Below are 72,089 nucleotides of genomic sequence, written 5' to 3'. Positions count from 1 at the left end.
AGGTTAATAGGATAGCCTGGAAGGAGTGTGACAATTGTCTAGTTGGAAACATGTATTGTATATCTAGTAGCAAAATTGACTTAAAATGAAAGCTTATTTGATTAATAACTCATATTGCGTGATTCACTCCACGTACTTTATTTTAATTGCTAACCAGCTCTCAGGTATTCAATAATGATATAGGATGAAAATCACCTACATGATTCTTCAAGTTAGATATTATAATTAAATTTACCTTCACCCATTAGTTTAAACTTTTAGGTCAATTGGTGATTTATGATGGTATTAGAGCAGGTTGGTTCAAGAGGTCTTATGTTTAAACCCTCAAAGTAGGTGGTCGAGAGATCCTATGTTAAAGCTTCTACAATGTTGTTTCCTCCCCATCAAATCAAATTTTATTTAAAAATTTGTATGATATTTCTGTTGGGGTTGATGACCTAAAGTCTCGTGTACTGTAGTTTGTAAACAGTATGTACGAACACTTGTGTTGTTAATATATGATATTTAATTCACATCTTATATTTTGCTCATTTACTTGTTTTATTTACTTTACCACAAACCAATAAACATAAAATCCCTAGTTATCTGGATGTGACTCAAGCATGTATGTGTTGACATACAAGTGGATCATGTCTTGAATGATAACCAAAATAGTCTGTAGTATATAGATAAAGGAGGAAAACCTTATCCTGGTAACGCTATGGACGCGGCCCGTTTTGTGGAATGGTCACAAGTGTTGTGACTTATCACAGATGGTCTGATCCTGATCATTCGTGTTGGAGACATGCGAGTGGGGGCGTCCTATACAAAGAGTTTGTATAAAATCTGACCACGAAGTGTTAATGTCTCGTTATATAACACCGTTCATGACAGAGACTTCACTTCACTAGGATGACCATAGATAACATGACCTCAATCCTGAGTGAGTTGGGAACTTCTGCTATTGAGGGCGGTCTTTTGATTTGTATGGGTGCAAGTGGCCAGGTCGCCGATTCAAACCTACCATTTTGGGTATTCGTCTGATTTGGGAGCTAGGAACTCAGCTACTCAAGATGGAATTCACTCCGTCCCTGAGGCAGGTGTAAGTAGATAGATGGCTCCCTTATGGGCTGATTCCGGGGCTTGAACGATGTGGCGTCACACACCTTCTCTTGGCTCGAAAGGTGTTCACACATAGTTGGACTATGTTGTATTGTTCATTAGAGGAAGTGGTACTTAAGGAGTGAGATGTAACTATAGGGGCAAAATGGTACATTGATCCAACTGTACTTACGAGCAATATATTTGTGGTAAGAAGAGTTCAGTTGTTAGTCTTTAGTGGAATCACTGACAGTTAACGGATGTTGGAGCTTCGAGCCACAGGTCCATTAGGTCTCTTAGGTAGCTTCGATAAAGTCGAGAACCAGTATTTGGGTTAATTTGAAATATTCAAATTGACAAGAGGAAGTTAAATTATATATGATATAATTGGTCTGGCTAATTATATATGATATAATTGGCTAAATGTATGAGATACATTATTTTGGAGGAAATTAGATATAAATATGATTTATATCAAGTAGAGGAGAAAATACTATAGTAGATATGTGATATCAAACTATATAATATAAATATAATATGATTATATTTATTAATTAATTAATTGATAAATTATATGATAATTAATCATTTTTTCCACGTTCGGACGTGGGTTGTGGGCAGCATTGGTTATGGTAACCGATGGGTTAAAAATGAAAAGATTTTTTCATTTTGGATGGTGCATTCAATATTTCTTCGACTGCTCAAAAGAATTCGTGAAACGATCGCCCGAGAGCCTATACGATAGTTGCTTCTTCATCTAAATGATCGTCTACCTCACAATTTATCTAAACGATCGTATACTTTTTTCCTAAACAATCGTTCAGCATTTCATATACGATCGTGTAGCTCCTCTATGCGATAAGCACTTCTACTATACAATAACATTGTTTACTCTCCCACTTGCTTATCTTCTACACGACTCATTTCCTCCATCCTCTACCAAATTCACCAAAGCCCCCCCTTTGGATTTTCACTCCGAGAATACCCGGGCTCATTAGTGGTGGTGTTGTCCCCGTTGCGACGTTCGTGTTCGCGTTGATCGTGCTGTTACAGTCGACGTTCCCACCGGGTGTTGGTAGATCTCTTGGAGGGTTTCTGCTGTGTTGGAGTTCCGGAGTGTGAAGATAGTCTTCAACTGGTATGGAACTCTATCCCTTATGATTTTGTTTTTTTTAGCATGCCGTTAATTAGATTTATTTGCATAACTGTATGTGTTGAACGTATAACGTTATATTTCGGTCACGATGAGATCAGAGCGATCCGAACGCGCTCATGGAACTCTCGGTATTAGATCCTTCAATTGGCATCAGAGCCAGGTTATGATACTCCGATTTCATCTGTTGCAACGAACTGACATATTCATTCATGGTGGGTGCATTTCTACGCTGTTTTAATTGTTAAATCTGCTGTGGATGTGCCGGATCAATGGATGTTTCCGGGATGAATAGCCTTGGTTTGTTTAAGATCCTTTTACATTTACGGTTATTTGTAAAGGCCCCTACGTTTTTGGGCATTAATAATCGTTATCGAGTCTGTATTCAAATTTTGTTTCAAGTTTTGAGTCGTTCGTCGAAGTTTTGGGCAAGCGTTGCAGCTCTTCGAGGAAGGAGGCAATCTACGGTTGATCGCATCGTGCAGAAGAAGTTCTACGCAATCGCTGTTCATCACATCGTAAAGATGAAGGAGTACGCGATCGCGGTTGAATGCATCGGTTACTCGATGGGGAATGCGATCAAGAGTTAGTTGCATCGGGTTGACAATCGAGTACGCGATCGCTGAGTATCGTTTAATGTGCACGCGCTAGACGATTGTTTAGGTCAGCAAGCTTCATTGCTTAGTATCTGACTAAATGATTGCTTAGCATCGCAAGGTAAATCGTTTACCAAGTTGCACGCATCGGTTAGACGATGAGATGCTCGCGTATTGTTTAAAATGCACGCGCTAGACGATCGTTTAGGTCAACAAGCTTCATCGCTTAGTAACTAACTAAATGATCGTTTAGTAACGCAAGGTAAATCGTTTACTTGTAGTCGCACTACACGATTGCATGGACGGTCAGGCTTTGCAGCCTCGTTGTAATCTACACGATTATTTACTTATGCTTCTATCGTCTACTGCACACTGAACGATCGTCTACCTGCTGGAGTTTGCTACACGATGAAGCCCTCCTGGTGGTTCAAGACCCAGTTCGCCTGTGAATCTGTTTGCTCGATGAAAAATGTAATAGATAGGGTTTTTCATTCCGGTTTTTTTTGTGTAAAGGCTCATCCCGATCCATTAATCCTTTGTTCATTACATGCGATATATGTTTTATATGTCATATGGTATGCACATATAGTAAATCCCACCTTAGGTTATGAAATGGTCATGCATCATCTCTTTATTGTAATTGTTATAATTTAGAGAAGCATGATTTTAATTATGTAAGAGCATGCTTATGCATCATATAATATAAGAGTTATATTTATGCATGCACAAAAAACATTGGCATGCATCATCTTTATATTATAAGTGTTATAATATAAGGGTGAATGATAGCATGTTTGCCTGGTTGTTATGCGTTATATAAAAGTTATATACAGTAATGACCGGAAATTGCATGAAGCATGACACATAGGTTATTTTATAAATGTTATAAATGCCTCGTTGTGCGCAATGGTTTTAGTTGTTTCTTTTTAAAATTTAAAGAGAAATTAGAACTAAAAGAAATAAGAAAGACATGCATGCTCACTTAAGTTTAATTCATGGTTTTAAAGTGTTTAAAACTTCACATACACCTAAGATCACGGTTCTAATATGATTAGCAACCCTAAGTCTTTAATCTTTTAATCAGTTTAATAGGATTAAATTGGTTAATAAAAGGTTAAAGTGTAGTACATCTATCTATAAGAGACCTTTTGTCTAAGGCGGGTTCTGTCTAGGCTTGGGTATTTAAGTTGACGGAAACGTAACACCCCTACCTGGGAACTTACCTGGAAAGGTGAATTAGATAGATTTGATGCATGCATGCAAGTTAAGGATAGTCCATTAAAGTATTTAAACGTGACTACTTGAACTTGTTCATATTTCATAGACAAGCGTTGTTTATGAGAAAGTTTAAAAAGATGGCTTAGACTAAAATCAGTAGTCAGATTGTTTAGGTTAATGAATCCCTAGGTCGAACATTCAGCGGGAGGTACTTGGGGCATGAGATGCTTCACTTAAACCTTTCATTTTTCTCTTAAATAGTCCACACCATGAGATCTATCCTCGGCCTCGCGGCACCTTCAGCGTATCCCCCCAACGGATGGTGTTTGGGTAGGTCAATATCAAGGTGGATGGAGAGAATGTTCATAGTAAGTGGGAGCGAGAAGTTGATAGCATATCCCTTGGTCTACCTCGTTAGGTTGAATAAAGTTACTGTGCATCGCCTAGAGGCACCCTGGGAGTGTCCCCCTAAAGAATGGCAGTTTTTCGTGTTTCTTTACTTGATCTTCTGTAAGAGGATAAGGTAACTTAGTCTCTTGTTCTAATCTATCTTTTCCCTATGGTAAGCACATGATGATTCTACTTGGATAATTAATTCGGACACCAATGATGATTCTGGTGAGATGATGATGCTATGACTTGTAAGAAAAACAATAATTATAAATTGTCGCCGTTCTCTTTCTTTCTTGATGGACACACCTTTGCCAACGCGGGCTTGCTGCTTTCTGCGACCGCTTTGCCCTTTCCCTTGGCCAACACAAGGCGGGATTGTTTCCTTTGTTTTCTTTCCTGTTCCTTACGTTGTTCCTCCTTCTCGCGTTCGGCAAGTTCTTTGCCCTTCTTCTTAATTAAATGTTGTCTGTTGGCTTCGCGCTTCCTTTCCTTCTCTTCTTTCATTCTCCTTTCTTCTTCTGCCTTCTTTTTATTTTCCTCTTCTTCCTCTTCTCGCACTTCTCTTTCAAACTCTTCTACAAACTTCTCAGAGACCAACAAAAGGCGTTGTTTCTCTTCGAGCCACCTTATTTCTTCAAGTCTCGAGATCTCGTTATTGCAGCGCACTTCCTCATCATGCAGTCTTCTTCTTCTATCGCCTTCTGCGATGATGAGTTGTGCCCATGCCATTTTTTCCTTCTTTTCTTCCTCTTCCTTCCTCCTCCTTTCCTCTTCTTCTAATGCGTTGATCAAAATTGAAGAGTCAATGGTGGACCCTTACGGCGCATTCTTCTTGTGACGCCGCATCAGGGGGAATCTTCTCCGCATCAGGGGGAATCTTCTCATTCTTTGCCTTCGTCGGCCGCAACCAATTGCGTTGTTTCAGGTTGTGCCGGCTCCCTAAGTTGTGCTGGTTCCCCCTGTCCTCCCTCACGGAGGTGGATTCCCCATTCATCTCTAGGCTTGCAACTCTCTTCTTCCTTCTTTAGGCACCTTTCCTCACGCCTGCGCTCTTTCCTTTCTCCCCTCTCTTTCCTCTTCGTTAGCTTGGCCTCCTCATCTTCTTCATCCTCCTTCTTTTCTTTATTCTTTTTCTCTTTGCGATGATGGGATGGCTTACCTTCTCCAACCTTCTTTCCCTTGTTCTTCTTTTTCTTCTTTTTCTCCTCTTTCACCTCTTGTTGCTTCTCTGCCACGACTTCTTCTAACGCGACTCTGATGGGTCCTTCATAGGATTCTACCTGCGTAGTTTCCTCAGGATCCCTTATGGCTAGAGTGCTTCTCCTTGTCTCCTCTTCCACTACTTCCTCTACCACTGCCACTGTCACCTTCTCCATAGACAGTGGTTGGTTTACAACCCCTGCCTTGGGCAGTCCTCCTCCTTCCTCCAAGTTACTCAGAATGTTTCTGAATACCTCATTGTCATCTCGTCTCTTCTTTTCGCTTTCAGTGGAGACTGCTGGAGTTGGGAGTGGGGTGCTTTCAGTACTTTGCCCTCTTTTGAACTGAAGTGGTCTGACGGCTAAAGGGTTTCGCCGAGGTCTTCCGGCGATTCTAGGAACAATGTGAGGTTGCACAGCAAGACAACGACTAGTAGCAAGGAATGCTGCCTCTCGTATAGAAAGTTGATCAGTCGAAGGTGTTGAGGGTGAAGTGGAAGGTTGGGAAGTTTGGTCGGCCATGGATGTTGAGGTGAAAGAAAGCTAGAAAACGTTAGGGTTTCAAGGAAGAAGAAAGCTCGGTATGCAGGGGTGCTAGGGTTTCAGATTGCAAATGAGGCAAAGTGTGCTCACAGACGGGGAGAGTCCTTTTTATAGGTTGGGCTTTAGTGGGCCCAACGCTATTTTTGCGGTGGCAGGCCTTGAGACACTCAAAAGGCCCGTCGTTTGAACTCCCCTCATTTATGAGGTTTCAGAGTAAACGTCCTTTCGTCTGCAGACTCATCATTTCTTTGGAATACAGAACGATTGGACTTCTCAATTTTGCAAAAAGAATTATCTTTAATATTTTATTCGAATGGATGCAAGGAAAAGATTAACGCAATGTGTTTACAAACGCAAATGCATCTTCGCAGATGACAGGCAATAACACATACATCCCCGTAACGCACCCCTTATCTAAATGCATTTCTAGAGGATAGGGCGCATGGTATTGCTACCAGCGCAACACTACCTCAACATAGTGCATTTTGCTAAGGACGGGCAAAGGACACACGCGCGCGCAACACACTCCTCAACACAATGCATTTGAGTTGGATGAATGCAAAGCACATCTTGTTAGTTCAAGATGCGTCCATTATCGCCATGCATATTGAATGTGTTTTATTATAATTTTTTTTATCAACGCAAGTTACTATGACTTGCAGTAATAAAATTTCTTCTTATTACTCAATCATTCACCAATTAAAGAATAACTCATTAAATATAGAAAAGTTAAAGGAATTAAAGAAAACACAGAAATAAATGCAAGAGAGTTAATTGAAGAATAAATGTATAAAGTCATGAAACAAATTAAATGAAGTAGTAAAAGACAAAGTTCAGAAATTCATAAAGATAGAAATTAAAGAAAGCATTTAAACATAGATGTGAGATATGGACCAGAAGATGACTTTCTTTGAATGAGCGCAATCCACACCTCTGCAGGCAGACTAGCTTGCCTGCCCAATGTCCTCAGGGACATTGCTCCTTTCCATGAGATCCTGGGGCTTTGGAGTCGCTGGGCAACGTACCAGGTGTTCTGTTTCTAAGCTTAGATGCCTACTGGCCCACTTGAATCTCTAAGTTTCGAATTGAAGACGCCTATGCTTGCATCACTGCGTCATTTTTGTCCATATACTTTTTTAGCAGGGCCTCCAACGAGCTTCCAGAGGTGTTTGAAGATGAGGGTTGCTGATTATGCGATTGCCTTGGTTGCCCTTGATTCAAGTTATGGTGAAAAGGAGGAGGGTTCCCTCGATTGCCACTTTGATGGTTACTTGCCCCCCTTGGTTAGGATTCCCTCCCCAACCGAAGTTAGGATGGTTCCTCCAACCCGGATAGTAGGTGTTGCTGAAGGGGTTGTTTTGGATGGCGCATACTTGTTGGATATTCGATGGGCACATTTCTGCTACATGAGCCCCTCCACAATTAACGCAACATATTGTAGCCACTTAAGCCGACGCAGCGGGTTGCGCTGATTGTTGGGGGATGGCTCCTTGATTGATTGCCATCGATTGAAGGATTGAGGTCACTGCGGCCATCTGAGCGGCCAGTGTCATCATTGTCTCCACCGGGACAATGGCAGTGTCATTCTTTCTTCTTTCAGAGCTCTGCCTCCATAACCATCATCAATCCAGTCATTCATGTTCTGCGATATGTGGTCAAGGATGACTTTGGCCTCGGTATACATCTTGTCCATAAAACCTCCTGTCATAGAGGCGTCAACAATAGCCTGTGTCGATCTGTTCAGGCCATTGTAAAATGTCTCCATCAAAACACAATCGGGTATTTCGATATGCGGGCAGTTCTTCACCAATCTTCGAAATCGCACCAAGGCGGTGCTCAGGATCTCGTTGTCCATTTGCTCAAAGTTCAGCACGTCCTTTCGTCGACGGTCGGTGGGAAGAACTTCTTCACGAATCGCTCAATCAGCTGATCCCATAATGTAATCTCGTTCGGCTCCAGTGAGTGAGCCCACCTCGGCCCTCATCCCTCAAGGTGTAAGGGAATAAATATAGTCTAATACCCTCAGGGAATGCCAGGTAATGAGAAGTTGCTGCACATTTCGACAAAACTGGTCAGGTAGGCATGCGGGTCTTCACATTGCAGACCCCCAAATTGCCCTGCGTTCTGGATCATTTGGAGCATGACCAGTTTTATTTCGAACCTTGCGTTCTCCTCTATTGTTGGCCTCAAAATCCCAAGCGAAAAATCGTACAGGTTCGGCACCGCGTAGTTCCTCATGGGAATGTTATGATCAGCGACAAGGAAGACTAGGTCCTACGCTGGCCATACCACCCCTTGATTTCCTGCGGGAGCCGCGTTGTCCATATTATCTGCCATATCAGCTGCTCTCTTTCGTCTTGCTCGATTCTGGCGTGCCCATGCATGAAAAGTACACTCGATCTCTGGGTCAGCTACGAACTCTGGTTCGGTACCAGTACTCATAAACTGTCAGACTGCTCTCCGCATTGAATAGTCAGTACAAAGAGATCTGTCCTGCAAAATACCCCAAACATACTCAAACAATAACTATTAACCAATCCCCGGCAACGGTGCCATAAACTTGTAACGCATAATTTTAATCTAAGCTACAAGTCTATGTTCCTAATACCAGTTCCCAGGCAACAGCGCCATAAACTTGCTGCGACATAAAATGCGATAATGCCATAAACTTGATGACATAGATTCGATGCTTCTATTTTGTGGAAAATGATCTTATGTCATACAACGCATGGATGAATGATAACTTTATTTTCTTTATGCGATACTACTTTTAGATATGCGTTATTAATGAATGTTCTTGTAGTACGCTGTGCGTTGTCACAAGTTTCCTTGCATTGGAACCAAGTATAATTCCACCGCAAGTTTCTCGGTGTGATTCGAGGTCGAACACAGGGATTGTTGTAGGTTGATTTTGTTACGTTCGTGATATATGCGACTGGGGGTCTTTTTCAATTTAATAAAAGTGTTGTTTGTACATGCGATAAAGTAAATTGCGATGAAAGTAAAGTGCAATAAAATAAACCTAAGTTATGATGATACAAGATACAGGTTACATGATACAAGATACCGAGGTTGAGACTGACTGTGAAGAATATATAAAGATCGTGTTATGCGGTGGCAAGGCTTATGTGCGAAAAAAAAAGAGAAGGGATAATTAATATAAACATCGCAAGTTTCTTAATTGCGTTAAAGATATAAGTATGGTTCCGCTTTCCCTTGGTGTACACCTCTCGGTGATCAGCTGCGTTTCCCACATTTCTGTGGTGAAATAGGGACGAACGTATTGAACGCAATGTTGCTTCCATCTTTGGAAGTACTTCTTGCTTTAGTTAACGCATTCTTCTAACTTTCTCTCCACAAATCAGAATGGCATCTTCACTTATGCTCTCACGAGTGAAGATGCCGTCTAGCATGCTTTAGCTAAACATCTTTATATCTTTAGCACAGATTAAGTTACTTGTTTAATTCATATTAATCACCAAGGGATTAAGAAAACATCGTGGAGAAAGCGATTAATGGAAGAACGAAAATAGACAGAAATGTGAAAATGAAAGTGATCATGACATTTAATTATAAAATCAAGCGTCTGATACATGGTTGTGAATGATTTAGACTAAGAAGATGAAATACAATTGATGAATAAGAGTTAGAAACAGATACAGAAGAGTGCCAATGTCTTGACACCGATCTGGATGAAGAGATTGCTTGTCGACATAGATGGAGTGAATGGAAGGATGAGCTTCCCTCTCAGGCTTGCTCAACTTGTAGAGTTGATCTAAGTATAGAACTTCACGGCGGGGATTTGGAATGATTCGCCCTGAGATTCACCTCTCAGCCTTGTCTCTTTTCTTCCTGGATGTTCTCCAATCAGCACTCAGATAAGCCTCGTATCAATTATCCCCCGTATCCAATATATCTTCAGTGAATTCTTTGAGGGTATTTATAGATGAATGCTTTGACTCTCGAACTTGTGGTCCCCACTTTATTGTTATGGAAATTCCGAAAATGGTGGAATAAATATTCCTTCTGTTATGAAATCAGTCCGTCGAAAATGCACAACAGTTAGTTGTACACGTGTCAAAATCCTCCGTGATTGCATTGCTCATTTGTATCTTTCGATCATGTGCTCACATGCGGTGTTGTTTTTATTACCGCATGCAGTTGAAGTTCAGCTCTGGATCAATTGTCACATGCGCCGTCATTGTGTTGATCGTTTATTCATTCCTGAATGATAGGCGCAATGCGACGTAGATGCGTTAATCTTTTTCTCTTGAGCCATGAACATATATGGTGACTAAATTTCTTGCAAAACAGACTTGAAATATTCTTTTCTACCATCGCAATGGTGTTCGTGGGTGTATTGACGACAATTTATAATTATTGTATTTCTTAGCTAATTTCCATACAATTGACGCAACTTTTCCTCTCTTTTGGCCACAATATCTAAATAAAGCAGTATAAATAACTTGTTTTTCTACAAGTTATCAAGTAGACACCGGGCACGTCGTCTAAGTTGTGGTAGTGAGAGGGAGTTAGCTTTACAGAATAGGTTTCTAGTTTTAAATGATGTATATATTATTCCTGAACTTAAAAGGAACCTTATTTCTGTAAACTGTTTGTTGCAATATAAATACACTATTAGTTTTAATGTGGATAAAACATTTGTTCATAAAGATGGTGTTATTATTTGTAAAGAAAATCTGGAATCTAAATTGTATGTGCTAAAGCCGTTAGCCATTAATTCCCTCCATAACACATAATTGTTTAAAACTTTCATAACTCAATCAAAATGTCAACGTATTTCTCCAAAAGAAAATGCCCATATTTGGCATCTTTGTTTAGGGCACATTAACCTTGCTCTGATACCAATTGAAGGAACTCTTAACGAAGAGCATCCATTAGTGCATTCGGATCTTTTCGATTTCATCATGACTGAAATACAACATACACATTCTAATAGATAGTTATGCAAATAAACACCAATTAATGGCATGCTTCAAACAATAAAACACAAGGGAAAGAGTTCTCATACCAGTTGAAGACTCTCTTCAAATGTCAAACTCAAAGCAATAGAAGAACCTCTACACGAACTCTATCACCTAGCAAAGTAGTCGGCTGCGACAGCACGATCGTCTACACGAGTGACAGCAACTCGAACAGTCATGAACAAGTAAGAAGCGGGGAAGACGCCACCAGTTGGAGCCCTTGGTATTCTCGAAGTGAGAATCCAATGTATGGTCTTTGGTGAATTCAGTAGTGAGAATCCAAACTTGATCCTTAGCCAAGTTTTACTTTTGCTAGTCAGTGGAGTTGTCTCTTTTATTCTTATTTTCTCTCTCTCTTTTTTTTTTTTATATTGCGTCGATCCTGGTAACCTACCTTCGTTTTTGCTTGCTCACATGGGTGTCATGCGAACATCCAACTACGAGCAAGTTCCTTTCACGACTTAACTCTTATCAGGTTGGGATTTTCCCTTGCGCTAATAGCGGAGTTTTTTTTTTTTTTTTTTTATGATGAACGCATTTGCCTGATATGACTGCTTCCGCTTGATTGCATCTGCTCAAACCTTCCACACCCCCAAAATTTAGAGATGCGCAAGGTCCTCATTGCGTTGTTTTGGACAGAAAAGACAAAACACAGTCAATATTTTGAAAAGAACGTTTGAGCGGAGTCTTGTAATAGAGAAGGTAAAGTAGAGCTATTGCGACGAACTGTCTAAGTGTTAGGCAGAAATTGCAATGTATAAAAAAAATTGCGCTAAGGTTACGCATAATACTCATCATGGCAGCACAAATAAACAACGCAAAAGAAAAGAAAAGAATTACAACAATAAATTGACAAAGGATGATAAAATAAAGAGGCCAACGCATATGGAAAGAATACTTACTTAGTTATATAAAAATTGTCTAAGTACACAAAGAATTATAATGATCGCAAACACAAAATAGAATTATAATGATCGCAAACACAAAATCGTAAGCATGTACAGAAGAATACAAGGTATAGCTATCTATAAAAAATGAATGGCTGGAAAAGAAAAATCAAAATTGTAAAGGAGAATGTGGTACACCCCCAAATTTAGATTTGCGGCGGGGGCTCTTGGTGAGGAGGGTGTTGCGGAGGATCTCTTTTCGACGCTTCTTGAAAGTGTAGAGGCTGTTGCAGATGTTGAGGTACCATGGGACCATGTAAATAGGCAGTTAAGAAATTAAAGTACTCATGGTTGCGTTCAACCATCTGTCCTTGATTCAGGCGAATGGTAAAAATGTTGCGTTGAATATTGACCATCGCCTGTCGCAGCTTTGCATTGCTCTTTCGCAACTCCGTTAATGAATGGTGTAAGAAGGCTAGCTCTTGAGATAAGAAGCCCTACATATCTTCTAAGGTAGCAGCAAGGGATGTGGTGGAGGGTTGCGCCGTTGATGTTTCACCAACATCGGTTTGGGGTTGAGCGGAAGGGCCTACTCCCAAACCGTGTGGGTCATTAACATGCGGTGATGTTTGTGGTGAAAGATGGGGTGGAGATGGATGGTGGGTGAAAGCTTCTGGATATACGGGGTTGGAGTCGGGGGCGAGGAGAAGATTGGTAAATTACTTGGGAAGAGGGGAAAGGGGTTCATTTGTAGGGCTTGGTGGACAAATGAATAAGGGTAAAGGGTCCAAGGGTAATTTGGTTTGCTTCTGTGGTGAACTTCCTTGGATGATTTCCTTCCCTTTGTCATTGCGGCACTGCTTCTTTGGTCTTGGTGGTTGCGGCGCATTTAAATCAATGAGGGGCCGTTTCGGTGGAAGCTCGGGGCAATGTGGCGAATCCTTGAGAAGCATTCTCAGGATTTTGGTATTGATGACGCCGTGCACTTCTGGCATGGGTTCTTCTTCAATGCTTGCACCCACAGATAGGCATAGGCTCGAAATAGTCCATGGGAAGAAGTACTGACCTCTCACACGACCAACAAAACCTCGGATTTGCTTCGCAAGAAGTTGGCCCACATTAATCGGAATGTCACGCGCTATGCAATATGCGGACATAACTCGATCCCTTAAAATGGTTTTGTCATGTGATGTTGGGATGAGTCGCCTTTTTACCAAATAGACCCAAAGGCATGCTTCTGGTAGCAGCTGCTTGGAGGTGAGGGTTCTTATGCCTGTTAAGGACACCGTCCACTTGGTGCCCGGTTGCGTTAATGTGTTCAGCGTATCCTCCATATCTTCTTCTATAAGATCATGAATCAGTTTGTTACCCAGTTCTTCCAAGAAATTCTGCAACTGATAGAGTTGATTGTGCGCTGAACGATACTACCCTCCCTTAAACGATCACTGTATCTTCGGTGTCGTGGAGCTGGCCATGATAGAAGGCCCTAACTACCGATGGAATTATGATGGATGGACACGGCAGAAAGCTTCCCACCCATGTTCCACCACAATGCTGACGATAAGATCCGGTAGTGGCGTTGACGCAGGAATGAAGCCCATTTCCATCCATAGATCATCATTTTCCTTTTTGGTTGTTGGGCGCCTCCTGGTCGACGCAAGCTCGCTGCTCTCCACTTTCGCTTTGCCCTTTTCTTGAGCGAACGCAAGATGGGATTTTTGTCTTTGGATGCGTTCCCGCACCTTGCGTGGCTCTTCTTTTTCCTTTTCCCACTCTTCCACTTCTTTTTTTTTCCGCTACCTGACGCGCTGAATATTTGCTTTGTGGCGTCTCTCCTTTTCCTCCTTTTCCTTCTTCTCCGCTTCTTCTTCTTCTCACATTTCTTTTTCAAATTGCTCTGAGGCGAGCGCAATGCGCTGCTCATTCACGAGCCTTCTTCTTTCCTCTTCTTCCGCCCTTGCGTTGTCACAGCGAACCTTCTCATCGTGAAGCTTTCTAGCCAAATCGACTGATGTGATGATTTGGCACGCCCGTGACATTTTCTCTTCCTTCTCCTGTAATTTTCTTTTTCTTTCCTCCTTCTCCTCTGCTATGCGTTGAAAAAATGTTGGGTCACTTGTGGACCCTTACGGCGCATTCTCTCTGCGATGCCACATTAGAAGGGAGATGTCAGGATCTTCTTTGTCGTCCAACGCAACTAATCTGGAATGCGGTAATGAAGCTAATAGTTACGCTGATGATTTAGCTTGCGCTGACACCCTCTCTTCCACCCTTGCGGTGGTTGATTCTCCATCGACATCTAAACTTTCCGCCCTCTTCCTCCTTTCTTCCTCTTTCTTCAGGCGCTTATCTTCTCGCCTGTGCTGTTTTCTTTCACTTCTCTTCTTTTCTTTCTTCTCCTTCTCCAGCCGTGCCACTTCATCTTCTTTCGTCCGTTTTTCTTTATCTTTTCTCTTCAGCCTTTCTCGTATACTTCTTTGCCTCCAAAATAGCCCTGATGGGTCCCTCATTAGAGTCTGTTGGGGCGGTCTTCTTAGGATCCGAAATGGTCAAGGCCATTCTCCGCGAAGCCACCGCTAACTTCTCCTCTGACGGCAGGGGTTGGTTCACTACTTTGGCCTCCGACAACCGCCCATCTATTTCTAAATTGCTTAGAATACTCCCGAATATATCCTTGTCATCTTTTCATTTCAATTCACTCTCGATTGAAGGTACTGGGAGCGCCACCTCAGGTCCGGTGGTAGGGGCACTCTTTATGCTCGGCCCCGCACGATGGGTGGGTGGTATTGCGGCTACAGAGATTTTTCGCCTAGGTTTACCGGTGAATCTAGGGGATTTGGCTGGGCAGTGAGGAAGGTTGCCTCACGTGTGGTGACAGGGGCATGGGAAGGGGACGATGGCTGGGAAGAGGAATGAGATGATTGTCCAGCCATAGGTTCGATTAAGTGAAAGAGGTTGGAAATTTTTTTCTTCGGAAGAAAGTTTGGAAGGGGATGATAGTATGTAGAGAGATTTTTGCTTAGGGTTTTTCATGAAGAGATGAAAGTGAAATCGTCGGGCTTAAGAAGGTGCGATTTATAGGTTGGGTCTTGATGGGCCCAACACGATGGCTGCGTGGCAGGCTTTGGTATTCCAAAAAGCCTACCACGCCCCTCCCATTATGACTTAGCAGGAAGGAACGTCCTTTCGTCTGCTAAGTAATAATTCCCTCGGGAGCTGAAGCGATTAGACTATCCTCTCCGCAAATATTTTATAATTTTTTTAAGGTCGGGCGCAATGTTAAGTATTTAACGGAATGCATCCGTTATCGCAAATGCATATTTGCGGAGGACGGGTGCAAATATATATTAGCGCAACACAACCATCAACACAACGAATTTCTGGAGGATGGGTGCACGGTATTTCTACCAGCGCAACACATCCGTCAACATAGTGCATATTTGCGGAGGACGGTCGTAATGTACATACGAGCGCAACTCATCCATCAATGAAATGCATTTTTGGAGGACGGGCATAAAGTATATCTATTGATGTAAGATACATCTGTCATCGCAATGCATACCTGACATCGTTATGTATCACCAACATCACAATGCTTATCCCAAGACCAAATTGATAAGACATTACGGTGTTCACTTTCATCATTCATTCACAGAAAATTAAGATCAACGCATGCTGAGAAAGAATTGGAAATAAATTCAACTAGGCAGGAAGCTAAATTAATGCAAGCTAAGATTGAAATAGAAATAAATTCAAGTAAGCAGGAAAGCTAATTTACGAAAGCAATAACAAAGCATTAAAGAAAGCAGTAAAGATAGATAATAGGGATGCTATTTGAAATGGGTCTTCAGTGTTACAGCAAACGCATCCCCGCAAGCGATCGATCTTGCTTGCCTAAGTCGATGGTCTCCTTGCATCGTTCCACATTGCTCCCATAGTAGGGCTTAATTCGTTGACCACTGACTTTGAATGCACTGTTTCCATCTTCGTTTGTTAACTCCACTGCGCCATGGGGGAAGATAGTCTTGATGCGGAATGGGCCAGACCAGTGGGACTTCAACTTTCCTGGAAACAATCGCAAACATGCGTTAAATAAAAGTACCTATTGACCCACGAAGAACGTCCTCTTGCTTATGCGGTTGTCATGTCATTTATTGGTTTGCTCTTTATAAAGTCTGGCATTTTCGTTCGCATTCATTTGCCACTCGACTAGCTCGTTCAACTGCAACTTTTGGACTTCCCCCGCATTTGACAGCTCAAAATTCAGCTTTTTAATTGCTCACATTGCCTTGTGTTCCAGCTCGAGAGGCAGATGGCAAGCTTTTGCGAAGACCAGGGCATATGGGCACCTACCGATTGGAGTTTTAAAGGCAGTCCTGTATGCCCATAGTGCTTCATCAATCTTGGGTGACCAATCTTTCCTGGAGGTAATGACTACCTTCTCCAAGATGGTCTTGATTTCTCTGTTGGAGATTTCTGCCGCCCAATGGTTTGTGGGTGATACGCAGTTGCAACTCTATGGCTAACATTAAATTTGATCAACAGGTTGGTGATGATGCGGTTGATAAAATGTGTGCCTTCATTGCTAATTAATGCACGTGGCGTTCCATATCTCGTGAAGATGTTTTTCTTGAGAAATTTTGCCACTGTGGCCGCATCGTTTTTAGTGCATGCGATGGCCTCAACCCACTTTGAAACATAATTAACCGCAACCAAAATATATTGATGACCCTCTGAAGGCGAAAATGGATCCATGAAGTCGATTCCCCATACATCAAACAGTTCAATTTCTAAGATCGAAATCAAAGGCATTTCATCCCGTCTGGACATGTTCCCTGTTCTCTGGCACTTGTTGCATTGCACAACATGGGCGTGGGTGTCCTTGAATAGCATTGGCCAATCTGTAGAACTTTACGGCGGTCCGCTGCCCCCCAAAATGTCCTCTATAAAGGAACTCATGACAATGTTCTAAAATGTGCTTGGTTTCGTGCTCAAGAACGCATTGACGCAAAATATGATTAGGTCTAAGTCGATACAAGAATGGGTCATCCCAGAAATAAAACTTGACTTTGTGTCTCAACTTATTCTTCTGCTGGTATGAATACTCTTTGGGTACTTGGCCACAAACTATAAAGTTTACAATATCTGCATACCATGGGACGTTAACGCATACCGTCATAAGGTGCTCGTCAGGGAATCTCTCTTCAATCTCTCTCTCTTTCTTTTGAACATCGCAATTTTCTAATCGTGATAAATGATCTGCGACTTGGTTCTCAGTGCCCTTCCAATCTTTGATTTCTAGGTCAAATTCTTGCAGGAGTAGTACCCACCTAATCAATCTTGGTTTTGCATCCTTTTTCGTCATGAGGTATTTGATCGCAGAATGATCAGTATAAACCACTACATTTGATACAATCAGGTACTGTCGAAATTTCTCTAGGGCAAACACCACTACGAGCATTTCTTTTTCTGTGGTTGTATAATTTTCTTGTGAATCATTCAGTGTCTTACTGGCATAATAGATAGGATGCAAAACTCTGTTTCTTCGCTTGCTCAAGACTGCGCCCACTGCATATCCACTTGCGTCACACATCAATGCAAACGGTTGCGTCCAGTCAGGCGCAACCAGAATTGGTGCAGTGATGAGCACATTTCTCAGCGTGCGGAACGCTTCGGCACATGCGTCATTAAAATCATATTCACGGTCAATCTCGGGGAGCGCACTTAGGGGTCTAGCGATTTGAGAAAAGTTGCAGATGAATCTTCGAAAGAACCCCACATGTCCCAGAAAACTCCTAAGTGTTTTCACACTGACTGGTGGTGGTAACTTGGATATTACATCAATTTTTGCTTGATCCACTTCCAATCCTGCCTTTGATATCTTTTGACCTAGCAATATTCCTTCTTCTACCATAAAATGGCATTTCTCCACCAAAGTTGAATATGGTTGAGTTGAGTTGAGTTGAATATGGAACGCAACCGAAGTTGGATGCCCGCATGACACATGTGGGGGTAAGCCAAAACAAAGGGCGTAACCAGGTTCCATGTCGCATTTGAATAAGCCATCGCAAAGTTTTGAAGGATTTTTTAATGAACACATTCTTAAAAGCTAAATACAAAATTGCGATGAATGAATAAAAAGTTTTTGAGCAAAGGCTTGCTGGATTTAACATAGAAAATATCTTTTTGAAGAAATAGCCAAAGTGGAGGAGAGCATTGCGGTGATGGTCAAAGGTGTGTGTAAATTATATTCTGAGAAGCTGGTCATCGCAAAGGAAAGCATGAAGGTGAGTTAGAATTTCTTAAGTATAACGCATACATGAGGACAAACATGATTTTAAGTTTGGGGGTGTGATGACATGCAGAAATGCATGTCATCTTAGGCCTTTTACTTAGAATTATGAAGGTTGTTAGGCAGAATATGCAGCAATCATGTTAGGAATTCATGAGAAAAAGAGTTTGCGTCAATCAGCATGATAAATCTCAACTAACCCGTTACTTTGCGTTAATTATGCGTTCAATATTCTATTTTTGTAGCTAATGCAGGAAATGAACGCAAACGTGGAAATCGGACCACCGCATAGACGACCGCATGTGGAGAAACACTCCATCGCAAAGGCAAACACATCGATCAACGCATGAATGTTGTGGTAATCAGCCGCATACATCCATCGCATGGGAGTTGCACTCGTCAAGCGATTGCGGTCATCATGTAGAGTTGTGATATTAAGCGAATGCGGCCATTGAATGATTGCAGCTACGCGACAACACAAACTAATGGGATCAATGCAAAGTAGGTGGAATGAACGCATCAATGCATCTACCTCGAGAAAATCCAAAAGATGATGTTGACATTTCACCTACCACGTTCTTAGTGGCAGAGGTTTAGAAAGGACTAATGTGCCGAACGTCAGACTCAAAGCAGTTAAATTAATGCTGTCGGTGACCCAAGCTCTATAAATAGAGGTTGGTGAGCTGAAATTCAAATCATCTGGGGAAGGATCCTTATGAACCGGGGACTTTCCCCATGATCCAGACAAAATGTGTGAGAAGACGCTTGAGAGTTCTTCACCTCCTTCATCCATTCTGAATGACAACTGGAGTCTTCGACCGGAGCTAGATCTCGAGAGAGTCAGTTCCTCTGCCCATCCATGGCACCACCGGCAGCCTTGACGCACATCCACTAGAAGCAAAGCTTTGCTTTTAGCCGGTCATTTCTTTTTCCTTTCTTTTCCTATATTGTATTGTATGACATTTTGTGATTAAGGAATTAATACAACTTGTTTTCAATGCACTTCTCTATTTCCTTCAACTCCATCTTCATCTTCTTGCTTAGCATCTTTACTTTCATTGCAACACTTAGTGGGAGTGCTTGGGTATTGCATACTTAGTCATGTGGATTAGGGATATGAAGCATGTAGCAACCCACTGAGAGGTGTGTGTTGCGTGTTGCGCGAGTGTGTGCGTAATCTTATTTTCTTAGTGTGAAACTGCGACAATGCCTGTCTATAGGCTAACGCATTGCTTGTCTATGACTAAAGTCAGCAACAACCAACTGCCCAAGAGGGTAAGTGGTTGGACGCATTAAGTGATGTATGCATTATTCACTAGAGATAGGAATAAGCTTAGGTCAGCCAAGTTCATGCGATTACCTTGTTCTATGAGTGCATCATTCATCATTTAGGCATTCTTGAGAGAGTAGTCTAAAACGCAAATCTAGGACTCGAGAGAACGGATTGGAACGCATAGGCAAGAATGGGGACCTTAGAGATAAGCTCTGTTTGCGTCACACAGTGTATGCACCCTACAGATTGGATTTGCATGCGTCTAGGAAGAAGGATAAGGGGTTATGCGGTAGCCACGCTCATGCGGCGAGAGCTAGTGAGTTGGTTATGGAGGTCTAGGCAGGCATAGGCTTATCGACAATATCGCAGATACACCGCATACGTCCTAAAGTTAGGTTCACGTGAGTGTAGCATGATTGCATTGGCTTGCGTTGACTAGGGTTGCCCTCATAGTCACTCTTAAGGGTTGCAATGAAATCGTCTCCGCATTTTATCTATTTTTCCACACATTTATTTTATGTCAAGGTTTGTCGTATCTCTACCTTTCATGCATATTCTCATTGCACTGTCTGTTAAATAGGAGTAAGAGTAGGATTAACTTAGCAACATCCCTTCCATTCTTTTATTTAAACCACCGCATGCACATCACCATATACATATAGCTACAAGTCCCTGTGTTCGACTTGGATTACTCGAGAAACTTGCTTTGGAATTATACTTGGTTCCAGCGTAAGAAAACTTGTTGTAGGATGCATGGTCAGCACATACGTTCATTAACGCATTATCAATCCAATGCATGACTATCAATGCATATCTTAGGAACATGCATCACATAATGCATCCACGGGATTTTGGTTGTCGAGTAAAATTGACTTCCAATTTCTCACCATCAATTAGCTTAGTTATTCTCAACCCATTCGACTAGTTTAGCTACTCATGCATGCTAAGAGAGTGAATAGATTTAGAATAAGAACTTCCATTGTATAAATATAAAGATGAAGTACAAGATAACAATGCAAGAATAGAATAAAGAGCCTGGTAACAATCTCTTGCTGCCCAGGCTTTTACACTGTTTTTTTTACTCGTGTTCAAAAGATAATCTCGCTCTTGCGAGAGTCAACCCGCTCTCTACTTCTTCTCCCCAAGGTTCCCTCTCGAGTTGCCCTGAGCGATCTTCGGCATCTTTACTCTTCTTTTACTCCGCCTTAAAATAAAAAGGAAAAACTATGGACAAAGACGTGTGATCCGAACTTATGAATTTCGAACTGGTGAACCCCTTTTCTGAAGGCTGCCTCTGGTATTTATAGAGCTTCAGGGTGAAGGCAGCTTCTCTCTTATGATTGCTTAGATGGGATGGCTTTAATTCCCTGACTGATGCGCCGAATATTTGTCACCGAAAAGCTGAATGTACTTGTCATCGTTAGCGGTTGTCAGCTTAATTCGGATTCGACCGTCATCAGCTTTCTGTCCCATCACGATTAATTATGCCTTTCACCTAGATGTGCCCACATGTTATGCCCACCAAGTTGTGGCAATCCTTCTTGAGCAATTGTTTGCAAACACAATCACCGCAAAGTCTTGCGGTAATGCTACGGTCGACCAATGATTTCCTATGATCGCAATTTCCGCCTTGCATCAACGCATATTCAGCATAAAAACTCAAAAATCAACTGTTTCTATGCGATGAATGCATGCGACTGCAATATTATGAATTTGATGCTTTCTGGATGCAATCTAATATATTTTATCAACACAAGCCAACATTGTTTAAGAAATTAGCACTATGATAAGGTGCATTTATGCCCGTTATCACTCCTCCACATTAGGTCTTGCAATTCCAGGCGAGAAGTCATATAAATTAGGCGCCACATAGTTCCTCATGGGAATATTGCAGTCAACGGCTAGAAAAATTGGGTCTTGCGCTGGCTGATTTATTCCTTGATTCCCCTCAGGCCTATCGTTATTGTTTGCCATGTTTCTTCTTTGCCTTGTATGGTTCTGACGTGCTCTTGCACGAAAGGTTCGCTCAATCTCTGGATCGGCGTTGAATTCTTGTTCAGTCCTAGTACTCATACACCATCAGCCTGCTCTACGTGTAAACAGACTGTACAAGAGAAATCTGTCCTGCAAAATACCACAAAAATATTCAACACTAAAAATTGCCAATCCCCGGCAACGGTGCCAAAAACTTGTAAGCTTTGATTTGAATTGATTGATTCGTTCGTTGTGTTGTCAAACAACTTATGAGGTTGCTGACTTATGCGCCTTGCGACAATGATAATATGCGATACTAAATGATGTATGCGGTGATGCTTAGATATGTTTGTAGTATGCGCTCGTGTAGTGTGCGTGTGTCACAAGTTTTCTTACGTTGGAACCAAGTATAATTCCAACGCAAGTTTCTCAAAGTGATCTGAGGTTGAACATGGGGATTGCGGTGATTAATGCGATACTGATGTGATATATGCGGCCGGGAAAATAAAATAATAATGAATTGATTTGAGAAAAGTAAAATGCGGTGAAATGTAAAATGCGATAATAAAATAACATGCGATGATAAGTAAAAGCGATGATAAATAAATTGCGGTAAAATACATTGCGATCATAAAGTAAGATGCGGTAATAAATTAGAATGCGGTAACAAATAAATGAATAAACAATTAAATATACAAAGTGAGGACTGGCTGTGAAGATGTGCAAAAGTATTTGATGAATGCGGTGGCAAGTCTTGTGAAATCTATCAAAAAGAGAATGGGTTGAGGAAAAGGACATCGCAAGTTCGTCAATCTTGTTGAGGACGCAACTAAGGTTCTGCTTTCCTTTGGCTTACACCTTTCGGTGATCGACTGCGTTTCCATATGTCTATGGTGAAACAGGGATGAACGTGGTGAACGCAAGGTTGTTTCCATCCTTGGAAATACTTCTCGCTTTAGTTAACGCATTTTTCCAACCTTCTTTCGAGAGGCGGAATAACATCTTCACTTCTGCTTTCACAGGTGAAAATGTCGTCGAGCATGTGTTAGCTAAACTTAGCTGATTTCTTCAACAAGGATTAACTCACTCGCTTAATTTTCCCCCCTTACCCTGGGGATTAGTTACACATGGTGAGGGAATGGATGATGAATGTATAGTGAAGAACAGAGAAATGATGATGAATACGATAATGGTATTAAAATCTAAAGATAAGAATTTGTTACAGATAATAATGAAAGATTAGAGATGAACATAGTAGAAGAATATAAAGTAAGAACAGATAAGGAAAGCATGTCAATGTTTTGAACGGATCCCGATCGAAGACAATGTGCTTGCCAGCGTTTAGGAGGAATGGAGTTGAGAACTTTTTTCTCAGGCTTGTTTTCTAGGTAGAAGTGATATTTGCATAGAGCTTCTTCTTCGGGAATGGGAATGAATTGCTTGCTCCAGAGACTTACCTTTCGGTCTTGTCTCATCTTTCTCCCCGGATTTTCTCTAAGTTGTCTCTTCATACCAGCCTCCTTTCTTTGAATTTTATGTAGCTATTTATAGACCTTGGCACCTTCTATATCAGTGGTCCTGCTCTGAAAAGCTGATTTTTCCTGCCATGGCTTGGTGGAAACATCCGCTCTGCTCCACATTTAATTTGTCAAAATCATACAACAGAAAAACTGTACAATTTCAGAAGTCCTTGCAAATGCATCCATGATCGATCGTCGCATGCGCTGCAATTGCGTTGTTCTTTTTCGTTCTTGATCGGTTACCGCATGCGGTAATAATGCGTTGTTCTTTCTTTGTCCTCGAGCGGTTGTTGCATGCGGTGACCTGTTTCCTGCAAAACAAAGACTTGGACATTCCATTTTGCCATCGCAATGGGTTAGCGGGTGTGCTTACGACACTTTAAAATTTTCGCGTTTTTAAACCAATTTTTATATGGTTGATGCAACCTTTTCTTATTTTTGCCGTATAATCTAAATAAAACAGTATAAATAACTTGTATTTCTACAAATTATCACTGCACCATATAAATGGTCTCTTCAAGATTGCCATTCAGAAAAGCCGTCTTAACGTCCATTTGCCAGATCTCATAATTATAATAAGCTGAAATGGACAAAAGGATGCGGATCGACTTTAACATGGCAATAGGCGAAAAAGTATCCTCATAGTCAACTCCGTCTACCTGGGTATAACCCTTTGCCACAAGTCGAGCCCTGAAGGTTTGTACCTTCCAATCAGCACCCTGTTTGCGCTTGTAGATCCATTTACAACCTATAGGGCAAACCCCATCAGGCTGATCTAAAAGATCCCATACTGAGTTGAAGTACATCGACTCTATCTCGAGATCCATGGCCTTGACCCATTCATTTCGGTCTACATCCTTCATTGCCTTCTTATAAGACAACGGATCCTCAACGTCGCCATTTGCTACCATAGCAAGAATTTTCGTGAAACCCAGATAGCGAACGGGTGGGTTTGCAACCCTCCTACTACGTCGAGGTTCCCTAAACTCTTAAGGTGGAATTAAGCTACTGGATGAACTCTCATCAACAACTCTTGTTGATGTAGTAGGCTCTTCAACAACTCTTGTTGAAGTTTTAGTAGTTTCATTGGAAAGCTCATGTAACACGACTTTGCTTCGTGGACTGTGCTCTCTTATATGACCTCCAGGAAAGTAGCGTTTGTTGAAACAAACACCCTATTTTCCGTCGGATCATAAAAATAACCCCCTCGTGTACCTCGACTGTGGTTCCAACTTCTTGGGATTAGCCTTAAGCACATGTGCAGAGCATCCCCAAATGCAAAAATGACGTAAACTAGCTTTATGCTCATTCCACAACTCCAGAGGTGTTCTGGTAACACTCTTGGAGGGAATACAGTTGAGTATGTACATTGCAGTCTCCACTACGAAACCCCAAAATGAGTCCGGTAAGGAAGCGTAAGTCATCATCGAACGAACCATGTCTAACAAGGTCCTATTTCTCTTCTCTGCTACACCATTCTGCTGAGGTGTACCCAGCGCTGAGCATTTGGAAACGATTCCATGTTCTATCAAATAATCTTGAAAAGCGGAGTCCAAAAACTCTCCACCTCGATCTGATCGAAGTGTCTGTCTATCCAACGCATTTTCAACTTTAGCCTTGAAGTCTTTGAACTTTTCAAAGGATTCAGACTTCTGTTGCAAAAGATAAACATACTCGTACCTGAAGTAATCACTAGTAAAACTGATAAAATACTCATAGCCATCCCGGGCTCGCACATTTATAGGACCATAAAGGTCAGAATGTACTAACTCAAGAGCTCTTTGGCTCTAAAACCTCTTCCAGTAAAAGGTCGTTTAGTCATCTTACCCTCAAGGCAAGATTCGCACACATGTAAAGAATTTTCTTCTAACTCACTTTGAAGTCCATTTTTCACCAATCTCTCAATCCTATTGAGATTGATGTGCCTAAACGTAGATGCCAAAGTTGGGTATTTTCTTTTGGAGAAATACGTGGATGTTTTGATTGAGTTACGATAGTTCTGAACATTTCAGTATTATGAAGGGAATTAATGGCTAACGACCTTAGCACATATAAATTTGATTCCAGATTTACTGTGCAAATAAAAACACCATCTTTATGAATGAACGCTTTACTCAAATTGAAAGAAAAAGTGTATTTACATTGCAATAAGCACTTTACAGAAATAATGTTCGTTTTTAGTTCAGGAACAATATATACATCATTTAAATTTAGAAACCTATTCTGTAAAGTCAACTAGATCCCTCCCACTGCCACAGCTGAGACGATGTGCCTGGTACCTACTCGCATCGTCATCTCACCAGCCTCCAACTGCCGTCAAGATCTAATCCTTTGAAAAGAAGAACAAATATGGTTAGTGCCGCCTAAATCAATTATCCAGGCCGAATCATCATTCTCCACTATACAAGTTTCGAGCACAAGTAAATCATATTTACCTTTATCCGCCTTGGACCTAGCCTTGGCTGCTTTCTTCTCCTTCAGATACCGAGGACAGTTCCTTTTCCAATGTTTATCCTTATTGCAATGGAAACACTTTCCCTTAGCAACTGGTGGACGCCTCCTCGAGGTGACAGGCAATGGGTTAGAAGGTGCCTTCCCTTTTCCCTTACCACCCTTCTTCTTATTCCCCTTTGCAGAGTTAAAAGTAGAAGGTGTAGACTTCATTCCTGAGGTCGAACCTCTATGGAACGTCCTTAAGGATGAAGAAACATTTGCCTCACCCTTCTGCCTCTCCTTACTTTCCAGTAAAGATTGGTATGTCTACAATTTGTTGAGGAGAGTTGTAAGGTTATACTTCACTTTGTTAAGAATCACATTGCTAACAAAATGTAGGAAGCTCTCTGGCAAAGAATGCAGGATTATGCTAACTTGGCTGTCCTCATCGATGGTAGACCCATTCAACTCCGCCACATTGAAGTGGACCATCATGTTTAGCACATATTCATGAACAGAGGTGCCTTCTTACATTTTGGAGTTGAATATGTATTTAAGAGCCTTATGCATAAGTTGTTCAGACCGTTGTCCAAACATCCCCCGCAGGGACTCCATGATCTCATAGGCTGAGACCATAGCTCATGCTTCTTGGCCAAGACGTCAGAAAGACTTGCCAAGATATAAGCTCAAGCCTTCTCATTCGCCCTTGTCCATCGCTCGTATGCCTCCAAAACATTTCGAGCAGCATTTGGAGCTGGAATAGAAGAACACGCCTCCATGAGAGCGAACATGAGATCCTCGATGATTAGGATCGTCGTGATCATATGTTTCCATGTTGAAAAATTGTCGCCAGTTAATTTTTTGGCGCTTAACAAAGATAAGGTGGCTGTAGCCATTTGAAAAAGTTGTTGAAAATACGAACAAATCTTGATTAGTTTTTGCTAAACCACTTTTAAAACCAATTAGTTTTGCAAAACAGTTTCAAGTACCCTAAGTTATAGACTTCTGTTTTGCAATGATGCCTCAATGAGTCAGGACAAACGCCACCAGTGGGGTGATCAGTTGCCCCTTCACTGGATGAGACATTCTCAACCATTAGGCAGAACCAACTCTTGGAACTGAACCTAACAGCCACCATTTTTCGGTTTAGAATCGTTAACATTTAACTATTCTGTGTAAGTGTAACCCCTCATTTTCGGTGCCAGAGTCCCGCCCTAATGCGCTTACCGTAGGGAAAAGACAGATTAGGACAAGAGACTAAGATACCTTATCCTCTTACAGGAGATCAAATAAAGAAACGCGCAAAACTGCCATCCTTTAGGGGGATGCGCAGTAACTTTATTCAACCTAACGAGGGAGACCGAGGGATATGTTGTCACACTTCTTGCTCCCACTTACTATGAACATTCTCTCCATCCACCTTGATATTGACCTACCTAAACACAATCCGTTAGGGGGACACGCCAAAGGTGCCGCGAGGCCGAGGATACATCTCACGGTGTGGACTTAAGGAGAAAAGTGAAAGGTTTAAGTGAAGCATCTTATGCCCCAAGTACCTCCCACTGAATGTTCTACCTAGGGATTCATTAACCTAGACAATCCGGCTACTGATTTTAGTCTAAGTGGTCCTTTTAAAGTCTGCTCATAAACAGCATTTGTTTATGAAATATAAACAAGTTCAAGTAGTCACATTTAAACACTTTAATGGACTGTCCTTAACTTGCATGCATGCTCAAATCTATCTAATTCACCTTTCCAGGTAAGTTCCCAAGTAGGGGTGTTACGTTTCCGTCAACTTAAATACCCCAGCCTAGACAGAATTAGACAAAAGGTCCCTTATAGATGATTTGCTACACTTTAACATTTTATTAGCCAATTTAATCCTATTAAACTGATTAAACGATTAAAACCTTAGGGTTGCTAATCATATTAGAATCATGATCTTAGGTCTATGTGATCCAAGTTTTAAACATTTTAAAACATAAATTAAACATAAGTGAGCATGCATGTCTTTCTTATTTCTTTTAGTTCTAATTTCTCTTTAACTCTTAAAAAGAAACAACTAAAAAAAATGCGCATAACGAGGTGTTTATAACAATTATAAAGTAACCTTTGTGTCATGCTTCATGCAATGTCCGGTCATTACTATATAACTTTTATATAATGCGTAATAACCAAGAAAACATACTATCATTCACCCTTATACTATAACAATTATAATATAAAGATGAGTATATACGATACACGAGTGTCTGATCGTCTATCTGATACGTGCAACTTGGTAAACGATTTACCTTGCAATGCTAAGCGATCGTTTAGTCAGTTATTAAGCGATGAAGTTTGCTGACTCAAACGATCATCTAGCTCGTGCGCACATTAAACGAGACTCACCGATCGCATGCCCGATCGTCTTCCTGATACGACCAACTCTTGATCGCATACCCTATCGTTCAACCGATGCATTCAATCACGATCGCATAGTCCTTCATTTTCACGATGCGAAGGACAACGATCGCATAGAACCTTTTTTGCACGATGCGATCAACCCTAGATCATCTCCTACCTCGAAGAGCCGCAACCTTTGCCTAGAACTTCGACGAATGACTCAAGACTTCAAACACTTTGAATACAGACTTGATTACGATTATATATGCCCAAAAACGTAGGGGCCTTTACATACAATCACAAATGTAAAAGGAATTTAAACAGACCGAGGCAATTCATCCCGAAAACATCCATTAGTCCAGCACATCCACAACAGTATTAACATTTAAAAACAGCGTAGAAATGCACCCACCATGAATGTAAACGTTATTTCGTTGCAACAAATGAAATCAGAGTATCAGAAACCTAGCTCTGATACTAATTGAAGGACCTCATATCGAGAGTTCCATGAGTGGGCTTAGATCGCTCTGATTTCACAGTGACTAGAACATAAACGATATACATTCTATACTAACAGTTATGCATATTAAACTCGTCAACAACATGCTCAGAATACGATACAATGTAGAGAACGGGATTCATACCAGAGGAAGACGGTCTTCATTTGTGTGAACCCACACCAGCGGAAAACTCCCACCGATCTACCAGCACCTGACGAGTCTCATGATTGTTACTGCACGATCCGAATGTACACGAACAAGGTCACGGGGACAACACCACCATAAGGGAGACTGGGGTATCCTCGGCGTCAAAAACCCAAAGAGTGGGCTCTGGTGAGTTTGGTAGAGGATGGAGGAGACGATTTCGTATAGACGATAAGCGCGCGAGGGAAGAACTCTACTATCGTATAGCGGAGACGCTTATCGTATAGTAGAGCTGCACGATCGTTTAGGAAAAACTGGACGATCGTTTAGGAAAATGGTATACGATCGTTTAGGGAATGCCTGAACTAGACGATCGTTTAGACGAATGAGATTCTATCGTATAGGCTCTCGCGATCATTCTCTTCACGAATTCTTTTGGGCGCGGGATAGCAAATGCACGACTGAATCAATTCCCAAAATGAAAACAATTTTCATACTTTAACCGCCGGTTACCTTAACCTTCGCAGCCTCATGATCCCACGTTCAAACGTGAATTAATTGGTTAATTATTAAATAATTAATCAATTAATTTAATTAATAAATATAATATGATTATATTTATATCCTATAGTTTGATATCATATATCTACTGTAGTATTTTTCCTCAACTTGATATAAATCATATTTATATCTAATTTCCACAAAAATAATGTATCTCATACATTTAGCTAATTATATCACATATAATTAACAAGTCCAATTATATCAAATATAATTGAAGTTCCTCTTGTCAATATGAACATTTCAAATTAACCCAAACATTGGTTCTCGACTTTATCCAAGCTACCCAGGTGACCTAATGGACCTATGGCTCGAAGCTCCAACGGTATGTGAATAGCTGACTAAACTCTTTGGCCACAAGATTCACCATTCGTTAACTGTCAGTGATTCCACTAAAGATCAACAGCTGAACTCTTCTTACCACAGATATAATCCTGTGTCCATTAGATATAACCAATCATGAGTACAAATGACCCTTCACAGATGCTCGTAAGTACAGCTGGGCCAATTTACCATTTTGCCCCGTAGTTACATCTCACTCCTTAAATACCACTGATTCCTGTAATGAATAATACAACATAGTCCAACTATGTGTGAACACCTCTCGGGCAAAGAGAAGATGTGTGGCACGACATCGTTCAAGCCCCAGAATCAGCCCTTAAAGGAGCCATCTATCTATTTATCCCTGCCTCGGGAAGGAGTGAATTCCATCTTGTGTAGTTGAGTTCCCAGCTCCCAAATCAGATGATCCCCAAAATGGTAGGTTTGAATCAGCGACATGACCACTCACACCCATACAAATCAAAGGACCGCCCTCAATGGCAGGAGTTCCTAACTCACTAAGGATTGTGGTCATGTTACTTATGGTCATCCTAGTGAAGTGAAGTCTCTGTCATGAACGGTGTTATATAACAAGACATTAATACGTGGTCAGGTCTTATACAAACTCTATGTTTAGGACTCCCCTGTTCGCATGTCCCCAACATGAATGATCAGGATCAGACCATCTATGGCAAGTCACAACACTTGTGATCATTCCTCAAAGCGGGCCATTGATGCTTATTTTTATGAAGTGGAAATGTGGATGATATGCATTGATGAAATTGCGTTGTGCACTCAAGTTTCCTCAGCGGAATCAAAGTGTAAATTCCACTGAGTTTTCTGGTAAGTTCAAGGTCGAACACAGGGACTTGTGAAAACAAGTTGCGTTGGTAATTTTTATGAAAACTTTGCAGTGGCCAAATTAATAAATTGTTGGTTTATTGTTGATTGTGTTAATGAAAAAGTAAACAAATGCGACAGGTTTGAGAAAAGTCAGTTATGTGATAGATGCAGTGTGTATGCGATGAACGGGTTGAGAAGATCTTTAGCTAGCGTTACTTGGAAATGCGTCAGACTATGCGATCATGCTACCACCATGCACAACAAGTCATTTTCCAATGCAAATGCGATGCTTCTAAGTCTAGGGCGCATGTGTTGAATGCAAAAGTGTCCATAGAGTTTATCTCTAAGTCTCTACTCTTGTCCTATGCGATGATGCAAAATGCATAAAAGCAAGGTGACCACATACAATCATATCCTATCTCTAGGATGCATGCGATGCATTGATAACAAATAGTGCTTATTCCTAAGCTCCTATCTCTTGATTATGCGTTCTAATCTGACTCTCCCGAGCCTAGATTCTAACCTGACCTTCCCAAGTCTAGATCCTGTCCTTAGACTACCCTCTTGAGTATCTCTAATGGACAAATGAAGCACTCATAATACAAGATAATCGCATAGAGTGAAGATTCCTTAGTCGTGCTAGCTAAATTCTTCTTAACTCATTCAACCTATGGCACAAAAAGGAGGATCACCCAGATTTTTCCCACAAAACAACGGTCCAGCGCAAAGCCAAGCTAGCAGCTCACAACCACTGCAATCTTCGTCCTTAGAGAGCTTGCTGAAGCAATACATTGAGAAAAATGAATCTGTGCTTCAGAATCAAGCTACAACCATTAGAAATCTCGAAATTCAAATGGGACAAATTGCAGGCGAGCTGAAAAATATACCGCAAGGAGCGTTGCCGAGTGCAACTGGGCTCCCTCGCAATGCTGGGGGTAACGGGAAGGAACAATGCTTAGCATTCTCCTTGCTAAGTGACGACATGACTGTGGAAGTAGGGGAGAAATGCATTGCGAACAACTTGAATACGGTGATAACCGAAGACCCGTTGACCTATAGTTTGGAGAAGCCCGAGAAAACAGACTTTGAAGTTGCATCCACCCTTAAGCCTCTAGATCTTGAGACAGAAGAAGTCCAACCACCAGTAACTCTGCAAAGATTGAAAGAGGAACAAATTGAGGAAGAAAATATCGCAATAGTGGCTGCAGCGCAAAATGCTATGATCCCACCTAAAATGGGTGACCTAGGAATCTTCACGATCCCATGCTCTATCGGAGGGACCTTCAATGGCCAAGCACTATGCGACCTTGGGGCAAGAATAAACATAATGTCGTTGTCAATCTTCAAACAATTGAATGCCGACACACTTAAGCCCATAAAGGAAACTCTCCTTCTCGTGAATAGATCTCGAATACAACCTGAAGGGGAGTTGAAAAATGCCGCAATTTTAATCGATAAATTCATCCTGCTGGTAGACTTCCTCATTTTGGATTATAAAGCGGACAAAGATGTACCCATCATATTGGGACGACCATTCCTTTCAACCGATCAAGCTCAAATTGATGTGCGCAAAGGGTAAATTGTAATGAGCATTCATGGGGAAAAACTTCGGATTAAGGCAGTAAAGATCCCAGAGGACAAAGAAGAGAGAGAAAAGTCACCATGGACATGAACAAACCAGCTGGAAATAAGTGGTCCCTGCGTTATCAAATGATCGCAATCTATCAGGGACGCAAGTTTTGGGAAGCATCAACTCTTCAATTCTTCTCCACTCTCGGAATTTTTCACTATATCTTTTTAATCCTGATCTATCCTTATTTTACTATTACTGTCTTTATTTCTATAAAAAAAATGTGATAACAAGTTTTATTTTGTTTAAAATAATTTGACCCTCTCTTTGTTTTTCTTGCAACGATCAAGGTGTTGGATTGCGAGGATGTTACGCGACAAAGTACTTATCTTACTCCATCACCGCAATCCACAGAAGATAGATCGCCACAAGGATGGATGCGTCAATACACAATGCAGGCGACCGCGCAAAATTTGGGGGTGTACTCTTCCTTATCTTTATTTCAAATTTGCGCTATCACATTGCATGTTAGTTTTAAAAGTCTTATCACCACATCCTCTTTAATTACCACAATCATTTGACATAGATAAATTTAGTAGTTTACCGCATTCTGTTCTTTGCCAAGTATGATTTTAGTGATGACAAATATACTTCTATTTCCTTCGTATATACTAGAGTTAACTTAGTCTTAAGATAGTCACCTCATGAAATATTTCTAGAAGTTAGGGTTTTGCTAGCTTTCTTTTAAACTCTCTTTACAACGCATTCTAGAACATCACATGACTTATTTTAATCTTTTGGCAATGAGGACATTGCCGCATTTTAAATTTGGGGGGGAGGTATTTATTTTCGACCTTTCTATTTTCAAAAAAAAAAATGACAATAAAAACTCCACTGTGAACGCAATGAGAAACCCATGTTGATAAGAGTTAAGTTGTGAAAGGCACTTACCCATAGTTGGATGTCCGCATGACACACGTGGGGGGCAAGCCAAAACAAAAATAAGTTACCAGGATCAACTCATAAATAAATGACCGCAACTCCACTGCCAAATAGGTATGAGTTTAGTCTGAGAAAGAGTGCATTGCTCATAGTTGGATGTCCGCATGTCACATGTGGGGGCAAGCGAAAACAAAGGCAGGGCACTCGGATCAGCGCAAGGTCAAAAAAAAAATATCAATGAAGAAAATTTTTTGTGTAAGGATAAAAAGATTTAACACCCCGGTAGAAAATTTTCTTTTTGAAATAAATCATACGATGTTGCGAAAGTTAGTAAAGTCCTTTTGAAAGTCAAGCTTGCAGTCCCTAGGTCTTAGAAATATTTTAACTTGAATAAGACTTAAGGAAATTCAGGTATATAGGATTTGAATGAAGTATCCTTGAGAAGTCTAGGAAAAGAACTATGCGGTTGACTTGCTAAAGGAATCTTTAGCTTATGTTTGAGGACAAGCATTGTTTAAATTTTAGGGTGTGATAATGGGCAGAAATGCACATTATCATAGTGCTAAGTTCTTAAACAATGTTGGATTGCGTTGATGAAATATGTTAACTTGCATCCATTAAGAATCGTTTTCATGATATTGCAGTCGCATGCGTTCAGCGCATTAAAACATTTGATTTTTGTATTTTTGTGCAGAATATGTACAACTAGGAGAGAGAAGTCGCCTTTCACCATGGATTCTATATAAATACCAAGGGCATTCTTCAAAGAATGGGTTGACTAGTTCACGAGTTTAGCAATTAGAAATTTCATACTTCAGTTCGCACGTCTTTAGTTTTGTTTCATTTTTAAGGCAGACGCGAGGGAAGAAGTTGTGCCGACAGATCATTTCGGTAAGTTTGGGAGAGCATCGGAAGCTTCAAGGACAGAGAGAGGGCCGATGCCTATGGAAGCAAGAACATCTTTGATCAAAATAGAGATTCCAGTGTAAAAAGCCTCGGTCAACAAGGAATTGCTACCAGGCTCTCTACCTTTACTTTCCATTGTCATTTTGTACTCAACTCATCTGTAAAAATGGAATTCCCTTCTCTATATTTGTTCACTCTCTGTTATTTACGCATGAGTAGCTAAATCAGTTGAATGGGTTGAGAAGTATTTAGCTAGCACAACTAAGGAATCTTCATTCTTTGTGATTATCTTGTTTATATAGCTTCATTCGTCTATTAGAGATACTTGGGAGGGTAGTCTAAGGACAGGATCTAGACTTGGGAAGGTCAAGTTAGAATCTAGACTCGAAAGAGCCAGATTAGAACTCATAAACAAGAGATAGGCGCTTAGGAACGAACACTATTTGTTATCAACGCATCGCATGCATCCTAGAGATAGGATATGATTGTATGCGGTCACCTTGCTTTTATGCATTTTACATCATCGCATAGGATAGGAGTAGAGAATTAGGGATGAGCTCTATGGACATTTTGCATTCAACACATGCGTCCTAGATTTAGGAGCATCGCATTTACATTGGAAAATTACTTGTTGTGCATGGTTGTAACATGATTGCATAGTCTGACGCATTTCTAATTAACTCTAGCTAAATATCTTCTATACCCGTTCATCGCATACTCATTGCATCTATCAATGCAACTATCTTTTCTCAACTCCGCCACATTTGTTTATTTCTTTTTCATCAACGCAAATAACAAACCTAACACCAAACCCAACACCTTATTTATTTATCCGGTTACCGCAAAGTTCTTCATAAAAATTACCAACACAACTGTTTTCACAAGTCCCTGTGTTCGACCCTGGATATACCAGGAAACTTAGAGGAATTTACACTTGGATTCCGCTGGGAAAACTTGAGTGCACAATGCAATTCCATCAACGCATAACATTCATATTTCCACTTCATAAATACAAGCATTAGTTTCACTGAAATCCTTGCTATGGTAGCAGATGGCGACGTTCAAGATCCGTTGTCTTACAAGAAGGCAATGGAGGATGTTGACCGAGATGAATGGGTCAAGGCCATGGATCTCGAGATGGAGTCGATGTATTTCAACTCAGTATGGGATCTTGTAGATCAACCTGATGGGGTTTGCCTTATAGGTTGTAAATGGATCTACAAGTGCAAACAGAATGTTGATGGGAAGGTACAGACCTTCAAGGCTCGACTTGTGGCAAAGGGTTATACTCAGGTAGAGGGAGTCGACTATGAGGAGACTTTCTCGCCTGTTGCCATGTTAATGTCAATCTGCATCCTATTGTCCATTGCAGCTTATTATAATTATGAGATCTTGCAAATGGATGTCAAGACAGCCTTTCTAAATGGAAATCTTGAGGAGACCATTAATATGGTGCAACCCGAGGGATTCATAGCCTAAGGTCAAGCGCAAAAAGTTTGCAAACTGAATCGGTCCATTTATGGACTGAAATAGGCGTCTCGATCTTGGAATATATGGTTTGATAATGCGATCAAGTTGTATGGCTTTGACCAAAACGTTGATGAACCTCGTGTCTAACAGAAGATAATCAACTCTTCAGTAGTCTTCTTAGTGTTGTATGTAGACGATATCCTAGTAATTGGGAATGATGTAGGTCTACTAACTGCAGTTAAGAACTGGCTAGTGACCCAATTCCAAATGAAAGATTTGGGAGAGGCTCAGTTTGCTCTAGGTATACAGATCTTTTGGGATCGTAAGAACAAAGTGCTAGCACTGTCTCAGGCATCGTACATTGACAATATGTTGCTCAAGTACTCGATGCAGGACTCTAGGAGGGGCCTATTGTTGTTCAGGCATGGTGTCCTAAGACACCTCAAAAGGTTGAGGAGATGAGACGGATCAGTCTAACCCAGACCATTTTAATGTTGCTGACCCGTTTATGAAGGCTCTCACGTCTACAGTGTTTGAAGGTCACCTATGAAGCATGGGTCTACAGGATAGCCCGCAACTCGACTAGGGCAAGTGGGAGATTTTCTTGTACTGGGCTTTTATGCCATAGTTATTGTTTTGTACTAGGTTTTTGTATACCCCACTTCACTTTAGGACAAGTGGGAGATTGTTGGGGTTGATGCCCTAAAGTCTCGTGTTCTGTAGTTTGTAAACAGTTTGTACGAATGCTTGTGTTGTTAATATATGATATTTACCGCACATCTTGTATTTTTTGCTCATTTGCTTGTTTTATTTGCTTTACCACGAGCCAATAAACATAAAATCCCTGGTTATCTGTATATGACTCAAGCATGTATGTGGTGACATACAAGTAGATCATGTCTTGAGTGATAATCAAAATGGTCTGTAGTATATGGATATAGAAGGGAAACCTTATCCTGGTAACGCTACAGACGCGGCCCACATTGTGGAATGGTCACAAGTGTTGTGACTTGTCACAGATGGTCTGATCCTGATCATTTTTGTTGGTGCCATGCGAGCAGGGGCGTCCTATACAAAGAGTTTGTATAAGACCTGACTACAAAGTGTTAACGTCTCGTTATATAACACCGTTCATGACAGAGACTTCACTTCACTAGGATGACCATAGGTAACATGACCTCAATCCTGAATGAGTTGGGAACTTCTACCATTGAGGGCGGTCCTTTGATTTGTGTGGGTGCGAGTGGCCAGGTCGTCGAAAATCCAGCTCGTGACAAAGCCAAAGTTCAAACCTACCATTTTGAGGATTCGTCTGATTTGGGAGCTGGGAACTCAGCTACACAAGATGGAATTCACTCCTTCCCTGAGGCAAGGATAAGTAGATAGATAGCTCGCTTAAGGGCTGATTCCGGGACTTGAACGATGTGGCACCGCACACCTTTTCTTGGCCCAAGAGGTGTTCACATATAGTTAGACTATGGTGTATTTTTCATTAGAGGAAACAGTGGTACTTAAGGAGTGAGATGTAACTATAGGGGCAAAACGGTAATTTAGCCCAACTGTACTTACAAGCATCTGTGAAGGGCCATCGTACTCATGATTGGTTATATCCGATGGACACAGAAATATATCTGTGGTAAGAAGAGTTCAGCTGTTGGTCTTTAGTGGAATACCTGACAGTTAACAAATGGTGGATCTCGTGGCTAAAGAGTTTAGTTAGCTATTAACGGACCGTTGGAGTTTTGAGTCACAGGTCCATTAGGTCCCTTGGGTAGCTTGGAAGTCGAGAACTAGTATTTGGGTTAATTGGAAATGTTCAAATTGACAAGAGAAAGTTTGATTATATATGATGTAATTGGACTGGTTAATTATGTATGATATAATTGGCTAAATGTATGAGATACATTATTTATGGAGGAAATTAGATATAAATATGATTTATATCAAGTAGAGGAGAAAATACTATAGTAAGTATGTGATATCAAAGTATAGGATAAAAATATAATATGATTACATTTATTATTATTTTAATTGGTTAACTATATGTTAATTAATCCAAAAATCACGTTTGGACATGCGTTAGTGGGGAAGAGTCGGTTATTGTAACCGATGAAATAAAATGAAATTCTTTCATTTTGATCGAACAGCCGAAGAAAGAAAAGAGAGCGTGTGCTGGTGAAAACCTAAACGATCGCTTAAAGAATCGAGAGCCTATACAATGTTGCCTCGTGCCTAAACGATCGTCCACCTCATGCCTAAACGATCGCACGCTATTTCCTACACGATCAAATAATTTCTCTAAACGATTGTATAGTGTGCCGGTTTTGCTAAACGATCGTATACCTTTTCCTAAACGATCATTCAGTAAAATCTACATGATCGTGTAGCTTCTCCTAAATGGTAAGCATTTCTTCTATGCGATAGCATCTTTTTCCCTTCCCACTTGTTTATCGCCTACACGATTCGTGTTTCCTCCTTCCTCTACCAAATCCAACAAAGACTACGCTTTGGTTTCTCACTCCAAGATTACATGGGGCTCTTTTCTGGTGGTGTCGTCCCCACGGTGTTCGTGTTCGCGGTTGTTCATGCTGCTGCAGTTGATGCTTCTGCTGGGCGTTGGTAGATCGCGTGGAGGTTTTCTGCTGCTGTGAGTGCTGAAGTTTGAAGAACGTCTTCAACTAATATGGCACTCTTTCCCTTGTTATTTTGTTATTCATAGCATGTCGATAATCAGTGTTTGTTTGCATAACTATATGTTTTGAATGTATAATGTGTATTTTGGTCATGGTGATATCGGAGCGATCCGAACGGACTCATGGAAATCTTCGATAAGAGATCCTTCATAGTTGACATGATGTATGAGATACATTAACTGGAGGAAAAGGATATAAATATGATTTATATCTAGTGGAGGAGAAAATGACTATGGTTTATATGTTGCATATGATGTGATATTAAAACTATAGGTTGTAAATATAATATGATTATATTTTTTTATAATTAAACAATTATGAGAAAATTGTTGGTGGGTTTCTCCATAACCGTACGTGAAAATGGGAGGTTGCATTCAGTTTTCATAATTGAAGGATAAAATGAAAATATTTTTCATTTTGCAAAGAGATTAGATAATCTCTTCAGATTATTACATTGTCCATCGTGTAGCTAACGAGAGCATACACGATAACTCAAATTTTCCTAAACGATCTTGTACACGCGCATCGACCTAAACGATCGTGTAGCTTTTACTAAGCGATCGTGCACGAGAGCGATATTACCTAAACGATCGTCTAAATGATCAGCCTTGATTACCTAAACGATCATGCACCTTTTTCTAAACGATCAAGCATTCGTCTATACGATAGACACAAAATCTCTCCCACTTGCTTGGTCGTTGAATACCATCGTAGTTTCCTCCTCCCCTCTACCAAATCCAACAGAGCCCACACCTCCTGGGCTCTCACTCTGAGAATACTGAGGTTACTAAGTGGTGGTGTCCTCCTTGCTACTTGTTCGTGTAGAAGACCGTTCGGTGGTGAGCGATAGCGAGATTTGGTGGACAATTGACTTGGCGATCACAATGACAGCGAGAGTTGCTGGTCTTGATGAGAGCAAGAGATAAAGAGAAGAAGAGTTCTTCAAGAGGTATGTCTCTCGTTCCTTTGTTATTTAATTATTAAAAGCATGCCATAATTTTTTGGTAGATGCATAACTTGTATGTTTGTGAATGCGGTATTTTTGTCACAATGAATTTGGAACGATCTTGCTTCTGCTCAGAGGTACTCTTTGATAACAGTTCCTTCAAACACAAACATGCATTTAGTAATTGAAATAGATTCAAAGAAAGCATAAATTGATATATATTCAGTCCAACCACAAAAATCTTAAGGAAATACATTGGTCGTGCTCCCAAAACTAAATAAAGTTACATGCCTCTAGAATACATAGGCAAAGTGTAGAGGAGAGAGCTCCAATCCATAATTACAACCCAAAAGAAACTAAAATCTAACCTAAAGATGCTTCAAAAATAGAGGGAGGAGAAATTTGGGGTTTCACTTCGGCCTCCATCAAATTCGCCATGAAAAATAGTAGAAAATTAAGAAGAATATATATAGACACTTAGGGAGCGACGCTGTGCTGAGGGGGAGTGCAGTTGCGATCTAGGCCTTTTCCAAAGCGTAAGCCTCAAGTGTCGTAATGCTTATGTGCTGCACTTGTGCATGCACAGGCGCTTTGCCATTTCGTCAAAATTTTGAGTGTCGTTGTGCTCTTGCCAATGTTGCTCTCTGCCTTCAAGCGTAGCGTACATCATAGTGCATACCACTATTGCACTGGCCTCAGGGGTACTTTCTCGTCCTTAAAGCTCTGGGTGCTCAATTTTACTTTAAACGGCTCCAAATCAACTCTGAATGGCCCATAACACCCCAAAATGTATGATTTGCTCGAGTTCCTACAAGAATATACATTTAATCATATAAAATGTTACAAGCAAGCTAGATTAACAACATATCAATAGCTTTTTTCGAGAACAATCAAACACCCTCAACCTAAACTTTGCTCATTCTCGAGCAAGGCAAACAAAATTTAGATATGAATTCTATGTTGCAAATGAGTGAACTTATTCTCAAGGCTAAAGATAATAACAAAATTACAATGATAAAGCCATTCAAATGCATGCAATCAATTAAGAAATTTAAAAATATTTTTTACCCCTTACATGTGTGCATTTAGCCAATCCTATCTAAGTCTCTATAATCTCAGGAAGGTTTTATTCAACCCTCAACTCATTTTTCCTACTTTGGCTTAGAGGATCAAACATTAATCTTCCTAGACTCAATTGACAATGTAAAACTTAAGGGAACCAAATTTTTATTCTATTTTTTTTTCTCTTTTCCTTTTTGCCCTTTTCTTACTTTACACAAAAGAAGAAGCCTTATCTAGACTATGCTACCTTCGTTTTGGCTTGCCAACACGGATTATGTGAAAAGACATTCAACTACGAGCGCAACATATTCTTTAAAGATATGGAAGTTTACTCATTTCTCAGGGCACTTCAGCACAAAGGGAAATTGCGAGTGTCATAGTTACCCTAGGTTAATCATACCCCTAAGAATGAGGAGTAACCCCTTAAAAATAATATACAAATTTACTTTTACTCTACAACATGCTTGTCTCTTATTTACTTTACAATAGGGCTTCACTTTACAAAACAAGAGTTATGGCCAAAACCTAAGTGTATTACTAAGCTGAGTTTCATTTACTTAACAACTATCACTTGGGTCTTTTCCGGTGACAACAAGCATATGGACCAAATAACTTAATCTTAAGCATTCAAGACCATTGATAAGATGGTTACATACTCAAAATTTGTAAGGGAATCAAGAAAAATTTTTAAATTTGGCCCAAAAATCATGCATACATTTTCATGAATTCTAATCAATGTGAATAGAGAGTTATCTAAAGCTTATCACAGAAAGTCCTCATCATATTATATGCAACACAAAACATGACATCAATCTACTCAACCATAAAGTTTGAGCTCATGTGCTTGCGAACTTGCTAGACATGCATATATAACCACCTCCCTCAACATAAAACGATACATTGTCCCAAATGTATCTCTAATCTCAGCCCAGTAAAAATAAAAGACAAGAGAATGAAAATCCTCCCTTATAGGATTTTTCGTGCATAGTCTTTGAGGTGTGATAAGAAGTCTTGCCTCTCAAAATGATCTCTTCTTCCTTCTAAAGGGCTCCTACAAAAGAAAAACAATAAGCTAATCTAGAAAGCAAGTAAATCTAATCACTTGGTAATCACCTAGCTCCCTTGAGAAAGGACCAATTTTTAATGTCAATTGCTCGATCTGACCTGTCCCCTGTCAATGCACAAAGAAATTCTTGTATTTCTCTGGTCCCTTCTTGGATGAGGTGATATAAGTCATAAGGCAATAAGGCTTCTCATCTTTTGAAGAGAATCAGATAGATCGAATTTGGTTTTTTTGAATTTAGACAAAAAAAAAAGGGAAAAAGAAATAATTAAAAGACTAGAATTACTTTAAAGAATCCAAGGAAAGAAAAGACACAACAGACTCTTGAGAACAGAACGAAGAAAACTAAAAAATATACGAAATACCAGATGATGGAGAGGTCTTCTAACCTCTAACTCTATCACCTGGATATCATCGAGTGTAACTCTATCATCTAGACCTCTAACTCTCTCAACCATTGAGGCTGACATGGCATGGGCTCCTTGTCATCTTCTTCTTTGTCAAATTACATTACCACAAGACGAGGTGCCTCGGTAGTGTCAAGGTGATGAAGCTACAACAAGGATTCCTCTAGCCCCTCTAACTGAGTCAGCAATTTGAACGAGCTGATCACTCAAACGTTATATCTTAGCTTTAGTCTTCGTCGCGAATTGAAGACAATCTTTCTAGATTCTAATGTTCTCCTATTAGGTAGAGAGGTTATTGTTATGTAACTCCCTGACAAAATCCTCTAAAGACATACCTTGGTTGGCCTCCTAAGAAAATTTTTATGGCTCACAGGATGGTGGGATGGTAGTGGTACTGTAGTGGTGCATAGGAATTACCATAGTCATAAGAATGAGTGGTCCATCCATGATGGGTACAAGGCTAAGGCTTCCAATGACTAGGGCGATCCCTTAAGGCATGACTCATTTTCATTAGGCTACCTCGTAGTTGTCTTTCGGTCAATAGCCCAATAGATGAGACAAGATCACCAAGCATGCTTCTAAGTTTAGAAATTTGTTTGGCCTCTTCTTCTCCCCATTCGATAGCTTGCCTTTTGCACCACATGGATTATTTGCTCCATTAGCTTAGCCATAGTAAACCTGACATAAGAAAAGAAAAAAAAATCCAAAGCAAAAAAGAACTTTAACTAGAACTTAACTGAACAAAAATTAGATACAACTACACTTAACTTTTCAATCACACATGACTATGTTATCAGAATCAGACAATTATAAACTGTATAATTCCTCCTGAAATGACCAATTACAAAACTAGCTACCAATAACTAATAAAAGTGTGGGGTCAATGAGACCCCTTATTTACATCTTGTAGTTCATCCAAACAAGGTTTAAACTCGAAATTTGAATTAGCACAACCACATATAACTAGTAATACCAAATCTGTATTTTATACAACTAACAAATGACTGAAATCACTTATATACAATTGTCTAGCACATGTAAGACAAGAACTGCACAACTCCAAATTTTCGACCACACATGGCTAAGTTAACTACATCCACACATGACAAAATATATGAGTAAAATAACCCGAATAAGAATAAACCTAGCTACAAAATATAACAGAGTTTTGAGAATAATAATACTCACCTAACGTTCAAAAGAAGTCCTTAGTGAAAGACTTCTGAAAAAAAAATAAAAATAAAAATAAAAACTCTTAAAGTCAAAACTCAATTTGGAACTATATTCCTAGAGTTGTGAGAACACTGTCAATCCTTATATGACAATTTTAAAATAATAACAATTTCCACCCTAAATTTGGAGGAAACAAACACAAATTTTATAAACAAAGAACTAAAACTAAAAATATTATTGAATGAGACCTTAAATATTCTTCAAATATTTTACATTGACAAGAATTATCTCTATAGATGATTATTTCTTCCGTTTAACAACCATTACGGAAATAATAAATTGGAATGCATGAACCAAATGTATTTCCATCTACAAACAAACTCAAAGCATATCAAACCTGCCTTACTACCACTATTGAGTAATTCTAGAAAGATATAAACATCAATGAGGTTATAGGTTCCTGCAAACCCAACTACTTTGTACAACTCTTGCAAATCAAAAATTACAAAACCAGCTACCAACAAATAACAAGAGTGTGGGGTCAATGAGACCCCTCATTTACAGGTTGTAATTTATACAAACAAGCTTTAAACTTGAAATTTGTATTAGCACAACAAAAAATAACTAGTAATACCCCACCTATATTTTATACAATTAACAAATGACTAAAATCATTTCTATACAATTATCTAACCGTTGTCAAACAAGAACTACACAACTCCAAATTTTGAACCACACATGGCTAAGTTAACTTATCCACATATGACCAAACAAGTAACATGTAAATTAAATTCACACAACTAACAAAATGTCCCAATTCCACGTACGCACTCAGATACAAACAAATATATCTTAATTTTCTAGAAGGACATTACTTTATATAGCAAAGAAAAAAAGAAAAGGAAAAAGAAAAAAGTGATCTTATCCAGAAAAGTGCAAGGTTCTTCAGACTACTTGTAGTTGTTGAGCTGTAAACAATATAAGAATACAAGTCATTTGCCATAAAAGAATGGTGTGTATAGCAAATTTAGCTAAATGAATATAATTTTTATTCCATTTTTCTTATTGCCTCTCCCCCTTTCTAGAATTAATTAAAAAAAAAAAAAGATAATTAAGAAAAGTAACATAAACACATGAAGGCTTCATCTAAAATCATGAATATATACCTAATATTTCTTCTTCTATCAAGATGCTTTGTTAATTCAAGCGGCATTATATAAAAGAATGAATCAAGTTTACAATTTTTTCCCCTTTTGAAATCAATTGAACACCCCCTTCACTAATAAGGGACAAAAAAATATTTAGCACATAATTGAATTTGAGGGTAGAAATATCATACAAATTTTCAAATAAAATTTTATTTGAAAGATAAATACTCCCCCTAAAAGCATAAACAAATGCATAAGAGGGATACAAAACAATATTGCAATATGGGAATCAATATCATTCAAACATGAAATTCATATATAAATGTATATAGCTCCACCTAAAAGTAAGCATTCTCTTTCTAAACTAAAAATATCAATAAAAAAATAGATAAAAAATCATGCAAATAAAATTCAAGCAATTGAGATACCAAATATCAAATATTAGACAATATACATTATTTTTTAAAAACAATTAATGATACCAAATCAAAGCAAATCAACATTAACAAATCTCATTTTGTGCCTATATGTCATAATTGTGGATGAATTGTATTTTGTGCCTAAGCAAATCAACATTAGCAAATCTAGTTTTTTCTATATTAGAGTCATATTTGAAATCACCGATTTACATAAGAAGTTTAAGCTAGTGGAAGAAGGTTAACTTAATATTACATCACTGACACTTTCCTTCACTTGTGGACTTGAAATATGAAGAAGACCAAACAAGTGAAAATCAATATTTAATTGGGAGGGAACAAGATTGTTAAAGCTTTAACATAGGACCTCCCTCGACCACCTACTCTGAGGGCTTAAATATAAGATCTCTTGAACCAACCTGCTCTAATACATCGTAAATCACCTATTGACCTAAAAGTTTAATCTGATAGGTGAAGGTAAATTTAATTATAATATCTAACATGAAGAATCATGTAGGAAATTTTCATCCTATATCACTGGTGAATACTTGAGAACTTGTTAGTAATTAAAATAAAGTACGTGGAGTGAATCACGCAATGCGAGTTATTAATCAAATAAGTTTTCATTTTAAGTCACTTTTGCTACTAGATATACAATACATGTTTCCAACTATATTATTGTCACACCCCCACCCAAGCTATCCTGTTAACCTAGAAAGAGATGTTAATATAGCAAATGTCAACCCTTTTATGACATCTACTACCTACTTAAAATATGTAACCTATTTCCTCTTCTTGGAAGATTTGATAGACTAGCATATATTTATATGTACAAACAGATCATAGTTTAAGCCTTATATGTAAGCATATCTCAAATAGCATTAGTAAGCCCATCATATGAAAATATTTACAAGCTATTTACAAACAAGGGTTTCTCTCATCCCAACTTGTATGTACATGACTTCAGAGTAACAAAATACATAACATAAATGTAGAGAACTTTTTAGCTATTTGAGGTTTTGGAGATGTGGTACCGGAAATTCAACTGCTAGCTAGGGAGAGAACATTTATAAACGTGAGTAGGGAAGCCAAGTGATTGACTGTCTAAGGAAATGGGCATATTTTGTAAGAAGAGAATCTATTTTAATCAAAACAGTTATCCATAACATCAAAGTTTATAAAAAAAAAAAAAAAATGCTTGTGAATCAATAACTTTGATGGTACTGATTAATCTTATGTCATTCAATAGAAATTTAATGAAGTCCTGAAAAACATAGTTTGACGAACTTAAATTTCATTATGAATTATTTCATAAACTGGTATCCATAAATCTTGGTTAAGGTAAAACAAACACAATACACTCAATGTCGATAATTCTTGTACATGCACGTAGAAATACACCAAAAGACTAAGCACCCCTAGACACGACGCAAAGCCTATATGTGTGTCAATCCGGGTCCCAAAGGCCTATGTTATGTATAATTAATGAATTCTCCAGATATCTTCATCTTCTTGAGTATCAAGGTCTTGTATATCATCTCCTTAAGTATCGAGAATCTTTAAGTTAGGATACATGAAACAATTCTTTGCAAACCAATACTTAAGTATAAACTCATTTACCATTTCATAAATATCATGGCATGAGGACTGGGTAGTCTTAAAACATCATGCCTAAAAGAAACATGCGAGGAACATTCATCATCACTGAAAGCATGCTTAAGACATATTATTTGGGAATTTCAAACCAAAAGTGTGGTTAATCAAGCTATAAACTGGAAAAAAAAAAAGAAAAAAAAAACAGCAACTAGATAAAAGAACAGGAGTGGATTTGATAAAATAGCAGATTTTTTTACCGCAGTTGCGTACTTTGCGATTTTTTGATGCTTTTTACTATTAATTAAGTTGTTTCGTAGCCCAATAATGCCTATTTGTTCAACCAACAATCACCCTCAATGAATTGGTCAAGATATGCTTCATATCAGCCCATTACGGTGAGTATAACACCAAGAAAAACAGCAGTAAGCTGCCAGCACTGCAGATTTTGTACAAGTTCAATAATTTTCTAGTAGTTTGATTGTATTTATCCGTGAATTAGTACTAGTGCATTTCCTAGTTCTATAAATAGATGAAAGTGTTGGGTCAAATTCCAATGCCCATTTTTATAATGACAAAGTGGGAGATGTTAGACATAAATGTTCCTTCTACCTATATTTTATTTGTTCAGATGCTTTGCTTTTTTGCACCTTTTCATTTCAATTGGGCTTCCCTTTGGACTGCCTTTGCATTGTATGTTGTTACAGGTTTGGGAGTTAGTATCTCTTATCATAGAAATCTTGCACACAGGAGTTTCAAACTTTCCAAATGGCTTGAATATTTGTTAGCTTATTGTGCAGTTCATGCATTTCAGGTATGATATCTTAAATCACTTTTTACAATAAAAAGAAAGTTGTATATTTATGAAAATCGAACATCATGAAAAACATTGAAAAATATATAGAAAGATGCTCGTGTAGAAAAAACATAGTAATTAAGATACCAGAACTATAAAACTTTCAAAAAATGTTTTACAAGTCCTTTAGATTTAAATACTCTTGTATTTTGAAATAATGAATTGCTTTCTAAATTTTAGGGTGATCCAATCAGTTGGGTAAGCATACATAGATGCCACCATCGATATGTTGATACTGAAAGAGATCCACACAGTCCGATTCATGGATTTTTATTTAGTCATATAGCATGGCTTCTTGACATACCTACGTTGAATAAAAAGGTTTGTCCAAAGTATTTTAGTGATACTCGAAATCAAGAAAGAAAGATGTACAAGTTGTTCTTCAAGCAAGGAAATCCCGATAATGTCCCTGATTTGGAGAAGCAAACGTTCTACCGATTTATTCAAAAATCTTATATTTTTCATCCAATGGCTCTTGGAGTCTTGTTCTATGCAATCGGAGGAGTACCATTATTTATATGGGGAATGGTAACATCAAATCAGTTCTTCCTTTTATTCTCCATTTTAATTGTGCTTATATGTGAATTTTATCAATATAATTTTTAATTTATGTCAAATTAATTACGGCGAGAAAATTAAATTTCGTAAATCAACTAAAATTATGCTGAAATTAAAATAGTATAATTTAACTTACATAAAATAAGTTATATATTTAAAGGTTCGATACTTTCTTACTTTATATTATCAAATAATAATAATAAATAATACTACAACATATTCACTTGAGTAGATATATTGACTAACAACCATAATCATAACTAAAGTTCACATGACTTCGTATTAATTAACATGTACCTACATTCTTTAAGGTAGATGGTTCAAATTCCTTGTTACATGTGTTGTAATAAAAAAAAAAAATGATGATAATTTTAGAATTCATGGAGGGATGAAAAGTGTGTTTTCCTTTTCTTTTTTTTTTTTTCTCTTTTTATTGTTTTAATATTAATTTACTATATGTCATAGTGACTCTTTATGATCATGAATATCTTCTAGTTAGTCATTCTATTAAATAATTTATGTACTACATTCCTCTTTTTTCTTACCATTTTTGTAGTGTGTTCGGCTTACAGTGACTTCACATGCCACCTTCATGGTTAATTCCATATGTCATATATGGGGAAAACAACAATGGAATACTGGCGATTTGTCTAGGAATAATGGGTAATATGGTCTTTTGCCTTTTCTTAAATCAAGTTTTGGATATGGTTTAAATTTATGTTAATCTCTAAATGTTGATATTTATTTCATTAAAAAAAGTTGTATGTAATTCCGAACATAACATTCGAACTTCTAAGTCCTTGTAAACACTTACTCAATATGTAATTGAACAAAACATGCGTTCGTAGCAATATAATAAATAATAATAATAATTTATTAATAATTAAGGGCATTAATTAAAAAGTATTTCATAAAACTATACATAAAAAATAAATAAAGTCGAGAACATTAATATAAAGTTCTAAATAGCTATTTTCTACTTGAAAGGTTGGTAGCTTTGGTTACATTCGGAGAAGGGTGGCACAATAACCACCATGCATTCGAGTATTCAGCAAGACATGGTCATGAATGGTGGCAGATTGACTTCGGTTGGTACTTCATCATGTTTCTTCAAGCAATAGGATTGGCGACTGATGTTAAATTACCCCCAGCTTCAAAAGTAGCAGCAAAACTTTCATAAAAATGGACAAACCAAATCTCATCTTCAATTAAGATTATGTTAATAAACGTCCCACACACTCACCCACGTGCGTAAGTGACTGTTGTAATGTTTTGTTTATTATAGGCCCTACATCGTTATAAATATAAATCATGTTCAAGTAATAAGTTAAAGTATCTATAGTGAATAAGGTGGGGTGTTTTATCTGTAATTGTTACAAACGATGTAATCCAAATCGTTCATGTTGAGGCATGCGAGTGGAGGTATCCTATACAAGAATTTGTATAAGATTGGGATGTGAAACTATTCATCCTTCTTTGTAACTCCGTTAACTAAAGGGATTAGGTTTAGTAGCGGTCATATAGAATTAAACCATTTGCATAACGACTAAAGGTTCCATTGTGTGATTAATCAATAAAGTAGCCTAACCAATTAATCAATTTTAACTTTGAACCTAGTTAAAGCATGCATTCTAAGTATGTCATAAAATACATTATTCACTAATTGCTATTTAGGTGATTCAAGAAAGACAAATAGCGAAATATATTTAACAAGCCTAAATCAATTAGCAAGGGCGACATACATCTATGAAGGAATGACCATCCATGAACCTTCGTCTAAAGTCAAAGAAGATTCAAAGAAGCCACAGTTCATCAACAAGAATTCTGGTTCTTGCTCCGTAACTAGATAAAATTACATACCTCAACATCCCATAGACAAGAGGAAGAAGGAGCTCCAATCCATGAATTACAACCCAAAAGAAATTAAAATCTAATCTCAAGATGTTGGAAAATAGAAGAATAAGAGAAATTTAGAGTTTTACTTAAGCCTAAACTTGATGCATTCTGTACATGCGATGAAATAATAATGCTTATTAGATTTAACACTCAGTTTTCTTTAGTCAAACCTAAGTGCAAATTTGATCAAAGTTCTTGGTGAGTCCAAGATCGAACGCAGGGATTACTTGTAAGTATGCGATGAAACTAAATATATGATCTTAGTGCGAGCTTAAAATATTCAAAGTGATCGAATAAGCAAACTTAAACCTAACTATGCAATGGGGATTATGTCTAAAATGAAGTAGTGTGAGTTGGATAATAGTTTATGCGATAGGAGGGTTGAGAAGAATTTTTACTGACATTTTCTAAGAAACTAGATGAAATATGCGATCAAGCTATACACTCAATGTTACGACCAGCACTTCTTAGTGTACTTTGCCACATTATCTTATCTTTAAGATGCATGCGATAGGTGTAATATGTGGAGCATGTACTTATTTCTAAGGAACATTTTCTTTCGTATTATGGGGTCTTAATCTAAATTCTTTCAAACTTATATTAGCTTTACTTAGAACAATTTCTCAATTGATTCAAGCAACAAATATAAGCATGCATAAAACAAGTTAATCACATGATTCCTCCACATATTTAGTCGTATTAGCTACAATCTTCTCAACCCATGAAGTGATTTAGCTATGCATGATATTGGTGAAAAAGATACACAAGATGTATAATAAACATGTATTCATACTGCAATTCTAAATTTGTCAATAAATGAAATACAATACAAATACCCAAACAAAGAGAAAGGGTCAGAGAGTCAAGCCATAGTTCACGATGTCTTGCTTCCTCCAGCTTGTTTTACAGTTGCTTCCTTAGATAATCAAACATTACTATCTTCTTCTTTTTGTAGAGTCATCAGCTCTCACCAAGGAGTTTCTATGAAAGATTAATAGGGGTTTCAAGCAGAATCTCTTCTCAAGATATTCTTCTCGTCTCCCACAATGTATCCCCGATATATGTCACGATGTATATTCTAAAAACTTTTTCTACATGGCATTTGCATGGGTATTTATAGGCATTTGTGAGCAGTTCTTTTCTCAAGCTCATGATTGCGTTGATGGGGCGCATTAAATTCCATATCCTATAGCGCTGACAGCAACGTGTCAGTAGTTCATTGAATCTTCAAAAAAGCATCTCGGCTACCAACGCAACTTGTGATGTGACACCCACTGCCCATGTCATGTCATGCCTCATCGCTTGCTGCTTATGCGATCGTCTTTATTTTCTTCTCAGGCAACTTCTTGCTTTGAACGCATTAATGGTCATCAGACTGCAAAAGAATATATTGCACAAAAGTAGAGAAATCAGTCTGGAATTTAAATATGTTATATGTTAGAAGCATTTGATCCCATGCTTCGCTTTTTGTATAAATTTATTGGTAAAAATTATCTAAATTGCATGCCTTTACCTTATTATTTTAAATTAAAGAGATATAATAACTTGTACTTTTACAAGTTATCAATCTATCAAAACTAAAATGTGGAACCCTAAAAGCGGAGAAAACATATATATAGAACATGTAGCAGCATTTCGACACTGAACGTCTTTGTCCAAGCATAGGGCAAGATGCACCCTCAGCAACGTGCACGCGTGAGCACTCATAATTTGTAAATATCCAAAGCATCATGGCGCTGCAGCTTTTCCTCAGCTACTGGAAAAAGGGTCGTATGTGGTACTGGCTTCCTTGGGGGTAAATCCATCTTTTCACATCTACTGAAGCTCCAGATGCTCGATATCACTCACCAACCCCGAATAGCCTGTTGATAATAAAGATTTACTATCGTCTGCAAAATCTCTACTAACCAAATGAAATTTATAATATCGAACTATACAACTATTACTACGATGTTGTAGCAACAGTGACAAGTCCAGATCAACAGTGAAACACTAGCATGAGTTTTTCATTAAGCTAGTTAACTAGTAAGAGTCGTACATGGGGGAAGGGTTTTAGTGTGGATAGTGTGCAAGAAAAATAAAGGCAATGGAAAAATGTAACCTAGGATTGAGTTTATCTAGTTTTGAGAGCATGGGGGATTTATGCAATTTCATTCAGCATTTTTTGCTAATTAAACATGCATGCATTTGATTTATATGTGCACAATGACCTACTTAGCTTAACTATTCAACGATTCTATATGCAGCTGAATCATTCGATTAAACTAAGCAACGATTCTATATGCAGCTGAATCGTTCGATTAAACTAAGCAATCATCCTAATTAATAATAAAAACCTTAAGCCAAGCCCTAACTAAACTACATGCCCTGAAGTCTATTGGGTTTGATAGCGTTCATATACAAATAAGAACATGTGCATTAAGAATAAGGGTTCCATTGTGTTTATTAGCCAATTGGGTAGCCTAACCAATTAATCAATTTTATCTTTGAACCTAGTTAATACATGCATTCTAGGTTAGCCATAAAATACATGATTAACTAATGCTACTTAGGTGATTATAGCTAGAAATTCAAGTGCGAACGTGATGAAGCTACTGTTAGGTTGTAGATCCTTGATGCGTTATTTTATGAGGTGGAATTATGGATGAAATTCGGTGATGGAAATGGATTGAGCAATCAAGCTTTCTCAGCGGAATGCAAGTATAAACTCCACTTAGTTTCCTGGTAAGTCCAGGGTCGAACTCAGGGACTTGGAAAAATAATTTGGGGTGGTAATTTTCAAGAAACTTTGCAGTAACCGATAACTCTAATAATTGTTTGGTTTGTTGTTTGCAGTAATAAAAATAAACAAATGTGATGGATTTTCGAAAAGAGTTGATAAAACGGAAGATGCGATGAGTTTGCGGTGAACGGGTTGAGAAGGGTTTCAGCTAACACTTCCTAGGATGCGTTCATGCTATGCGATCATGCAACACACATACAATAGTAAACCATCTCTTGATGCGAATACTACGGCTTCTAATGCTAGAACGCATGCGATATATGCAATAAGTCTATAGGCCCTACACATAAGCTTCTATTCTTATTTATGCGATGACAAAATGGCACACACACAAATAAGGCGACCACATAATATCATACCTATCTCTAGGGTGCATGCGATCCAGGTTGACAAACAGAGCTTATCTCTAAGTCCCTATCTCTTGTTTATACAGATCTAATCTTGCTTTCTCGAGTCTAAATTCCAAACCCACTTTTAGTAACTTCTTACTATCAACTCAACTTTATTTCCAAGTCTATCCCTTATACCAATGATTATATTGGAAGATCCAACTTACTTACTTTTGTGCATATATCATTATTGTCTACCTCGAGTTGGATTATTTTCTTTTCTCAATCAAATTGATGGTCTTGCTAGTTCATGTTTCCAACACTTGCACACAAAGTCAAAATCCCTTAAACCTTACTAATGCCCTCAATGTTTTATGTCTTAACTAATGAAGCCTTAACATACCATATCAATAGTTCTCGAACATCTTATGTTACTAGTAACTCCATTAACTTATCCCTTCTCATCCTTCTATTTCGGTAACAGATTCTTGTGATAAACAAAGTTCCATACCAATCACCTACATAAGCTATCTTTCCATCTAACACATATTGTCCCAAAGTTTCACATGATAATGAGGTATTCTTCTTTTACACCAAAACAAATACCTTGTAACCCCTCTTATCAAGCCTTCAAACCATACTTAACTAGGAGTTTCGAACACATTAAATTTCTTTTTCTTTCCAAAAGAGTAAACTTTCTTGGATACTTTTCTCTCATTCACACACTTTCTTGGATATTGTTCTCTCATTTACACTTATCTCTGATAAAACTACTAAATTCAAGACACCTCCCTTTTTTTCCACTTTCCATGTGGAATATAATCTCTTTACTAAATTATATTTTACTTAATTCCTCGATAAATCTTATCTCTCTCACTAAGAATTTCCATCTTGTAGAATTCCTCTTTGCCAATTTGCATACGTTTAAACTCCAAAAGACCTTTGTTTCTTCAAATCTGTCTAACTTGGATCTCCTTAACACAATAAGACTTTGGGTTTAGTCTAGGTATACTAAAATAATCCTTCAACCTAAACAAATAACACCTTGCTTTAACCCCTTTAAATCCAAGGTCATGACCAACTATTTTAGCTTCCTTTAATGATATCTACCTAGCTAGATATTCCAAAAGAATTCTTTATATCATTACACATACTTTACCTAGTTCATCAAGTTGTAGTATTACCCAAATGATTGTGATTTATGAATCCTTTCTAAAATTCTTCTCGAAATGTTGGGTTTTTTAATATCTCAAAACTTTTAATAAATCTATAGACTCTTCTTTTTTTCCTCCTTATTCATAAAAGAACTTTTAACCTTATACTTGAGCATTGGCCTGTGTATTTATACTACCACCGATTGCACTATCCAACACAAAACATAACACTAGTCCTTGATCAATTCTTGTCTCGACAATTTTATTCTTTGGCGTAAACATTTAAATACCTTCATTCTTAAATTGTCATAACTCTACATAGTTTCATCAACCTTTAACATTGCTAAACTGAGGTATATATTTGTTCGTTTCTAACATAATTTCCATGAGATTAACTAGCGCCAAGTGACCTCATAATTTACTCTATTTTATTTTTTTCCTTTGGTAGTGTCATACCTGATAATCCTCTTATAATAACTTCTAACGAGTCACTGACCTAGCATTAGAACATAACTGGTGCATTTAAGCTAAACAAATATTTTAATGCAAAACTATCATAAAACTTGTAATTGATAAGATGTACCTGGCGATGACGAGGAATCCGTTCATGGGCCACAGGGACAATCTAGACTTACATAGTAAGTCAGTCTACAAAATCCAAAACATGAGCTCTGATACCAACTGTAACAACCTAATCCCCTAGGACTTAAGTTAGGTCGTTATTAAAATACATGCATGAATGGAACTTAAAACGACACTTTTTATGATGAAATAAATGCTAAATAGATAAGGGGAGTTCAAAAGTCCTTTATTAAATGAAAATATTAAAAACAATAATAGGGTACCCATAAATCATAAAGGTTAATAAATAAGTATGAAAAACAATTCTTAATAATAAGTTTCAAACATCAAAACTGAAAGTTTAGCAAGAACATGAAGGAAATCTAAGTCTTATGAGCGTAAGCATAAAAACTGGTCCCAGTGGCTCGATCACGGATTCCACTTATCATTTGCCGGCGCGTCCCTACTCTTACCTGAAATAACAACATGAGAAAGAATGAGTATAAAATATTCAGTAAGTAACCCCACCACTGGGGTCAGGCTAGGCATCTATGTCCTCTAGATACCTACCTCTGGTGAAACATATAAACTGCTCTAGTCCTCATGGGACACATCACATGAAAGAAGAAGGAGACTGAGTCCTATCCTACTGTAGTTAAGTATGCCCACTACCTCTGGTAAATCCCGAAGGAGACACAAACTGATGAATCCTGAAGGAAACACAAACTGGTGAATCCCGAAGGAAATACAAACTGGTGAATCTCGAAGAAAACACAAAATAGTGAATCCCGAAGGAAACAAAAACTGGTGAATCCCCAAGGAAACACAAACTGGTGAATCCCCATGGAAACACAAAATCTAATGGGCATCTAACTAATTAGTAAGGACATTTGCACAGTCTTAACATCATAAATATCACTATATGAATCTATGACATACATATATACCTCAACATCATGGCTCTACAACATACACATATACATCAACATCATGGCTCTACAACATACACATATACCTCAACATCATCCGATCAAATACAACCATATGGAATCACATACCATCTCATACTAGCATTCAAGTGTCTATATGCACAAATAAATATTTCAGATCTCGTGCCAGAACATACTTTGGTCATATTATACTATCAGTCTATCATGTTGTCATTTTGTCATAACATTCATTTATCATGCTAACATACATCTAATGCCTGGCCCATGGGTAGTTCCAGTAGTAAGATTACTTACCTTGATATTAGGTCGAACAAAAAAGCAATTGAATCTTTGTGAAATTCTTGAATCCTTAATCAAGCCTAAACATAAACTAAGCTTTAAAATTAATAGTTACGACCAAATTCCAAACACCTAAATATTAAAAAATAATTTTAGATAACCTTACCTAAGGTGTGGTCCAATTCGAATTCACTTGCGAAACCTCCAAATTTAAGCCTAAATAATTAACAAACCAAACTCTTCTTCATCTTGAATGAAATTCTTGAATCAACCCCCTAATCATAATTTGAAATTAGGCTTATATGACTAAAGCTTTAATCAAGTACATACTTCACTACCAATGTCTCAAATAAATTATCCTTATGTTGCTTCGTCAAAAAAAGCACTTCCAAATGACTTAAACAAAATTTCTCAACAACCAAAATTAATCCACAAGAGGGTCATCAAAGCGTAAAACTTAACAAAACTCGCTAAAACAAACTCCAACGTCACTGAACAACTTGAAGTCCAAAATTCCAAAAATGCCCTCCAACTAATAACAATTACTGAAACTCCAAATAATGAAGTTACTGAAATTACATTATTACTAAAAAAAATGTGTGGGGTGTTACAATACAATTCCACTCTTTTAATAGTGGTCTTGGTGTCAAACCAAGAGAGAAAGAGGTGGCATGCTGAATTTGATAAAATTCAAATTCATTTCAACTCAAAAGGGGATACAAGCTAGCAGGAAATTCTGAATTTTTTCTTCCTCAACTCTTAACCACAAAAAGGCTAGTTTCTCCCCTAAAATTCCCTCAATTCCTACTCATTTTGTATCCTACGAACCAATTAAAGATCCAATAAAATAGTAGCGTAGATCAAGTGGTGGTCTACAAGGAGTTGCTGAGGAATCTCAAGTTGTAATTCAGTAATTGACGAGTTCAACAGAGGTATGTATTTCAGAAAACCTACTTCTTTATTTTGAACATACTTTCATCTTTCCTAAAATTGATTGAATTAGAGTGTTTAAAATCCTAATTGCTTTCGATAATTGCATGCTAACTCCATTATCTACAAATAGATTAGTTCGGGCAACAAATGCTTATAAGGGAATAACCAACACACAAACATGCATTTAGTAATTGAAATAGATTCAAAGAAAGTATAAATTGATATACATTCAGTCCAACCATAAAAATCTTAAGAAAATACATTAGTTTTGCTCCCAAAACTAGATGAAGTTACATGCCTCTAGAATACATAGACAAAGTGTAGAGGAGAGATCTCCAATCCATAATTACAACCTAAAAGAAACTAAAATCTAACATAAAGATGCTACAAAAATAGAGGGAGGAGAAATTTGGGGTTTCACTTTGGCCTCTATCAAAACTGCCATGAAAAACCGTAGAAAAACAAGAAGATTATATATAGACACTGAGGAAGCGACATTGTGCTGAGGGGGAGTGCAGTTGCGCTTTAGGCCTTTGCCAAAGCGTAAGCCTCAAGTGTCATAATGCTCATGTGTTGCGCTTGTGCGTGCACAAGCGCTTTGCCATTTCGTCAAAATTTGGAGCATCGTTAGGCTCTTGCCAATGCTGTTGTCTGCCTTCAAGCGTAGTGTACATCATAGTGCATGCCACTATTGCACTAGCCTAAAGGGTACTTTCTCGTCCTTAAATCTCTGAGTGCTCGATTTTACTTTTGATGGCTCCAAATCAACTCTGAACGGCCCATAACACCGCAAAATGTATGATTTGCTCGAGTTCCTACAAGAATATATATTTAATCATATAAAATGTTACAAGCAAGCTAGATTAAAGACATATCAATAACTTTTTTCAAGAGCAATAAAAAACCCTCAACCTAAACTTTGTTCGTCCTTGAGCAAGGCAAACAGAATTTAGATATGAATTCTATGTTACAAATGAGTGAACTTATTCTCAAGGCTAAGGATAACAAAAAAATTCACAAAGATAAAGACATTCAAATGTATGTAATCAATTAAGAAATTTTAAAATATTTTTTATCCCTTGTATATGTGTGTACTTAGCCAATCCTATCCAAGTCTTTACTAGCCTAGGAAGGTTTTATTCTACCCTTAACTCATTTTTTCTACTTTGACTCAGAGGACCAAACATTAATCTTCCTACACAATTGACAATGTAAAACTTAAAGTAACCAAATTTTTATTCATTTTTTTATTCATTTCTCTTTTCCTTTTTGCCCTTTTCTTACTTTACACAAAAGAAGAAGCCTTATCTAGACTACGTTACCTTCGTTTGGCTTATCCACATGGATTATGTGAAAATACATCCAACTACGAGTAACGTATCCTTGAAAGATGTGGAAGTTTACTCATTTCTCAAGGACATTTCAATACAAAGGGAAATAACGAGTGTAATAGCCACCCCACGTTAATCATACTGTATGCTCCATTAGCTTAGGCATAGTAAACTTGACATAAGATAAGAAAAAAATCCAAAGCAAAAGAGAACTTTAACTAGAACTTAACTGAAGAAGAAATAAATACAACTACACTTAACCTTTCAATCACACATGACTGTGTTATCAAAATTAGACAATTATAAACTGTATAATTCCTCTTGAAACAACCAATTACAAAACAAGCTACCAACAACAAATAAAAGTGTGGGGTCAATGAGACCATTCATTTACATCTTGTAGTTCATTCAAACAAGGTTTAAACTTGAAATTTGAATTAACACAACCACATATAACTAGTAATATCAAATCTATATTTTATACAACTAACAAATGACTGAAATCACTTATATACAATTATCTAGCACATGTAAGTAACCGCATAAATCCAAAATTTCAACAACACATGGCTAAGTTAATTACATCCACCCATGACAAAAAATATGAGTAAAATAACAAGAATAAGAATAAACCTAGCTACAAAATATAACAGAGTTTTGAGAAGAATAATACTCACCTAACGTTCAAAAGAAGTCCTTAGTGAAAGACTTCTGAAACAAAACAAAAAAAAAAGTTCTTAAGGTCAAAACTCAATTTGAAACTATATTGCCAGAGTTATGAGAACACCATCAATCCTTATATGACAATTTTAAAATTATAATAATTACCATCCATAAGAAATTTTGGAGGAAACAAACACAAATTTTACAGACTAATAACTAAAATTAAAAATATCATTGAATGAGACCTTAAATATTCTTCAAATATTTCACATTGACAAGAATTATCTCCATAGATTATTATTTCTTCCATTTAACAACCATTATGGAAATAATAAATTAGAATACATGAACCAAATCTATTTCCTTATACAAGCAAACTCAAAGCATATCAAACCTGCCTTACTACTACTGAGTAATTCTAGAAAGATATAAACATCAATTAGGTCATAGGTTCGTGCAAACCCAACTACTTTGCACAACTCTTGCAAACCAAAAATTACAAAATCAGCTACCAACAACTAACAAAAGTGTGGGGTCAATGAGACCCCTCATTTACAACTTCTAATTTATCCAAACAAGCTTTAAAATTGAAATTTGTATTAGCACAACTAAAAATAACTAGTAATATTTTATACAACTAATAAATGACTAAAATTACTTATATACAATTATCTGGCACTTGAAATAACAAGAACTACGCAACTCCAAATTCTGAACTACACAACTAAGTTAACTAATCCACATATGACCAAACAAGTAACATGTATATTAAATTCACACAACTAACAGAATGTTCCAATTCCATGTATGAACTCAAATACAAACAAATAGATCTTAATTTGCAAGAAGGACATTACTTTATCTAGAAAAGAAAAAAAAGAAAAGGAAAAAGCAAAAAGTGATCTAGAAAAGTGCAAAGGTCTTCAAACTACTTGTATTTTTGAGCTGTAAAAAATATAAGAACACAAGCCATTTTCCATAAATGACTGGTGTGTATAACAAATTTAGCTAAATGAATATAATTTTCTTTAAAAGAAAAAGTGTAAAAAGCTTTTACGAACTCACAGTAAAGTGTATGGGTAGAAGAAAACCCATTAGAAAATATATGTATAAAACATCCAGTAGAAAAAGAAACCTAGCTACAAAAGATAAGAGAGTATCTTAAAATTTAACACTAAGCTTAACTACCCTTGCACTAAATCAATAATAATATACATGTGAACACGCGACAATTAGTCATGGTTGGCCTTGTTTTTGTTGAACCCGTATGGCAATCCAATTTGATCTGATTAGATATTTTTCTTAAAGTATATACAACTTGATCCAATTAGATATTTTTAAATTAAATTAATAAAAACTCTAATTTATGCTAAATAACAAGATTGATAAAAATTATGTAACAATATACTCAATCAATGTCAACCAATAAAATCATGTAAATAAAATTAAATACAAAATAATTAGTAAATAGTTAGAGAAAAAGACAGCATAATTTTTATAGTGGTTCGGTCAAACTTCACCTCATCCACTTTCCCAAGCATCTCTTGAGATTTCGGTTAAAAAATCTCCTTTGAATCTTTCATGGGTTCAAGAGCAAACCTGATCGTAATCTAACCATTACAATGTTTTTGAAGCTTTCAATCACATTGAAACTCTCTAAAAAAAAGTGAGTATACAAGTTTGAGCTCACACACTTTAATCCTCACAATACAATAGAAATTTCTCTCAAAAGTAAGATGAAAAGAAAGAAAAATGCAAGCTCATAGAGAGAGTAATAATGGTGGTCTTTTTGCTAATTTTTAATACAAGTAATCGTTGGTGGTCTTTTTTTTAATTCATTTTTTTTTTCCCTTTTTAGTTTAACAAAATCATTTTGTTTATAAAAAAAATCAATTTCTTTTAATTCTATTTTCTTTCACTGAAAACTAACATCCACCAATTACAAATTTAAAACCCCATGTGTCACTAACCCTATAGCTCCAAGTGACAATCTCTAATTGATCCAGTTTGATGATTAATTTGGCGTCACCATCTCGAGTATTTTTTTCGTTATGCGCCTTTTTCCTATATCTTTTTCATCCGATTTTCGATTTGTGTGATTCAAGAGGCATCAGAATCATTGTTATAAGCTCTAGGCTTCGGACTATTCAAAATGATAAAATTCTTAGTATATAAAAAAAAAATCGGGTTTGTTTTCATCAAAATATTAATAAATTAATTAAAATTAATTAATTTGAGATTAAGAGTTAAAAACCCAACAATCTCCCCCTTTTTCATGATGACAAATCATTGGAGAAAAATAACATGAAATATACATATCCATAGCAACACGCATGATCAATAAGTAATTTCCATATCAAAGTATACATATTACCACAAAAATCATGCTTGAAATATATTCAGAAGACACAATCATGTAACACATTCGTAACCAAATTTTCTTATGCTAATATATATATTTTTAATTCATTTCTTTTAAACCTTAACGAAAAAAATGTCCACCGTCTCCAAAACTAGCCGTTAGACACAAACCTAAAATAATATTAAATTAATTTTTTTTAATCATTTCCTTTTTAAAACCAATAAAAAAATCACAAGTCCACCATGTGTCACTTCTCCATTGCTCCAAGTGGCACCTCTTAGTTGGTCCACTTTGATGAGACAAATTATGCCATTTCCATATCAAAGTATACATATTACCACAAAGATCATGCTTGAAATATATTCAGAAGACACAATCATGTAACACATTCGTAATCAAATTTTCTTATGCTAATATATATATTTTTAATTCATTTCTTTTAAAACCTAACGAAAAAAATGTCCACCGTCTCCAAAACTAGCCGTTAGACACAAACCTAAAATAATATTAAATTAATTTTTTTTTAATCATTTCCTTTTTAAAACCAATAAAAAAATCACAAGTCCACCATGTGTCACTTCTCCATTACTCCAAGTGGCACCTCTTAGTTGGTCCACTTTGATGAGACAAATTATGCCACATCATCAACTGAAATTTTTTTCTATAAACTTGTTTCGGTCATATCTTCTTCGTTTGAACTTCGATTTGAGTGATTTAGATTACGTTGAAACCCTTGTTCAAAGTTCTATATAATGGACGCTTCAAAACACTAAAATTATTAATCAATAAAAGCAAGTTTTTTATAATCAAAACATTAGTTAATTAATTAAATTTGAGACTAAAAGCCGAAAAGCCAACAATCTCTCTCTTTTTTAAGATGACAAAATACTCACGAAAAATTAAATTCAAAGTGGTATGTAATATAAAATATGAACAAGAATCACATCAACACTCATATAGTTTCAATTACAACATCATTTCATTTTTCTTATTGTCTCTCTCCCTTTCTATAATTAATAAAAGAAAGGATAATTAAGAAAAGTAACATAAACAAATGAAGGCTTCTTCTAAAATCATGAATATATACTTAGTATTTCTTCTTCTATCAAGATGCCTTGTTAATTCAAGGGCATTATATAAAAGAATGAATCAAGTTTACAAGTTTCTCCCCGTTTTGAAATCAATTTAATACCCTCCCCATCCAATAAGAAACAAAAAGATATTTAGCACATAATTAAATTTGATAGTAGAAATATCTACAAATTTTAAATAAAATTTTATTTGGAAGCTAAATACTCCCTCTAATAGTATAAACAAATGCATAAGAGGGGTACAAAATAATATAGCAATATGGGGATCAATATCATTCGAACATGAAATTCATATATAAATGTATATAGCTCCCCCTAAAATCAAGTGTTATCTTTCTAAACTAAAAATATCAATAAAAAAAGGAGATAAAAAATCATGCAAATAAAATTCAAGCAATTGAAATATCAAATATCAAATGTTAAGGAGTATACACTATTTTTTAAAAACAATTAATGATACCAAATAAAAGCAAATCAACATTAATAAATCTAGTTTTTCCAGTCATTCTTGACACAATTTTCAAATATTGGATCTTCCGTTATTTAAATCGTGTATCTCCGTCACTTGTAGTGATTTATCATTCAATGAATGACTGAAAAATCTAATGTTTGTGCCTATATGGCATAATTGTGGATGAATTGTATTTTGTGCCTAAGCAAATCAACATTCACAAATCTAGTTTTGTCTTTATTAGAGTCATATTTCAAATCACCAATTGACCTAAGAAGTTTAAGCTAGTGGAAGAAGGTGAACGTAATATTACATCACTAACACTCTCCCTCATTCGTGGACTTGAAATATGAAGAAGACCAAAGAAGTGAAAATCAATATTTAATGGGGAGGGAACAAGATTGTAGGAGTTTTAACACATGACCTCCCTGGACCACCTATTCTTAGGGCTTGAACATAAGTCCTCTTGAACCAACCTGCTCTAATACCATCATAAATCACCCATTGACCTAAAATTTAATCTAAAGGGTGAAGGTAAATTTAGTTATAATAAATTTAATTATAATATCTAACATGAAGAATCATGTAGGAGATCTTCATCCTATATCATTCGTGAATACATGAGAGATGGTTAGCAATTAAAATAAAGTAGATGTAGTGAATACCGCAATGCGAGTTATTAATCAAAAAAGTTTTCATTTTAAGTCAATTTTGCTACTAGATATACATTACATGTTTCCAACTAGACTATTGTCACACCCCCTTCCAGGCTATCCTGTTAACCTAGAAAGAGATGTTAATATAGCAAATGTCAACCCTTTTTATGAAATCTACTACGTATTTAAAACATGTAACCTATTTCCTCTTCTTGGAAGACCTAATAGATAAGTATATATTTATATGGACAAACAGTTCATAGTTTAAGTTTCGTCAACAATCATATCTCATATAGCATAAGTAAACCAATCATATGACAATATTTACAACCTATTTATAAACAAGGGTTTCTCTCATCCCACCTTGTATGTACATGACTTCAGAGTAACAAAATAAATAACACAAACCTAGATAACTTTTTAGCTATACGAGGTTTTGGAGACGTGGTAAACCGGAAACTCAACTACTAGCTAGGGAGAGAAAACATTTATAAACGTGATTTGGGAAGCCAAGTGATTGATTGTCTAAGAAAATGGACATATTTTGTGAGAAGAGAATCTACTTTAATCAAAACAATTCTCCATAACATCAAAGTTTTTTTTAAAAAAAAAAGAAAATCTTGTGAATCAATAACTTTTAACAGTACTGATTAATCTTATGTCATTAAATAGAAATTTAATGAAATCTTGAAAACATAGTTTGGCTAACTTAAATTTCATTATGAATTATTTCATAAACTGGTATCCATAAATCTTGGTTAAGGTAAAACAAACTCAATACACTCACTGTCGATAACTCTTGTACATGCACGTAGAAATGCCCACCCCTAGATACCGCCCAAAGTCTATATGTGTGCTAATGCGGGTACCAAAGACCTATGTTATGTACAATCAATGAATTCTCCAAATACTTTCATCTTCTTGAGTATCAAGGTCTCGTGTACCTTCATCTTCTTAAGTATCGAGAGTTTTTAAGCTAGGATACATCAAAATAAAGCATGTTTATGACATATCATTTGAAGAGATGGCATATAAAATTCATTTAAGAGAAAACCATGCTTTAAACATAACTGTGACATCAAGTATTAGGCATATAGCTCATATTCAACATATCATAGATTTAAAAACTTGTCTCATAGAAAATCATGACTTCAACCATAAAAGAATTTATCTAAAACATTTTGTCATTTACAGTCAGAAGCGAGAACTACTTGGATCTAAGCTTTCCCAACCTCCGCTCGTCCTAAAATAAATCTAAGCCAAGGTATCAACACAATTTTCCCTTCCAATCACCTAGCTTATTCTGATCTTTTTAATTCTTCTTAACATACACTTCCATAAATTGGAAGCCCTATTCAAGCAAAAACCATCCTAAGATATTAAATAGAATAGAATGTGGGAATTTCAAGCCAAAAGTGTTGTTAATCAAGCTATAAATTGAAGGAGAGAAAAAAAAAAAAAAAAAAAACAGCAACTAGATAGAAGAACAGCAGTGGATTTGATAAAATGGCAGATTTTTTTACTGCAGTTGCGTACTTTGCGGTTTTTACATGCTTTTTACTACTAATTAAGTTGTTTCCTAGCCCAATAATGCCTATTTGTTCAACCAGCAGTGCAGATTTTGTACAAGTTCCATAATTTTCTGATCAAAAGATAAAGTGGTAGATTTTATTTATTTTCCTCAATCTAACATCTCCTAGTTCTATAAAAATATGAAAGTGTTGGGTCAAATTCCAATGCCCATTTTTATAATGACAAAGTGGGAGATTTTAGCTTGTCGGTTTGTTTGAGGGTGGTATGGAGTGGTGATCCGATGGTGAACTTCGTACTTCCTCATGAGTGCCTCGATGGTCCGATTGCAAAAATGAGTATCCTGATCATTAATTATAGCTCGAGGTATGCCAAATCAAGAGGTAAAATTGGAAATTTAGAGTTGATCGAGATTAATTTGAAGCAAATTGGTGATTTGGCGATTTGGCCAATCAACCACCTCTCCCACAAAATCGCCAACCCTAGCCACCAAAGTTACAACCCTTAAATATGCAACAAAACAAATAAGAAAACTCTAACACATTTCGGACTCCCACGAAAAGAGGGAAAATAAATTTGAACAAGGAAAGATAAAGTCTCCTCTCTGAGGAAATAACATATCTACAAGCACTATATCCTGAGAGAACAATAAACTGTCAGAAACCATATGCATCACGACATTTCATCTAACTTCTACTACATTAGCATCACTTCACAACAAAATGAGAAGGGGTTTGACTTTATTTTTGAACTCGTAGCCAAAGCATAAAAATCTATTGTTCAATATTCAATAGACATTTTGAAAATTTCAATTTCGAATCTATAAACAACTATGTCTAATTTATTTAATATTAATGGGTAAAAAAAGGTCTAATTTATTTAATATTAATGGGTAAAAAAAGATTGAAATACATAATTTATTATAAAATTAACCTAAGTTTTCTAACATGTGGCGTTGCATCTATCCATCTAAAATATGTAACGAAAAAAAATTGATCTTTTAAAAGAGTGAAAAAAAAAATGATTATTGAAGGAAATAACCATTGACAAAGTTATCAATGTGAAAATCCAACCAAAAGTCATAACTTCCATGAAAAGAAGATGGTGTGAGAAATAACAAAGATGATGCTTTGTTTGCTTGTTGTATTTTAAATTTTAAAGGACAATTGCAATTGGTAGCATTTTTATAAATAATAATCAAGTATATAACATCATTTGAAAAAATTGCAAATATAGCAAAGTCTATCAGCGATAGACTTCTATCATTGATAGACTCCCAAGTCGATCAACGATAGACTTCTATCGTAGATAGACTCTTACCAGTGATGAAGTAAATAAGCTCAAACATTCAACATATTCAATAGCTATTCACATTTCTTTATCTTTTACAGTTTGTTATTATAACTACTTGTATCAGAAAAATTGTATAAATACTCATCATTTACAAATTCATAGTAACAACATACAAAGCTTAAAGAAAGCTTGAAATCTGTAAAAGAAAAAGCTGTGACTTAGCTCTTGAATAAAATCTCCTCTCATTCCCGTGGATGTAGGCATCATTTGCCGAACCACGTATATCATCATGTAGATCTCTTCTTTCTCTTTTTTTTCTACAAGATTGCATGTTCTTCATCGCCATCATTTACACAACAATCGCTCGAAACAAACAGAAAGAAAGATTAGGGTTATAGAAGTTCTGCAAAATCGATAGAGAGAACAAGAGAGATAAAGAAATTAATTTTTTCTGAAATCCCATCAGAATAAAAGATAGTCATTCACTTCCATCAGGCAAAGGTCAGTGGAGTTTTTCACGTGGAGCACATCAGCTGGAAGATCGTGGACAAACGAGGTCCATGTTTTCTACCAAACCAATTTAATTGGGGCAAAATAACTTGGGTTAACGATTTTGGAACAGCAAACGGGGCCTACAATTCATCATGTGGACTTAACAGTTCATAATCAAAAGAAAGCAGGCCCAACAAAGTGGTATCAGAATAATTACAAGATTGTAGTTCTTGAAGATTCAAGATTCAATTTTTTTCACTCCAAGATATCAATAGTAAGATTCGACGTAGAGAAATTCGATGAAAAAGAAGATTTTGGCCTGTGGAAGGTCAAGATCAAGTCAAATCTCGGCCAACAGAAAGCTCACAGAGGCCTCCTTGACCCATCAACACTCCCTGCCACAGTGACAGCTCAAGAAAAAGAAGACTGGAAGCTGGCAGCTTATGGTATGTTGGTTTTAAACCTTAGTGATAGTGTTCTAAGACAAGTTTTAGACCAAGAAACTGCTTATAGGATATGGACTAAATTGGAAGAATTATATGCTACCAATGATCTTCCTAGTAAAATGTACCTTAGAGAGAAATTCTTTATATTTAAAATGGATTCATCAAAATCTTTAACTGATAATTTAGATGAGTTCAAGAAAATTGTTGCTGAATTCAAAACCTTAGGAGAAAAACTTGGTGATGAAAATGAGGCCTATGTGCTTCTAAACTCTTTGCCTGAACCCTATAAGGAAATTAAAAATGCTCTAAAATATGGAAGGGATAGTATAAGTACTGATACTATAATTTCAGCCCTAGGAACTAAAGAGCTAGAGATACAGATTGATAAAAAGATCATCCTAGTGATGAAGGGTTATTTGCTAAAGGAAACTTTAAATAAAATCATTCAAAGGACAGAAAACCACATAATTCAGATGATAATAAGTCTAAACAGAAAATAAAATGTAAGTATTGCGAAAAGAAAAGGACATTTAATCAAAGACTGTTTTATCCTAAAAAGGAAGTACCAAGAGAAAGAAAAGGACTCCAAAGGCAAACAGCCCGAAGCATCTGTTGTAGAAGGTACTTTTATCTACTCAGATGCTTTAGCCTCAACTTTAGATAAATCCAACCATGTAAATCCTCTAGGAAAACATGATTGGGTCCTAGATTCTAGATGCACTTACCACATGACTTCAATGAAAACATGGTTCAACACCTCTAAAGAAATTGAAGGAGAAATGGTATATATGGGAAACAACCAAGGTTGTAGGATAGAAGGCATTAGCTTTGTTTCTATGAAACTTAAGGATGGAACTATTAAACTACTTAGGAATGTGAGATATGTTCCACTTCTTAAGAGAAATATAATCTCCTTAGGTATGCTTGATACAATTGGGTGTAAGTACAAGGGTAAAGGAGGAACCATTGAGGTGCTAAAAGATTCTAAGGTGATACTAGTTGCGGAAAAGATAAATGACTTATTTGTAGTCAAAGGAGTTGAAATGATGACAAGGGCATATATTGCCATCACAAATGAGATCATAGAGGCTGATGTTTGGCACAAGATATTGTCTCACATTAGTGCTAAAGGCCTAGAAGTCCTATCTAAACAAGGGATTCTACCTAAAGGTCTCTAAAAAAATCTAACCTTTTGTGAACATTGTGTTTTAGGAAAAGCCACAAGGCAAAGTTTCACTAAAGCACAACACACCACAAAATCTATCCTAGATTATATTCACTCTGACCTATGGGGTCCAGCTCCTACACCTAGCCTAAGTGGCTCAAAGTATTTACTTTCTTTTAATGATGACTTCCCTAGAAAAAAGTTGGGTCTACTTTCTTAAAACTAAAGACCAAGTGTTTGATAGGTTTAAGGAATGGAAACTCATGATAGAGAAGCAAACTTCTAAAGAAATTAAATACCTAAGAATTGACAATGGACTGAAATTTTGTAATGAAGAGTTTAACAAGTTCTGTAAAGAAATAGGAATAACTAGGCATAGGACTGTTAGATTCACTCCTCAACAAAATGGAGTTGCTGAAAGACTAAATAGAACAGTCATAGAAAGGGTTAGATGTCTTCACTCATATGCAATCCTTAGTGAAAAATATTGGGCTGAGGCAGCAAGCTACACTGTGTACACCTTAAATAAGTGTCCTCATTCCTCCCTAAACTTTCTAACTCCTGAAGAAAAATGGACAACACATCCACCTAACCTAGAAAATCTAATGGTATCTGGATGTGTTGGCTATATTCACTAAAATCAGGGAAACTAAAGTCTAAAGCAGTAAAGTGTATGTTTGTTGGGTTCTCAGAAGGTGTCAAAGGCTTTATGTTAGATTGCGTCCAAAAGCATTAAGTTTATAATATTGAGGTCGCATGCGTTCATCACATAGAAATAGTTGATTTTTTTGTATTTTTATGTAGAATATGCGTTGACGCAAGACAAAAAGAGCGATCGCAAGAAATCAATGGACGAGCACAACATTACCGCAAGGATTTGCGGTGATTTGTGTTCATAGAAATCTACTCAAGAAGGATTGCCGCATAGAGCCGATGCAATTTGGTGGGCACATCTGGGTGAAAGGCATCATTAATCACGATGGGACAAAAAGCAGAATCTGAATTAAGTTGAGAGCCGCTAACGATAATGAGTACATTCAGCTTTTCGGTGACAAATATTTGACGCATTAGTCGGGGAATTAAAGCCATCTCATTTGTGCAATCATAAGAGAGAAGCCGCCCTTCACCTCGAAGCTCTATAAATACCAAAGGCATCATTCAGAAAAGGGTTTAACAAGTTCACCTGTTCACTGATTTAGGAGCTTTAGCCGTGTTCATAGTTTTCTTCTCTTTTTAAGGCGGAGCAAGGGAAGAGTAGAGACGCCGGAAGATCGCTCAGGGAAACTCGAGAGAGAACCCGGAGGTGTAGAAAGCAGAGAGTGGGCCGACTCTCGTGAGAGCGAGATTATCTTTTGAACAAGAGTAAAAAATACAGTGTAAAAGTTTGGGAAGCAAGAGATTGCTACCAGGCTCTTTATTCTCTTCTTGCATTGTTATTTTGTACTTCATCTTTATATTTATATAATGAAAGTTCTTATTCTACATCTGTTCACACTCTTAGCATGCATGAGTAGCTAAACTTGTTGAATGGGTTAAGAAGAACTAAGCTAACATGACCTAGGATTTTCATTGCTTGCGATTTTATGCTATGCCAAACATCCCTTTAGAGCTACTCAAGAGAGATTCTAAAGAAAGAACCTAAGACTTGAGAGAGCTAAGTTAGAATCTAGACTCGAGAGAGCGGGATTTGAACTACATAAACAAGAGATAGGGACTTAGAGATAAGCTCTATTTGCCAACCTGCATCGCATGCATCCTAGAGATAGGAATGATATTATGTGGTCGCCTTATTTTTATGTGTGTCATTTTGTCATCGCATAATAAGAATAGAGGCTTACGTGTAGGTCCTATAGACTTATCGCATATATCGCATGCGTTCTAGCATTAGAAGTCATAGAATTCGCATCGAGAGATGGTTTACTATTGTATGTGTGTTGTATGATCGCATAGCATGAACACATCCTAGGAAGTGTTAGCTGAAACCCTTCTCAACCTGTTCATCGCATACTCATTGTATCTTCCAGTTTATCAACTCTTTTCGAACTCCGCCGCATTTGCTAATTTTCATTAGCGCAACAAACAAAACCAACAACTATTTGAGTTACCGGTTACTGCAAAGTCTTCTGAAAAATTACCACCGCAACCTATTTTCACAAGTCCCTGAGTTCGACCCTAGACTTACCATGAAACTCAGTGGGGTTTACACTTGGATGCCACTGAGAAAACTTGAGTGCTCAACGCATTTTCATCCTCGCATTTCATCCATAATTCCACATCATAAAATAACGCATCAAGTTTTTGACGCCGTTGTCGAGGACTTCGACAAATCAGTGTGCTAACGGTAATTTGTCTGATTTCTTTGTAGCACTCAATCTCTGGCGAATTACGACCCAAAGATTGAGAGGACATTCAGATGTAGACTAAGAGACAACCACCAACAATAAGACAACCCCAAGAATGGCGGAACAACCGGTAGCAAGGGCCACAAATGCGAACAATATAATTGCCAACCTCATCCTTCTGGCGAATGACTGCAATAGACCCATTCGGGACTATGCATCGCCCAACCTCTACGGTTTATCTCTAGGAATCATGAGACCAGCGATAGATGGATCGAGGTTTGAAATGAAGCCGGTAATATTGCAAATGATCCAGACTGCTGGGCAATTTAAAGGGAGGCGTGGCGAAGACCCGCATGCTCACCTCCGGAGCTTTATAGAAATCTGTAACACTGTTTGTGTTCCCAAACATCTCTACCGAAGAAGTTCGACTAACTTTGTTTCAATTTTCTCTGTGTGATCAGGCAAGAAAATGGGCATATTCCCTCGAGCCGGGAGAGATCACTTCGTGGCAACAGGTGGTGAAAAAGTTTAAGAAGAAGTATTTACCACCAACTAAGAATGCTAGAAGAAGGAAATTAATAATAAATTTTGAATAAGAAGATGACGAATTGCTCAGCGATGCCTGGGCGAGGTTTAAACTGCTGGTAAGAGACTGTCCACATAATGGCTTACCAGACTGCCTATAGATGGAGATTTTTTATCATCCCTCTTCGCAGACCACTGCCAATGCGGCAGTCGCTGATGGTCTGCTAGACAAAACATATGAGGAGGCTAAGAATATCCTCGATCGCATCTCTAAAAATCATGAGGACTGGAGAGAGAGCGATCGGAGACTGAGCATAAAAGATAATGATGCAAACAACGGGGCCATCGCATCCCTGTAGAACCAGATGATTGCGATGATGAGTTTGATTCAAGGCATCGCAATTAATAACACGAGAGTGAAGAAAGGGCAGGCCAACACAATTGCTCAAACGATTGCAAGTTGTGTCATTTGCGGAGACGGTCATTCGATGGAAGAATGCCTAACAAACTTGTAGTCAATATGCTTCATAAAGAATAATCCCTATTCCGATACATACAACCCCAGGTGGAGAAACCACCCAAATTTTGCCTGGAAAAATGAACAACAAAGCTTTCAACCAATGGCACAAAAAGGAGGGCCACCTGGATTTTTCCTACAAAACAACAGTCCAACGCATAGTCAAGTTAGCAGCTCGCAAACACCACAATCTTCGTCCTTAGAGAGCTTGTGGAACCAGTACATTGAGAAAAACGAATTAGTACTTCAAAATCATACAACATCCATTAGAAATCTCGAAACTCAATAGGGACAAATTGCGGGTGAGCTGGAAAATAAACCGTAAGGAGCGTTGCCAAGCTCAGCTGAGCTTCCTCGCAACGTTGGGGGTACCGGGAAGGAACAATGCTTACCAGTCTCCGTGCTAAACGACAAAATGACTGTGGAAGTAGGGGAGGAGCCCATGGCAACCAACTTGAATGCGGTGGCAACCGAGGATCTGTTGACTTATAACTCGGAAAAGCCTGACAAAATGAACCCGAAGTTGCGTCCACCCTCAAGCCTTTAGAACATGAGACAAAAGAAGTTCAGCTACCACCACCTCTGCAAAGATTGAAAGAAAAACAAAATGATGAAGACAATATCACAACAGTAGCAATAAAGCAAAATGTTATGTTCCCACAAAAAATATGCGACCCAGGAATCTTCACGATACCATGCTCTATTGGAGGGGTCTACAGTGGCCAAGCGTTATGGGGCGAGTATAAACATAATACTGCCATCAGGGAAATCTAAGGAGGATTTAATTCATGTCAAAGATCTCCTAAAGAGAGAGTTTGACATGAAGGACTTGGGTCAGTCTAAAAAGATCCTTGGGATTGAAATTAAAAGAGACAGGGCTTCCTCTATTCTAACCATTAGTTAATTAAGCTACTGTGAAAAAGTTATTAACAAATTTAATATGTCTAATGCAAAACCTGTCACTATACCTATTGCTAATCATTTTAAACTTTCCTAAAAAAACTCACCAAAAAAAACAAACATAGAACATTTGACTTAAATGCAATTAACTCTATAAAATCAAGCAGTAGGGAGTCTAATGTATCTAATGATATCTACTAGACAAGACCTATCATACAGTACTAGTCTTGTCAGTAAATACATGTCTAATCCTGGAAAAAGGCACTAGGAAGCAACAAAATGGATTTTAAGATACCTAGTTTGGTCTAAACAGTCAAAATTAACATATCAAAGTACAA

The 72,089-nt window shown here is 37.5% G+C and overlaps 1 protein-coding gene and 1 long non-coding RNA gene across 2 annotated transcripts; one reads left to right on the top strand and one right to left on the bottom strand.

The window, feature by feature from the left end:
• Nucleotides 1-39,411: 39,411 nt before the first annotated feature.
• On the bottom strand, nt 39,412-59,193 carry LOC150034847 (uncharacterized). Its single transcript, XR_016530592.1, has 4 exons — nt 57,996-59,193; nt 42,548-42,581; nt 41,777-42,037; nt 39,412-39,635 (listed from the first exon to the last, which is right to left on the bottom strand). It is a non-coding gene; the product is annotated as an uncharacterized LOC150034847 (long non-coding RNA).
• LOC120081898 (palmitoyl-monogalactosyldiacylglycerol delta-7 desaturase, chloroplastic-like) lies at nt 46,232-48,550 on the top strand. Its single transcript, XM_039037074.2, has 4 exons — nt 46,232-46,503; nt 46,726-47,073; nt 47,660-47,766; nt 48,091-48,550. Exons 1-4 carry the CDS (start codon nt 46,246-46,248, stop codon nt 48,281-48,283), a joined length of 906 nt encoding a protein of 301 aa, XP_038893002.2. The 5' UTR covers nt 46,232-46,245; the 3' UTR covers nt 48,284-48,550.
• Nucleotides 59,194-72,089: the final 12,896 nt, after the last annotated feature.

Source organism: Benincasa hispida, chromosome 7 (genome assembly GCF_027475165.1).
Source record: "Benincasa hispida cultivar pf3 chromosome 7, pf3_genome.v1.1, whole genome shotgun sequence".
NCBI lineage: Eukaryota > Viridiplantae > Streptophyta > Magnoliopsida > Cucurbitales > Cucurbitaceae > Benincasa > Benincasa hispida.
Note: the sequence above shows the minus strand (reverse complement) of the source record. Positions and strands in the feature narration are given on the sequence as shown.

What these genes read in the sequence shown, in the direction of transcription:
- LOC120081898 (XM_039037074.2), top strand. Translation starts at nt 46,246, where the DNA reads ATGCCCATTTTTATAATGACAAAGTGGGAGATGTTAGACATAAATGTT. An exon ending in CATTATTTATATGGGGAATG is followed by an intron (nt 47,074 to 47,659) that starts GTAACATCAAAT and finishes CCATTTTTGTAG; the next exon opens with TGTGTTCGGCTTACAGTGAC. An exon ending in GATTTGTCTAGGAATAATGG is followed by an intron (nt 47,767 to 48,090) that starts GTAATATGGTCT and finishes TCTACTTGAAAG; the next exon opens with GTTGGTAGCTTTGGTTACAT.